This window comes from Callospermophilus lateralis, chromosome 4 (assembly GCF_048772815.1).
Source record: "Callospermophilus lateralis isolate mCalLat2 chromosome 4, mCalLat2.hap1, whole genome shotgun sequence".
NCBI lineage: Eukaryota > Metazoa > Chordata > Mammalia > Rodentia > Sciuridae > Callospermophilus > Callospermophilus lateralis.
In genome coordinates, this window is record NC_135308.1 from 77,888,065 (window position 1) to 77,960,153 (window position 72,089).

The 72,089-nt window shown below is 36.3% G+C and overlaps 1 protein-coding gene and 1 pseudogene across 1 annotated transcript; both read right to left on the bottom strand.

Moving 5' to 3' along the window:
* Positions 1-6,676: 6,676 nt before the first annotated feature.
* LOC143396694 (ribonucleoside-diphosphate reductase subunit M2 pseudogene) lies at positions 6,677-7,756 on the bottom strand (annotated as a pseudogene).
* A 2,171-nt stretch (positions 7,757-9,927) lies between these two features.
* On the bottom strand, positions 9,928-31,703 carry LOC143641634 (killer cell lectin-like receptor subfamily B member 1). Its single transcript, XM_077109260.1, has 5 exons — positions 31,569-31,703; positions 19,860-19,950; positions 14,212-14,307; positions 13,199-13,353; positions 9,928-10,113 (listed from the first exon to the last, which is right to left on the bottom strand). Exons 1-5 carry the CDS (start codon positions 31,701-31,703, stop codon positions 9,928-9,930), a joined length of 663 nt encoding a protein of 220 aa, XP_076965375.1.
* Positions 31,704-72,089: the final 40,386 nt, after the last annotated feature.

The window sequence follows — 72,089 nt, forward strand, 5'->3', positions numbered from 1 at the left end:
GAACAAATTGCCCTGTGAACCTCATCCTCCCCAGGCCACAGGCAATTCATTTTGTCCATGATCCTCTCTTACTCTCTACCTGCCACTTCCAGGATCCTGCTGTCCTTTTACTGCCTTCTGGCAGCCTCAAAGACATCCAGGTCTTTCCTCCTTTGTCATGCCCCTATTATACACCTGTTGTCAACTTCCTCCTTAAAGTCCATTCCTGGTAAAAATATTTTCAAATGAATTGACATCCATTTCATTGATTAAAATTCCCCTTTCCCCCCTCCTTATTTTTGTGGGTCAAACTTAGAATTGTGAATCTTAATATTGGAAAACATTTGAGGCCATGTATTCCTAATGTTCCAATTAATAAATGAGTTTTTTTCACATATATTATATTATATCTGATATAATAGAAAATAAATAATCTTGAAGTGTTCTATGTTGAGGTAGAAATTAGTCCCATGTCTGCTTCTCTACCCTCTCCTTGTACCTAGGTCCTTTGTAGAGACTTTGTGCCCAAAAGACAAGCCAGTTTCCCTTGAATCTGGGAAGACTTTTGGCTTGATTTGTTCAACAAAATGTGAGAGAAGTGAATGTTCATTTGCAAGTCAAGATCTTTCCACTCCTCTGAACTCTGCCCAGAGGTCATGTGAACAACCTGGAATAATCAGGTGGAGATTTAGAAACACATACTTCTGCTTCTCTCAGTCAAGTGGACAGTAAGCTAACTGTCCTTTGTCTGACTCACTGGGGCCTCAGAGGAGAGGCCAGCTGCCCATAGGCATGAGTCAACCTGGGAAAAATCACCTAAGACTTGACCAGTAGAATTGTTGAGCTGATCTACAGCCTCATCAGCAAAGTGGAATCACTGTGATTTAAGTCACTGAATTTGAGTTTGATTAGTCATGCAGCAAACAACTAACCCTGATGGCAACATATAGTTATATTTGTGCTTATTTATTCTAATTTTATTTCAGCACTATTTTAATTAATAAATTGAATTAAATTTGAAATGGTTTTGAACAATTTGCTACCATTTTGTTTGATTTGATTTATTTGACAGTTTGGAGGCTTTGCTTTAGCAACTATTCTTCTGCTTTGGTTTGTGTCTGTTTTCAGAGAGTAACTGCAATGAATCCTAATTTAGGAAAGAACATGGACAAACCAAAAGCAGCTCAATTAAGTACAAAACAAATGCTAAATGGTGTGAAAATATTTTTAAAATAAATCCAAGTAAATGGCTATTTATCTTAGTGCAGTAATAATATTGACAGAGAATGAAATTGAGAATATATTTGATACAAACAATATACCAAGACTGGAAGTGAAATTAAATTTCATAGAAAACACTATTTACTGCATTTTGAAACAATAACAGGCAGCTCCACAGAAGACAGATGCAGATTCTTGAAAATTACTTCAGTTGTCAATAGTTAAAGAAGAAAATAAGAGCATTCAGTCAGAAAAACAACACAAATAAAAGCATTCTTGTCCCATAAAGCATCTTCTAAAATTATCCTATGGATTACCAAAAATTTCCTACAAACCTTAAACCCTGACATGGAAGAGTTAATTTTTTTTTTTGTATATTCATTCATTCAGTAATCACTGAGAGTTTACCATATGCTAGGCACTTTCCTGGTTTTTATTATATATCAGTGAAGAAAGAGACAAAGATAATTGTTATGGAGCTACTTCTATGTACATATAAATCCACTTTTCTACTATTTTTCCACTTTTCTAGCTTGTTTTCTTTACATTAGCTTCCCAAATTTAAATGAAATAATATATAATAATTGGGTATATTTTTCATGCTTTAAACCTGCAAATAGTGATGGATAAAAATATGTGAACACAAACTTGTGAACAAAAGTTTACCTGGAGAGTAATTTCACTCAGAATTGGCATTATATTTAGTGGTCAATACACTCTGCTTTTGCAGTATTCTAATTTTTATTTTGAAAGTTCCCTGAGCATGTTGAGACAGAGTGAAATTGAGTGCAGACAAACTTCAGCTCTATTTCCACTAGTGGACTACCTCCAACATGTTGACAAATCATTCTGTGTTTCTGCTTTACTGTTTGAAAAATAGTGCTTTTGGGAAACCACTCTTGCCACACTGTTGAGGCTCCAGGCAAGCCACATGTGTGAGGAAAGCCTTGGGACCCAGTCACCACCACATGCTAACTTACAGAGATCTCAAGCACAAAACGCTGACCAGTTCAGTAGATAGATGAAACGAATTATTTAGCCCTCAACCTGCGCTGGCTTCATGAAAGAAGGTATGAATCATGAGAAACCACTAGGGAGTTTTAAATTAAAGAGACAAGACTCTAATTACCTTTAAAACCAGCTCCAGGATGGCTCCTCCCAGCTCCAGCCTGAAGCCACCTATTGTGGTAGCGAGGTTAACTGAAGAGGCTAGTGAGAGAGAGAACATGCCAGGGATTGGACTGTTATTGGGGAACAAAAAATTCTGGGGAAAATCCCATCCAATGAAGATTAAGCGGGGCAGCATCCCAAGGTCAGGGATGACAGTTGGGTCTTCGGGGTAGTGGCTAGACACACCTCTGCACAGACAAGCCCTTGGACCTGGAGAAGGGTGGGGAAAGCTCTGACACAGCTGTCCCTAAGCGCCTCTCACCCAGCCAGGGAGGTAACTCAAATCATGTGCAAAGATGGCCTCCCACATAATTATATAACTATTCATTTGTTTTATATATATATATATATATATATATATATATATATATATATATATATATATATAGAGAGAGAGAGAGAGAGAGAGAGGGGGGGGGGGGAGCACATCTATTTTGTGTCATAATCATTCATTGATAACAATACAAAGAAGGACCTTATTCTCACAGAATTTACATTTCCCTGGAGAGGCCCTCATAATAAAATTGGCAGCAGCAACAATAAAAAAAAAAATTAGCAAATAAAAATAAATAAGCAACTTAAATTAATGAATAATCCAGTTTCATTTGTTGTAGAGAAAGCAGATACTCCAAAGGGACAAAATGGGTAAACATGTTCTGACTAATACCATTTTTGTTTTTATTCTGTTTAGCTTGTTTGAAAGGGGAAAAAAGCAGAACAAAACCAAAACAAAATGAAAATTAAAGAAAAAAATAAGTGAGGTTATAAAGTAACAGAATGGAGTTTATTACAAAAAGTCAAATTATATTTCAGAAAATTGAGAACAAGAAACAGATTACATATTTTTTAAAGAGATTTAGAGAAAAAAATTATTTAAAAAATGAACATTTAATTTGAGCCTTCTCCAATTACTAGCACCTGTGGCTGGGCTGATATGGGGGAAGGCTGCTTGGCCATCCCATAGTGGGGAAAGAATGAAGGAACTGGGTGATAGAGGGTCTTAGATTTATGCATTAAACTGTGAAATCAAAAAATGTGAGGATGTGTTTGGAGAATGATGAGGATTCAGTGTCCCTGGACCATGTCTTTAAGTGGAAAGGGTCTTTTTTCTTTGTAAGAAAAATTGAGTGGTTCAGGCTCCCTCATTTCTCACACACACACACACACACACACACACACACACACACAGACATACACACACAAGCTGAGTAAAACAGAAATTGGTACCAGGAAGCAAAGTTGTTGCCATGACTAACCTGAACATGTGTTTCATAAATCTTTGGAGCTGGTTTGCTGAATGTGCAGGGGAGGGGGGATTTTGAATAGTTTAGAAATTCAAGTTGCCAAACCTTTAGATTGTTGTAAGTGGAACTTTATAGGGGATTCTGGTAGGAACTCACAAGACCAAAATACCTATTTGGCACATCACAACAACAAAGGCTGGGCTTGTGAGGTTTCAGAGGAGGAAGACTCTATTGGAAATTGGACAAGAGGCCATTTATGTTGTGTTTTGGCAAAGACATGATCTACATTGTGTCTGTGACTTGAGACTTTCTCTGAGTCTGAATTTAAAGGTGATGGACTAACTTATTTGGCAGAGGAAATTTCAAGGTATCCCAGCGTTCAGCTGGTGATATGGATACGGCTGGCAGCTTTTTGCCAAGTTTACTGTGATATCACAGTGAAGAAAGAAGAGCAGAAATATTTGAAAACTGTCCCATTTGACCAGAAAGGTGTGAGTAAAACTGTAGTTGAAGAAGTTATGGTTGTTGAAGACATTACAGTCAGTAAAGAAATTGTGACATTAAAGCAATAGGTATGTGTGCAGCTGCTGAATTTGGTAGGTCAGACCCAATAGACAATGAAGACACTCTTTATACAAGATAGCATTTATTTTAGGAACAATATGAAAACAAGAGCAAAACAAAAGCAAAATGGTAGGCAAGAGAGGAAGAGCTGAAAATACATCATCAATTCAAGGAAACAGCAACCCGTGAAGTCATGCAGCTGAGGAGTCCTGGGCAGCTCTTCAGGTCCTGACTGGGAAGTCCTGGGCAGAGTGGCTTTTCCATGGGTGAAGCTCCAAAGTCTATTCCTCCTTAAATACAAGGTAGAACAAAGAAAGCTCAGTTCTAACAACCTGCAGGACCTAGTGATCTGCTCAAGGACACTTATCCCCAGAGCCTGGCCAGCTCCTGGGAGGGAGGGAGTGATAGCCTTGAGAGAAGTGAACAACTCAGAGTGCTCAAGAGTGAGCCAAACCCACCCAGAAGGCCGCCTTCTTCAGATGTTCCATCAAGGGTGTGCAAAGGTCACAGCTGGCACATGGAGAGGGAAGATCTTTCATATGTTCCTTAGTCCTTTAGAAATGCTGAAGACTTTATCCAGAGATACAGGAAAGTTGGCTTCAGAGCAGCTCAGGAATTGGTATGACCAGACCCATTTCAGGCTCAAGGGAGTAAAGGTAAAAATTTCTTTGAAAAGAGACCAGTGAAGCACCCTGTTTACACAGGGGAACTTAGGAAGCTGTTTCACTGGGTTCAGCTGCTCAGACGCTCAGAGGTTCCTGCAGCCATGGTCCCCGGAGGCTTAGCTACTGACTCCTGCTTGAGGTGATGGCAGGTCTTGGCATCAACCTCATGGTGCTTGTAAGCACAAATGAAGGCCATGGGACCAGCCCTCACAGAACAGCAATGCCTTTTACTTGGCTGTCAGGCATCAGAAGGGCTCACTTTCTGGGTAGAAAATGGCCTCTGGTTATAGGAGAGGTCTGGGTTTTTATAGGTTACACTGAAAGGTGAGTTAATCATTGGAGACATTGTCAGAATGTGTCAGTTTGGGTGTTCAGGAAAAAAACTGAAACTTGGTTTTACTGGAAAAGGATGGAGGGTCTCAGTGCTTATCTTTTTGCTCCAGGGGTCATTATATTGTGAAGAATCAATGTTTAACCCGGGACTGCCATTTTAGGATTGATGTGTGCATCCTTCTCAGAGATTGTCTTGTCACTGGGAAAGGATTAATTGGGAAAGAATCAATGTTTTTGCCTTCTTCCTTCCTCCCTTCTCCCAGGTCACATTGTCTTGGGTTGTCATTTTCCATATCCTTCAGTGCTGGTTCTTCAGGAAGGCACGATGCTGGAGTTACAGGTCTTGGAGGCTTCCACTAAGATTTCAAAGGAAGGTCAGGGAGATAGACAAATTGCAACAGGTTAGAAGTCCCTACAGGACTGCCCCGGAAACAGTAGTGCCTGAGGATATAGCAAGAAAGCCAAAGCTGCACTGGAGACCCCTGGATTAAGAGATGCCATTTACATGGGGTATCTTTGGAAGAAAGCTGTAGGAATTGAGCAGAAACAAGCCAAGAGAGAGGTCATGTGGCCTGCAACCAGCAAGGCCACAGGGGCAAGGTTCACCATGCTCTGTGCCCCAGATGCTAGAGGCGGAACTCCAGGACTTGTTTGCCCTGCTGGGTTTCAGTCTTTCTTTGTCCATTTCTTCTTTCGATGCTCTTATTTCTTTGTTACATAATTAAAATATCTAGTGTGTGCCATTATATATTGGATATATGTAATTGGCTTTTGGTGTTTTACAGAGGCTCATGGTAGGAGTTTACCTTGAGGCTCAACAGACTTTGGGTTTGGATGTTTGAGTAATGGTGGAACTATTAAGATATGAGAACACTTGGAAATAGATTAAATGCATTTTGTCTGGTGGTTGTAACTGATGTTCAATCCTGCTGGGGCAGGCTTGCTTGAGGGTCCCTCACTTTGAAGCCGAGATCGTCATCATTAGTGCTATGAAGCTGGATAGCTGCTTGCAAAAGCCAATAAGGATTCTGAGGTAGCTGCACAGTTTTTTAGATGCCATTAATCAACATATGGACAATGGTGTAGCTGGTGGATTCATTTTAGCTGATTTGGGGGCATGGGGGGTAGGTGATAAGGGAGGGGGAAAAATCAGCCAAATAAAAGCAAGCCGCAGTCCAGCTGCAGCAGAATAAGCGGGGGGTTGATGAATAACTTGTGTACGTTGATGCAGCAGGAATAGGAGTCCTTTATTGTAGGATCTCAGCGATATTTATACATTTTACACAGCTTATCTAATTAGCATAAAATAGATACAGCAGTCAACCAATAAGGAATCTCCACATTTAATGGCTCCGTTTTGTTACTTCACAAACCAATCCCTCTGGCATTTGGCCAGGCGCCATCCAGACTCGTTTACAGACTTTAACATTTCTCTGGCAAAATAACAGGTGCCAATCTGACTTGTTTACAGACCTTAACAAAAGCACATCTTCTGTTCATTTAAAAGTCAGCATCCAAGGTAAAAGAATTATCTGTTGGATTTGACATCACTCCCATCCTCTGATACTCGCCTACTCTCTTCTCAAAGAAGTTAGTCTTCCCTTCTAGTGAAATATTCTCCATAAAGTCAAATGGATTTTCTACTTTGAAAACCTTGTTAAAGCCCAGCTCCAGCATAAGCCTATCTGCCACAAAGTCAATGTACTGCTTCATCAAAGTGCAATTCATCCCAATCAGCTTCTCAGGCAAGGCTTCTGTGAGGAACTCCTGTTCTACCCTGAAGGCATTGATAATTGTTTCTTTTACTCTCTGCTCTGATGGTTTGTGCAGCAGGTGTTTGAACATCAGGCAGGCAAAGTGACAGTGTAAACCCTCATCTCTGCTAATAAGTTCATTGGAAAATGTGAGGCCCGGCATCAGTCCCGTTTCTTGAGCCAGAAAAGAAGATTCCCTCCACAGCAGCAAAGGCTACAACACGTTCTCCATAGGTAGCCTCTTTGTCCCCAATCCAACACAAGGCCCAATCAGCTTTCTTCTTCACACAAGGCATTGTTTCAATGGCATTGAAGAGAAATTCCCTTTCTTTGGGAATTTAATGTAAGTGTCAATAAGGAGACTATACATTTCAGAATCTATGTTTTCCATGGCAATTTGGAAGCCATAGAAACAGCGGCTTCTGTAATTCGAACTTCTTGGCTAAATCGCTCCACCAAATTCTCCTTTACTATGCCATCACTTGCCACAGAGAAAGCCAGAACGTGGGATATAAAACATCATTCCTCAGGCTTCAGGGCTTCCCAGTGCTGAATGTCCCTGGAAGAGCCACCTCCTCGGCTGTCCAAAAGGAAGCCTCAGCTTTCTTACACATCTGCCAGACACCATGGTATTCCACAGGAAAGATGACCAAGCGGCGGGGGTTCTCTCCCAGTAGTGGTTCATCCTCCACACTGGGGGCAGCTACTTTAGTTTGGGGCTCCACTGGATCCTGGAAGATCCTCCTCGCGGTCTTGCTGGCCAGGACATAGGTTGCGCTGAGGGCCTGGGCATGTTCTCCTTGTTGGCCAGGCTGAGCCCCTTCAAGTGGGGCGCAGACCCAGAGCATGGTGGTGGCGGTGGCAGACGTGGAGACAGCAGTGACCAACGTGGCTAAGCTGGACCCCGAGCCTTCCCTTATCTCCTCCACCTTCAATCTACCAGCCTTTATGATTATGTTTAGGCATCTCAGATTTTTCTTTTATATCCAAGAGTGGAACTGCTGGATCATATGGTTGTTCAATTTTTAATTTTTTTTCTTGAGGAAACTCCATACTATTTTCATTCCCACCAACACTGTACATTGTTCCCTTGAGTGCCATACTAAGTATCTCTTATGATTGTGACCTAGAGTTCCAATTCATTTCAATGAACATTTACTCAAATACTGCAGCCAAATATTTTCCCCTAATGGTTTTTAAACCTACTTAGAGATGGTTGGACATGAAAGTCATGGAGATTTTGCTTCATTCATAGTCTGAGTTTCACATCCTTTATTGTTTGAGGGCATCACAGCAGTATAGTATCTAATATTATTTTAGTTAATTATTTAACACTGAAATAGAAATGGCAGTGATAGAGTACTTAACTTCTTAAGTTAGCTTCACTGGAAAACTTTCTTGTAGATATATGCTTTAGATCTATTTGCCTTTAGTCCTAAAAAGGGGGTTAAAAAGGTCAATGTGTAGAATAAATTCTGAGCTAAATGAATGGACTAACAGAGTCTTATCCTGAATCATTTTAGAATGTTATTATGGTCTCCTTTCCAAGAGGTGTGATTGCACATTGTCAGTTATGGAAACATTTCTTCAGATTTCTATTCTGTTACTGTCATTACAGGTCTTATTCCAGAAGTGTCATAAATTTTAAAATATAAGTATTATTATGGTTATTTTGTTTTATAATGATATTTTCACTTAAGATGTTTTCCTAAATAATTTGTTTCCCATATAATTTTCATAAGATAAATTATAGTTAGATTTTAATATACTTATGGCAGGTCAAAACATGTTAATAAGTATTATAAATTTTCAATCCTGGGAAATAAAATCAAGATATTTTGGTCATTATACTACTGGAATTTTTGTAATTAAATTTGGCATTGAGTGTTCAGGGTAAGCATATGTCTACTTTTACACAAATTTTATTAATTTATTGTAAAATCAATATCATTACTTGTATCCCTAGGAAAATGTGGCATATTTTTAGAAAAGTGAACATTCAAGGGATCTAAAAGAATAAATACTTCTTTTTGGTTTTACTTTAATTCACCCAACTGAAGAGCTGAAGAAAATATGTCATTTATATTTTTATTAGAATAATGAAAGATATGATTACATTTTGGTTGTAGTTTGTGAGCCATTGAAAGAAGGAGATGTGGAAGAAAGGAAGTGTTTAGAAAATTAAACTAGGAAGGCCTGTGGAAGGGTGAGAAGAGCCAAAAACCTGTATTAGTCCATTTTCTGTTGCTATAACAGAACATGAAGAGGAAAAGAAGTTATTTCTCACAGTTCTGAAGGCTGAGAATTCCAATACCAAGGTGCCAGCACTGGGTGAGGGCTTCTTGCTGCATCATGACATGGCGGAGGGCGCCATGTGGAGAGAGCTCTCTTGCATTTCAACCACTCCCATGGTAACGGTATTAAGCTAATTTGTGATGGTGGAGCCTGCATGGCTTAATATCTTAAGGGGCTTACCTTTGAATACTGTTGCAATGACAATTAAATTTCAGCAAGAGTTTTGAAGGGGACATCCAGACTATAGTGGACCCCTTCCCAGACCCCTTTATTTACAGATCTGGTGTCAGAGTTAAGAGAAAGGATTTTCATCATGTTCTTCCACAACTCAGTTGTGTGATAGTACAGAATAAGACAGACTATGAGAGTTGCACAGGACTTTAGGAATCATTTACTACACCTCATCTGATCTGAGGCTTAGAGGGATTAGTAAAGGCCACACTTTCTCTTCAGGATTAAAATTCACTTCCTTTCTGCTGTCCTGGGCTGCTTTCCATAGAATATCACCGTCTCTTAAAATGATATGTCTGTGTCTTTTTCTTCACTTGCAGAATACATGGATTGGACATTCTGTAAGATTCCTTATAGTTTTAGAATTTTCTGCAGTTGTTCACTTTATGCCTCTAAATCTACAGTTTGTACAATACACAGAATTAAAATCACAGAGATCTGTAATGGAAAGTAGAGAAATTGAGATGGGCTTCATAGCCAAGATACTATATTTCTGAAAGGTTTTAGTTTCTTTTCACAGATCCATTTGTTTTCTGAATTACAGATCTCAGAAAATACTTTCATCTTTGAGATAGAAGCACAGCTGTTTCCTTTATTTTCACAAAAATTTGTAATCCGAGGAAAAAAAGAAAAACCTCTCTCACTGTTTGGGATTTTCTCAAACATAATGATATAAAATATTAAGATAAAGTTAATATAAATCTCTGTAACTTCATCTTCACTTGGAAAGAAACCTTTTAAGAAGAAACTTGAGAATGGAGACAGGCACATATATAGAACCTTTGGAAACTGGGAATTAAACCTCCCTATTCTATAGTACATTCTATGAAGTCTCTTGACTTCACTGAGCCTCAGTTTTCTTAAATTCATGGGTTCTAACAACATGTTTGGGTGAGGCACTGAGATGAAACATAAATGTATGACAATGCTAAAACAAAAGTCTGTTTTGGTAACTGAGACCTGATGAAGAAAGCCTATGTAAGGTCTATAGAAGTGGATGCAGGGGAATGGAGATGCAGTTCATGTGCATGTAGTCAGGCTTCCTTTCATCCTCATTCTAAGCAGAGGTTGGTGGGTATCTGCTTCAACCTACTTTAGTTCCAACAACAAAGGATATTGTGGTTTATTGTAGGTGGGGATGAGAATAAAATTTGAACAATGGGAAGGGCTAATATGGGGTTGGCTGCAAGGGAGAGGTGAATTTAAGGCTCACTTATGTTTGTCTCAAACAGAAGGTGGTAGAGGCAGTGGTCAGGGCTCCATCATGGCTTTTGTTTTTCTCCTTTGTTCCTCTTCTTCATGTTCCCATTGGGCCTGAGCAGCTAATCTGATTTATTCCAGTGCCAGCCTTCTAGTCAAACCGTGAACTTTCCTTAATTGGACTGTTGGAAACATCCTCTAGATTTTATGTCTCACATCCTTTGAAGTATTTCTTCAATTTTGGGGGTAATTTCTTTAAGGCCAATCTGGCCAAGTCAATGACTCTCTTTCAAAAGGTCCTCAATGGCTTGCCGGTCCTTCCCTAACCAAATGTCTGATGAATTCTCTTACAGTATCCTCTTTAATTCCCAAATAATTCTATAGAAATATATTATCCTCTCCTTTCTTTCCCTTTATTTGAAAACAAGTTTCTAGAAAGTTTTAATCAATGCAGAATTTAACTGAATCCCCTTCTACTGTACCATGACAGCTTCCAAGTTGGACCTTATGACTATATCTCAAAGCATCCAATTTTATCCTCAGGCTAAAGTAAGAAGCTCACATGAATTTAATCCATCCACTGCATATATTTCTTCACAGACACTTACATGTTTTCAAATCTTATTTTTACTATGACTACAATGAAATAAGCCTTTTACATCATAGCCCAGTTAACACACACACACACACACACACACACACACAGTATGTTTAATGAATCTAAATCAGTCCTTACTATGTATAAAAAGATAAATAATAAATTAAAATCAAATTTAATGTCTTTTTAAAAGGACTTTAACCACTAAACTACATTCCCAGTCCTTTTAATTTATTTTGAGACAGGGTCTTGTATATTGCTGAGGCTGGCCTTGAACTTTCTCAGCTTCCCAAGAACCATGAATTACAGGTGAGTGCCAGCATACCCAACTCAAACTTAATTTCAATATAAATAAAGTATAGAAAAAAATACCCAGAAAACATTATGAAATATCAGGATAGATTTGATTAAACAGATATATATTTCCTTTTTAAAACAGGCTAAATTATTTTTGAATAATCTTCATTTTAAAATCTCATATTCAAAAAATATTTTAGAAGATGGTTTCTATAATGTCAAAATTTGCCAATTAAGCCAACATTCTTGTTAATGTTTAATACTGTCCATACTTAATACATTATCACTGTATTTTAAGTTTCAACCTCTTGTTTTTTGAATGATTAAAAAATACATTTGAAATCTCAATGTATGCAAATTTAATTAAATTGTTCAAGATCCACTAAACTAAAACTCAATATCACCTCTTGAGAAAAACTCATTGGATGTTCTTTACCGAAACTTGGTTGGATCCCTACGTGCTTTTGCTTGTGAAAGAAAAGAATACTCTGCTCTTTGTTATACAACTATCCATGAATTCTGTTAAAAATATGTAATTTAACATTGAGGGTTCTCTTGACAATATTATTCAATAAAAAATGAGATACTTAAGAGAAAATATCAATTGGCTTCTTTGTGGTTTATGCATATATTCTCACATTCCTCAAAATAACTGACTCTTTCATAATACTGGCTAAATATACTATAATGTTTGCCTCAATGTGGGTAGCCCCTATCCTGCATCTAAGTTCCACACTCTGATATTTACTATTTTTTCCTTTATAATTTTTTATTTTTTCTATGCTGGTTGTGACCTACTGAATTGGTTCATGATCCACTATGATGCTTTCCATCACAATTTTAAAATTACTGCTTTGGAAATTCTATGTGCCAATAGTCTCCATGGAGACCTTTTAAAAAGAAATTTATGTATCCTTCCGAAAGAGTTAGTCCTTCTCCTTTAACACTCCATTGCAGATGCAAACATATGTTCTTATACTGTGTCTTTTCATACATAGCATTTTCCAATCAACTTTGGAGTTATTCATCTTCCCAGCCTGTTTTGAACCTATGGATAATGTCTAAGCCAAATTAAAACAATAAAATTCAATCTTCAATATTCATTAATTTTACTACTTTTCAATGTGAACCTGATGTGAACTATATATTCAAATGAGCTCACCTAATACATGTCATGATTTAATAAAGAGGCATTTATCCACGTCCACTTCTTCTCTGATAATGTAAAATTTAGTCCAATTCAATGCAGAATTCCTTCATTCTTTATCAGGTTCTGTATGAATCTCTATACTTGAAACAAAATATGTGACTTAATATTGAACCTGTTTATCTAACCATGATTTGTATTCTTTTCATCCCCTAAAATCTAGTTCAAGGATCACCTCCTCTTCTGAAGTCTTTTCTAATCCCCCAATTCCCCAACAAGTTATTTCTTCTTTCTTTGTGATATTTCTTTCTACATATATTTCTATTTCTTTTGCATATTATATTAAATTATTATATGACTGTTCAGTCTCCCAAATTATGAGCTTCTTAAAGTCAAAGTTTCTACTTCCACTGCACAGAAACTTTGGCTGAAGTCCAGCTGTCTTGATGCAGTCTTTAAAAAATGTTAAGTTATATAAAGAATTTTATTTAACAATTTACCAATTCTTCCTGATCTTGGATGAGCAGCAAACTGAATTCTCCTTGGGAGCAGTCAGCTAGACTGTCATTCCAAGTTTTGGAAGAACCAGAAAAAGTCAAGCATTTATCTTGGAGCTGAAGCCAATGTTTAGGGCACTGTAACTGACATAGTATCTCTATAATAAGAAACAAAGAAGAAATAAATAAGTGTTGTATTTCTAATCTGTCCCTGCTGCACCCCAAACAACCACACATACACGTTGTTATAAATACTCAGAAGTCTTTGATTATGACTATTTCCATCTAAGGGTGCTGGGTTTGTTGTTTCTAAATAAAGGGGAAAATAAATACATTAAGAGGGTTAGATACCCTCTTAGTGTGGTGGAATGGATATGTCATCACTTTAAGGAAACTAGGTTATTTCAACAAACTAATGTGAACAGATGAAACCAATTGTATTATTATAACCAAGGGTTCTAGTTTGGAGACAGCATACATAAATAAACAAGAGAAAAACACAGAACAAGTGAACTCCTGCAGATATTAGGTTTCACATTATCTACTAAATAAGTCTGCTTAAGGGAATTATTTAAAACTGTTAAATTGCTTATACTGTCGCTTGAACTCTTTTATCTTCAGAATGAGTGTAATTCTGCTTTTTCCAAGGGAGGGCTAGTCTACTGCCATCTGGTATTAAGTGGGTACTTAATAAAAAGTAATAATTAGAATTTTTAATTTTCTTTGTTATCAAAATCTTTGGGTCACAACCATGAACTTTTCTTTTTTTTTAAGTTATTGGAGCACATGTGTGGGTTAATAAACATAATGATTCTCAAAACAATTAGAAAGAGAAATGTGAAAAAATTTGAAGTTTCCAATGTGGGCATGGGCTAAATGTTCAAAGTGTTGTCTTGTAAATTTTCATTTCGTTCATCTTTAAATAAATTTACAATAGCCAAATAATGATAAGTTACACCTATATTTATGATGGAGATACAGTAGATATTCTAAAGCAAATACCTTGCTTCACTTACCTAGAACACGCAACCCAATCACACTCAGGAAAAGAATTTTCCCAGCACAGCCAAGTTTCCAAGCCAGTCGGTGCCAAGGTAGACCCTGAGAGACATCTGGGAATTAAAACAAACAAACAAACAAGTAAACAAAAAACTTGGTGAATTCAGTTGAGGACATATGGCACAAAAATCAAAGGTGGTGCTTTGTATAATCCAACATATAAACCTTGAGATACAGGTTGAGGATTTGGGGCAGGAAAGAACCTTTATCAACCATCTTCAAAGTAGCATTACACATTGGCTAGATTCTTAGAGCCAACTGAGACTTTATTCATTGATAGAACTAGAATACTTACACATATTTTCTATATAAAGGATTGGTATGAGAATCAAATATGATCTGTGTGAAGACATTTTGAAAATTCCCAAGTGCTATACAAAAATAAATTGCATATGCTATTGTAGCCAATAAGTCAAAGCATTCTAAGGAGAACATTCATTTATTAAAAATGTATTTTTTAAATATACATTTATCTTTTAGTTGTAGTTGAATACAATATCTGTAGCTTTTATGTGGTGTGGAGGATCAAACCCAGGGCCTTGCACGTGCTAGGTGAGCACTCTACCACTGAGCCACAACCCCAGCCCTCAAAATGTATTTTTTGAGGCTTCATTAGTGCCAAGTACTATGTTAGGTGCTGGTGATATACAATATTTCCATTCTGCTTTACTGTTCTAGAATAGTCATCTCCAAATTGTGCAAAATATATGGCATTCGAGGAAAAATGTTTCGTTAGTGAGGACATTGTTTTCAGTATTTCAACTACAGTAGTTCCCCCTTACTGAGGGGATGTTTTAAGCCCCTTCAAGGATGTCTGAAACTATGAACAGCAACAAGTTCTCTATACACTGTCTTTCACACACACAAACACACACATACATACACACACTTTTTTCCATGTTAACCAAGCACTCACCACACATTATGGCTGTAACTTTTGTTGTTTAAAATGAGAAAGCAAAACCAGCTGAATTTCTTTTCCCTTCTTCACAATTTCATGGGTAGAAGATTTGTTATTACACATGTCAGCAACTCAACACACGATATTTGTTCTTGCTTTAATTAGAGGACTTTCACAATACTATGCATAGGAAGCTCTTTATGGCTTGTCTTCAGTACAACTGAATTGTTCACATCACTACTTTTGCATCTGGGGGTCACAATTCAGATAAGGGTAATCTGAACACTAGTACTGGTGACTAACAGGTGGGTCACAAAGGTGTGATTCATTTCCAGGGGAAGGATGGTATAAAATTTCATCCTGCTACTGAGAACAGCATGAAGTTGAAAATATGAATTGTTTATGTCTGGAATTTGCTGTTTAACATTTTCAGACCAATGTTGACCACAGGAAACTGAAACTGCAGAAAGCAAATCTACAGATAAGGAGAGACTGCAGTTGTTAAATGTAACATGTACTTATGCCTAAAACATTGCATGGTCTAAACAAAATACCAAATATCTTTGTTTTTCTAAGTAATCATATCAATAACTATATAATCTCATGTTTATCAGACATTGAGATTATGTTAATTAATTTATGAAATGTGATTATAAATTAAACTAATGTCAATTTATTTTGCTTCAAGACAATATTAAAACAGGGATTTCATAGGGAAAAACAATGAAGAGGGGCTTATTTAAAAAATAAAAATATAGAGAAAGACTGGGATACAGCTCCCCAAGTTAAATCAAGTTATCAGGAAATAATTCTGATAGTATATCTCTTAGCTATTCTGCTTAAACTCATGCTTAAATACCTTCTTTATGTGATTTTATTGCAAGATCTCCTCATTTTGATTTGTAATGTATTTCATATGTTTCTTTATATATTGTTTTTAAAAATTATTATTGAGGCCAAGACCATTAGAAGTAAAGTTTTTCTAATTTACCTGTATCTGTCAACATATACATTTTCTATTTTTCTAATATTTCTTAGTGTAGATGATTACCTGCTTTGAGTTAAATGTTAAAAAATTTCAACATCCAGTATGTATAATAGTGTCTTTTTTTCTGATTACATTACATATTCCAAAAATATGTAATGAACTTATATGGCAAGTTCTACTTTTTTTTTTTAATACTGCCACTAGGGGAAATTGAGTTGTATGACTCAGATTGCACACAAACACTAATAGTCTATCCTACTAAAATTATGACATTCATACACATGAGTTAGCATTTTTTTAAATGTTCTCGAAGAAACATAATTTAGAACAATCAACTCCTTTATCCTTGGGTTTCATATCTGCACATTCAAATAACCACAGATCAAAAATATTCACAGGCAAAACATATTGTACCCATCCTGAAAATATATATGTGTGTGTTTTGTTTGAGAGAGAGAGAGAGAGAGAGAGAGAATTTTTAATATTTATTTTTTAGTTTTTGGTGGACACAACATCTTTATTTTATTTTTTATGTGGTGCTGAGGATGGAACCCAGCGACCCGAGCATGCCAGGCAAGCGCATTACAGCTTGAGCCACATCCCCAGCTGCTATATATGTGTTTTTTCCTTGTCATTATTTCCTGAACAACGCACCTTAGCAACTACTTAAATAGTGTTTAAATTATCTTAGTTACTGTTAAGTAATCTGGATATTACTTAAGTATGCAAGAGTATGCACATAAGGTGTATGCAAATAATACAACATTTTAAATGTGATTTGAGCATCCACAGATTTTGGTATATACAGGGATTCTCAACGCAGTCCTCTACAAATGCTGAGGAATTGCTGTAGAGTAAAATATGACAAAGGAATGCTATGGAAGGAAACATTACATTAGGCTCAAAGAAGTGGAATGTAAGTTATCATCTGGCACTATTTGGCACCTGTTGAGTAAGTGGAGGTGGGGATTAGAGACTCCAAGGCCCCAGGGGCAGTACTGGTCTAGAATTTCTAATAAAAGCTATTGTGACCCAGAGTGGCCCAACCCAGTGAATAAGCCTAAAATAGCACTAGGATGGATTTCCTTCTCATTTTATATATGTATAGTGTTTTACATTTCTATCTTTTTTCTTCCCTACTCATCTCTCCTTGGAACTCTAAGTTTGTTTGCAAAATGAAGAAAATTTCATACAGTCATTACATAAATGCTTATCACCTTAGTCTATCATTGATTAAGAACAGAGTTGTTTTTCCCCCCAAATCTAGCAGACCTGAGATTTGAGACAATCTTCATAAGCCACAAATTTTCTCCCTTGTAAAATGTGGATAATATCTACTTTATAAGGTTTTGTAGAAATTTATATAAAATAATTCTAAAATTCTAAGACTAGAGTCTGGGACATGGTAACTATTCAATAAACAGTAGTTTTTGTTTCGTCTAAAAAAATTTAAGGCAATTTAAGTGACTTTTAAAATGTGTTATTCATTCATGCTAAAATTTAAGGAATCAAGTGGAGTGTCTTTTGCCTGTTCTCTGGTAATAAGAATTTCTGCTGAGATTATGGAGTTACAGCTGAGCACTGGAAGAGGCTCAGCTGTAACTTTAGTTACCTGGAGGTACTGCTTAGGGCTAATTTGTATTTGGTATAAGCAGTATATTATATCATATCCATTGTTCAAAACCTGTAAGTAGCTTTCCATCAAGCAGTATACAAAATGGTTTGAAAATCCCTCTTCATTCTGGGCCAGCATTACCTGATTTTCTCTCCATCTGGTCATAAATGCTGCCTGCATATTCCTCCTACTTGATGAACAGGTGTGTTCTCATCCCAAGGTTTCCGCATTTGCTCATCCAACTTCTTGGAAGGCTTGTGTCCAAGAGCATGGCTTTGAGTCTCACTTTCCTCAGGTCTTCTAGTGCAGGTTGTTAATAATTTTTTGTGTTTTCTGTGACACCATCTCAAACACCTAAATACTACTTTGCTCTTGAAACTTTTTTTCTCACTAGCACTTAACACCATCCAGTCTTCTACACAGACTCTGACTTTTGTTTATTGTTTGCATACCTCCAGGGTAATAGAAACGGTATGCAGCAAAAAAATTCTCTGTCTTGTTTTCCTCCCTGTCCTTAGTGTTTAGAGCATTCTTGGCATGTGCAGATGCTTCTTTGTGAATGAATAAATAACCTCTAGAGGCAGTTTCCATAACTTTTACCCTTTTTTTTTTTTCCTGATGCATAAAGCCTTTTTGGCCACTTGACCACAAGTGAAACAGGTCATTGCTCACCTCTCCCTTTCTGGTTTCTTTGACTGCCTTGATGCACCTCATCACTGTGTTACACATTTGCCACAACACGAACAGTTTAGCCAAAGAGTCCATAATAGAACAATCTTCACGCTATCACTTCGGTATTCTATAGTCACACCATTTGCTCTGATTTATTCTACTACTTTTTTTTTTTCAGATTTCTATTCAGGGTGATATTTTGTATGATAACAATTATAATTAGAGTAGACAAATTTTCTAATATTACAGAAGGTAATGTTTGGACAAAGCCTCAAAACATTTCTCTATGTTCAGTTCATTTTCTGAACCCCTTATAAACAAGCCCACCAATCCACTTTTCCCATGCCTGAACAGAGAAAAACAGAGACTTGTTTTGTCCCATCAGAAAAATGACTGGCTCACTCAAATTCTCCCTGTAGTTATCAAAATCTTCTAATTTCCTCTTATTCCATGTGTAGATTATAGTGCGACTTGTTGGATGACTGTAAGACTTTCTTCTTCATGACTTAACACTTTGATAATTTAATAGTTTCAAACTTATAACAAGAATTACTAAAAGTTATGATTCATATGACTGTCCCAATAGGAAATGAATATCAACTTGGAAATCAATTGCAATGTTATTGATGTCCAAGTTGTATAAAATGTGTATAAAATTGACTACAGAAGGTAATACTACATCATGGCAATTTTATACACATTTTCTGCTTCAATTTCTAGCCTCCTCATGTGTCCCCAGGTCAGGCCAACAGATATTATGTCTCCTCAAACTTTCTATTTCTTTCACTAAGATTACTAAATCCCTGACATTAAAGAAGTGTGCCAATGTCAACAAAATTTAAACAGGCTTGTTACTAATATGCTCCAGTATCTTGTGACCATTTAAGTTGTTATACTTTTCATGTTAGAAACTATTGGGTTGGAATTATAATTCAAGTCTTTGATCTTGAATATGAGTATCTCCCTTCTCTTTGGAAGGAAGTGGGTGTTAATTCCTAAATATGAACTTTGCATACTGACAGAAATGCTGTAGATACAACTGCACTGCAACTTAATTGTAGGGTTATTATTTTGCAGAGGGATTTAGAATAATCTAAGTTGTTATTACAGCAAGTTTGCAATGTTTCTCTTAAAACTTTCCTTTTTTCATATATGTAAAATATTATGTTTTAGGGTCATTCATCTCAGACTCAATAAGCCACACAGTCATATTTCATGCTGAATACCCTGGTAAAAGAAAATTATATGCCTTTTTATCCAAAATCATTATCTATATGCAAACTATACTACACCTAACACTAACATGGAACAACTTATTTTCTTTTCAGAAATAACTTAAAACCATGAACTTAAAAGGAAAATCTAACTCTGATCCTTTTAAAATCTAACTCTGATATGTAAAAGCCAAAGGAGACATAAAGCCACTTACCTTGGGGATCAGACAGAGGTAAAGAACTTTCAGGGGCTTGGCCCCTGGATAAGCTTAAATCAGCATATACCACCTGTCTGTCAGTTGCAGACTGGGGAATATGGAACAAACTTGTGCATAAGGGCAAGTCTGAAGTTCTATGAGGCAAGTTCAGGAAAAGGAACTGCCTTATCTGAATGCTTTGCTGTCTCTATAATGTCCCCTCCCCGCATACTTCTCTTTGAGGGTTTTATCCATAAAGTATTGAGCTAATCCATTTACTGGTGTCCATTTTACTTACACATGTGTTATCTATCTTTTTAATTAATTGTTCTGTGCTATAACAAAATTCTGAAAAAGCTTATTTGTTCTTGTTCTACTCTTTTGGGGGCCAAGCCCAGGGTGAAGCAAATGAGGCACTTATGTAAGGTTCAAACATAAGGATATTCCCCAAATACTAAGCAGTTAAGATAAATAATGCCTAATGCAAAGTTCATAAATTCATACCAAAAAAAGTCTATAATACTATTTGAATTGAACTGAAGTTCTATGGTATTTCTACAATATTTGTGCCACAAAGAAAATGTGACATGCAAAAAAATGAGGCTACAAATTTGGGAAAGATTTATTAATAATACAACAGAAAAAGTAATGAGGAGAAGATCAACAGAATACTCTTAACTTAGTTCTAAAGGCACACATGGATATAATAAATCTCCACATGAGAATAATTAGAAACCTCTCAGAATTAGAGAAAGTGGAGGACTTGAGTCTGTGGCATTTTTCAACTATATCAAGGATTTTCAGGCCTAGAGCCTTAGAGCAGGAACTTAAATGCCAGCAAATCTGATTTTCTTACATTAAAAATGAAAAGGAAGAGGAAACTCAAGTATTTCCCCAAAGTCATTTATTGTGATCAGAACAGAATTATATTAGGTTTCCTCAATTGATATTGGTCTGTTTAGGTTGTCAATATCCTCCTGAATACCATCAAAAGACTACCAACTAAGAAAAGCCCAGGAAAGGATGGGTATACAGCAGAGTTTTACAAAACCTTTAAAGAGGAACTAATACCAATACTTTTCAAGCTATTTCAGGAAATAGAAAAAGAGGGAGAACTTCCAAATTCATTCTATGAGGCCAACATCACCCTGATTCCTAAACCAGACAAAGACACTTCAAAGAAAAAAAACTACAGACCAATATCTCTAATGAACCTAGATGCAAAAATCCTCAATAAACTTCTGGCGAACCGGATACAAAAACATATCAAAAAAATTGTGCACCATGATCAGGTAGGATTTATCCCTGGGATGCAAGGCTGGTTCAATATACGGAAATCAATAAATGTTATTCACCACATCAATAGGCTTAAAAATAAGAACCATATGATCATCTCGATAGATTCGGAAAAAGCATTCGACAAAGTACAGCATCCCTTTATGTTCAAAACTCTAGAAAAACTAGGGATAACAGGAACATACCTCAATATTGTAAAAGCAATCTATGCTAAGCCTCAGGCTAGCATCATTCTGAATGGAGAAAAACTGAAGGCATTCCCTCTAAAATCTGGAACAAGACAGGGATGCCCTCTCTCACCACTTCTGTTCAACATAGTTCTGGAATCACTGGCCAGAGCAATTAGACAGACGAAAGAAATTAAAGGCATAAAAATAGGAAAAGAAGAACTCAAATTATCACTATTTGCAGATGACATGATTCTATACCTAGCAGACCCAAAAGGGTCTACAAAGAAACTATTAGAGCTAATAAATGAATTCAGCAAAGTGGCAGGCTATAAAATCAACACGCATAAATCAAAGGCATTCCTGTATATCAGCGACAAATCCTCTGAAATGGAAATGAGGACAACCACCCCATTCACAATATCCTCAAAAAAAATAAAATACTTGGGAATCAACCTAACAAAAGAGGTGAAAGACTTATACAATGAAAACTACAGAACCCTAAAGAGAGAAATAGAAGAAGATCTTAGAAGATGGAAAAATATACCCTGTTCATGGATAGGTAGAAGTAACATCATCAAAATGGCGATATTACCAAAAGTTCTCTATAGGTTTAATGCAATGCCAATCAAAATCCCAACGGCATTTCTTGTAGAAATAGAGAAAGCAATCATGAAATTCATATGGAAAAATAAAAGACCCAGAATAGCAAAAACAATGCTAAGCAGGAAGTGTGAATCAAGCGGTATAGCTATACCAGACTTCAAACTATACTACAGAGCAATAGTAACAAAAACAGCATGGTACTGGTACCAAAACAGGCGGGTGGACCAATGGTACAGAATAGAGGACACAGAAACCAATCCACAAAACTACAACTATCTTATATTCGATAAAGGGGCTAAAAGCATGCAATGGAAGAAGGATAGCATCTTCAACAAATGGTGTTGGGAAAACTGGAAATCCATTTGCAACAAAATGAAACTGAATCCCTTTCTCTCGCCATGCACAAAAGTTAACTCAAAGTGGATCAAGGAACTTGATATCAAATCAGAGACATGGCGTCTGATAGAAGAAAAAGTTGGCTATGATCTACATACTGTGGGGTCGGGCTCCAAATTCCTCAATAGGACACCCATAGCACAACAGTTAATAACTAGAATCAACAAATGGGACTTACTCAAACTAAAAAGTTTTTTCTCAGCAAAAGAAACAATAAGAGAGGTAAATAGGGAGCCTACGTCCTGGGAACAAATCTTTACTCCTCACACTTCAGACAGAGCCCTAATATCCAGAATATACAAAGAACTAAAAAAATTAGACAATGAGATAACGAATAACCCAATCAACAAATGGGCCAAGGACCTGAACAGAAATTTCTCAGAGGAGGACATACAATCAATCAACAAGTATATGAAAAAATGCTCACCATCTCTAGCAGTCAGAGAAATGCAAATCAAAACCACCCTAAGATACCATCTCACTCCAGTAAGATTGGCAGCCATTAGGAAGTCAAACAGCAACAAGTGCTGGCGAGGATGTGGGGAAAAGGGTACTCTTGTACATTGCTGGTGGGACTGCAAATTGGTGCGGCCAATTTGGAAAGCAGTATGGAGATTTCTTGGAAAGCTCGGAATGGAACCACCATTTGATCCAGCTATTCCCCTACTCGGTCTATTCCCTAAAGACCTAAAAAGAGCACACTATAGGGACACTGCTACATCCATGTTCATAGCAGCACAATTCACAATAGCAAGACTGTGGAACCAACCTAGATGCCCTTCAATAGACGAATGGATAAAAAAAATGTGGCATTTATACACAATGGAGTATTACTCTGCATTAAGAAATGACAAAATCATAGAATTTTGAGGGAAATGGATGGCATTAGAGCAGATTATGCTAAGTGAAGCTAGCCAATCCCTTAAAAACAAATGCCAAATGTCTTCTTTGATATAAGGAGAGTAGCTAAGAACAGAGTAGGGACAAAGAGCATGAGAAGAAGATTAACATTAAACAGGGATGAGAGGTGGGAGGGAAAGGGAGAGAGAAGGGAAATTGCATGTAAATGGAAGGAGACCCTCAGGGGTATACAAAATTACATACAAGAGGAAGTGAGGGGAAAGGAGGAAAAATATAAGGGGGAGAAATGAATTACAGTAGAGGGGGTAGAGAGAGAAGAGGGGAGGGGAGGGGGGAGGGGGGGATAGTAGAGGATAGGAAAGGCAGCAGAATACAACAGACACCAAAATGGCAATATGTAAATCAATGGTTGTGCAACTGAAGTGATTCTGCAATCTGTATATGGGGTAAAAATGGGAGTGCATATCCCATTTGAATCAAAGTGTGAAATATGATATATCAAGAACTATGTAATGTTTTGAACAACCTACAATAAAAATTAATTAAAAAAAAAAAAGAATTATATTAGGTTCACAAAATTACCTGACAATGAAAGCAGTCTTCAGGCCTTGAACCCCTTTATAGGAAGGATCCATTCCTAGCTGAAAATGTTTATTTTGCCAGTTGTGGGGTACACAGTTGTTCCCTAAAGATCATTATGGATCATTATGAAATGAGATGTGTGAGTGTCTCACAACCCACTTTTTAATGATTCAATTGAAATGCTTTTCAACTATTTTATTACTCGATAATGAGCAGTCATTTTACTTATGATAGCACAATGGTCCTGCTATATACCTCATCCAAATTTTTAAGATTTTTAAGAGTTATGGCACAATGTACTGGGTAAGGTTTGAGTATGAGGTGTCCCCTAAGAGCTCACTGTGAGACAATGCAAGAATTTTCAGTGGATAACTGATCAATTTATAAATCTATAACTTAATCGGCATATTAATCCACTTGAATGGACTAAATGGGTGGCAGTGGGCAGACAGGGTGACTGGAGGAAGAAGGTCACAAGGAGTGCTCCTTTTGTGCCTGATGAGTAGAACTCTAACTCTAACACTTTCTCTCTCTCCTCTCTCTCTCTCTCTCTCTCTCTCTCTCTCTCTCTCTCTCTCTCTCTCCTTTTTAGCTGTCATGAACTGAGTAGCTTTTCTCTGCCACATTCTTCTGCTTCACTTTGGACCTAGAACTATGAAGGGAACCAAGCATGGACTGAACCACTGAGGTCATGAACCAAAATGAACTTTTCTTTCTCTAAATTTTTATAGTTAAGTATGCAGGCCACAGTGACACAAAGCTGACTAAAACATGGGTCAAATACATAGAATAATTCTATGTATTTATAGAACAGTTGTCAAGTTTCAGGATATGTAAGAATCACCTGCCAGGAGCCAGGGCTGTGGCTCAGTGGTAGAGGGCTCGCCGACCATTATACCGGCACCACATTAAAAACATGAATAAATAAAATAAATGTATTATGCTCATCTATAACTGAAAATATAGTTTATAAAAGGAATTGCCTTTCAACTTGCAAGTAATGCATATTTGTTGTAAAACAAACCAAATAACCCAATATACTGTTATACTGAGGTAGAGAATGCTAAAAATCACTGTAAGTATTTCAGCTTGTTTATGGGCCACACTTAAAGAAGCAATTAATTGTCAAGTGAAAAATGAGGGATATATTAGAAAGATCAATAGAGTGACTGGAAGTCTGGGGATCTAGTCAGGGGATTAAAATAATGCATTTGGGGCACTGAAGTTCTACTTAAGTTTCTGAAGCATGACTGTATTTTGTAGGCATTTACAAAGGATATATTAAGAATAACTGATGTAAGGTAAAATGTTCTTCAACAGAAGATTCAGACAGATGTTTTCAAATGCATCTAAGCTCCAAAAATGTAAGCTAATTAGGAATATTAACCAATTCACTCATCCATATGTAGCATGAAACACATTATAGATCACACCTAAAAATAAACCCCTCCTGAGAATTCATACCTGAGGAATTTATCTAGCCTGTGTTAAATTCATTTGAGCTCCTAATTGCATAAATGACTATTTTATTACAAAATATATCAGACTTTAAGAATATTTTTATCTTGTCACTATAAAATAAGGAGGGATTATACTCATGTAATGTGATCAAAGCTAAAGAATTCAAAAGTAATCCTTGGCTTTCTAATGCAATGAAATAAAGTAAAGTCAAGTATCTCAAGGAATAATAAAGACAGTTTCTGACGAGGTAACCTATTTTGATACTGAACTTGGCCAAGTTAACTGCAGGAGTTGGCATATATAGAAAAGTAGAGCATAAATATAAACAATATAATTCTTGATGTGAAAAAGTATAAAAGAGGCCAGTACATGGCCACAAAAATAAGAGGAGTAAAGAAATAATTTTGAAAAAATGTAAAAATACAAAAGCCAGCAAATGATAATTATGAGCCAAGAGAATGAACTCCAAGCTGTAAAATGCACAAGAAAGGAAGGACATCAGAAGATGGCACACTAAGAAGTTAGAAGACCTTCTTCCCCCAGGGACACTGCATTGGCACTATATAGACAAGAAGGCCTCTGTGAGAAGTCTAAAGACTGGTTGAGAAGTTACAATACCAGCCTATCATAAAAATCAAGAAGAGATCACAAAGAAAATAGCAGAGAAACTTGTGACAATTGGCATCTCATTCATGCACCTCTCCTCTGCACCAACTGCAGAGAAACTAGGAGGAAAATTTCTAGCAGTTATATATCCTGTAATTCCTATCAAAATTTATTTGTGGTTTTTCATTATCTTAGTCCCAATTTCAAATGTCATTGCACCTGCCATTATTTTGTCAGGTAAGTTACTTTTCCTCCAAACTATGCAATATTTTGTACACCTTTATATTGCCAAAAAATATTTAATTTAGAGCTCTGTTATGTGTCAGGCACTGTGTAAAGTGCTTGAGATATATTAGTAAATAAAACACACACCCCAAAAAAACAATTCCTGCTGTCTTCAAAGTTAATTTTTAGCAGGTGAATATAGGTAAGACTAAATAAAGGTAACAGTGGAACAGGTTGTAATATATGTAGGGTAGCAATGTGATCTTCTTAGAGAAGGTATTTAGCAACATTTTGAAGGGGATGGAAAAGTCATAGTTCCCTGGGCAACTGTTCCAGACAGAAAAAGTAAAGCAAAGCCATAAGAGTTTGGGTGTTTGCTGTAGATAAAGTAGAGTAAGAAGAGAGAAGAGTAATGTAATAGGGGAAGGTACAGCATCCCCCCATTACCTGTGGTTTCAGTTACACAAGGTGAACTGTTTTCCAAAAATATTAAATGGAAAATTTTAGAAATTAACAACTTATAAGTTTTAAATTACACACTGCTCTGAATAGTGTAACAAAATCTTGTCCCATTTTTTTGTCATCCTGCCCAAAATTTGAATCATCCCTTTGTCTAATGCATCCACAACCTGCCTATTCATCTGATAATGGAGCTGCCTCTATTATCAGATTGACGGTCATGGTATCTGTGTTCTAATAATTTTTATTTTACTTAACAGTAGCCCAAAGCACAAAAGTAGTATGTTGGCAATTTGGATATACCAAAGAGAAGCCATAAAGGCTGCCTTTCAAGTAAAAAGGTCAAACTTTCTCAATGGTTTGCATGTATGTATAGGAAAAAGAAACATAGTACATATAGAGTTTGGTATTATCCACAGTTTCAGACATCCACTGGGGATATTTTCCATGGATAGCAGGAATCTTGTAAGCTATTTAAAAACTGCCTTTCACTCTGAATGCAATAGAAAGAGAGAGGTGGCAGCATTGAACTTTAATGGCTGATACTGATTTCCATACTGAGAACAAACTTTTAGGAGACCAGGATGAAAGCAGGAAGACTTTTCAGGAAAATCTTGTAGAAATCAACTTGAAATGATGATGGCTTAGGCCTGATGAAAACAGTGTGGAGTTGTGGGCAAGGTGGATATTTTGGAAGTTAAGCCAACAGTTTTCATATCAGATGGGATATAGAGTATTAGGAAGAGAAAAGTCAATGATAATTTTAAGAATTTTCTTTTGCGCTTGAAAGAATACAATTGCAATTCACTGATATGAGCAAAGCTAAGGGTATAGAAATTCCATTTAGGTAACTATTTCCTGACATGTCCCAATCAGAATTGTCATTCCATTAAAGAATAAAGTAGAGGGTGTCCTTGAAATATTCTCAGGTAGAGGCTTATCCTTTGACCTTAAGTCTTTACATCTTAGACTTAAGAAGACTGAGAATGCAGGACAGTATAGAAGAACTACAAATCTCCTTAAAAAATATTCATCCTTTATAAATAGGAGCAATGTATCACCAGCTTTGCTTGGGATCTATTAAAAAACTGCTCAGGTAGAGATGACTTTACATGATAAAATATGTATATTTTGATTTATAAAAGTGGTCTTCAAATTTTTATTGTTCCTACAACTTCTACTATACACTTTTTGGAAGGGGGATTGAAATCAGGGATGCTTAACCCCTGAGCCACATCCCCAGACCTTCTTATGTTTTAATTTAGACACAGGATCACACTAAGTTTCTTAGGGGCTTGCTAAGTTACTGAGGCTGACTTTGAACTTACAGGCCTCCTGCCTCAGCCTCCCAAGCCATCTTACAACTTCTAAAACATGACCTAAAGTAATTTGAAAAACTACATATTACCTGACATTTTTCATCAGATATTTAAATAATTGTAAATAATGTAATTTCTGGCACATCAAAAATGTTGGCATATTAAAATTTATCTTTATATTGTCATTTTAAATATATCTATTGGAATATAAATTTTATCATGATTTGAAACCCAATTGCCCCACCCCCCAAAAAAATTAACTATTTTTTTTAATAAGCTGGAAAAATGAGTCTAGGAGTGTAACCAAGTGGTAGAGTGCTTGCCTAGCCTGCATAAGGACTTAGGATTGATCCCCCCACCACAAAATGAATGAATGAATGAATGTGTAAATGAATGAATGAATGAATGAATAAAAATTAATCATAAAAAAACCCATGAACCAAAACCTTTCTAATGTTTGAAAATTCTGGTTGATTTGTTTTCTTCAAATGTATTTCTATCCTAGAATTTTATCATAGTGTGATATGAGATGCCTCTGCATTGTTTAAAGATGTGTAGGTATGTTGTGAAGGGCAATTCACAAGCAATAAATGAATGAAAGAAATTTAGTAAGGAACAAATGCTACCAAAAATACATGAGTAAGGTAATGATTGGTGGAATGGGTGGCTGCAGAATGGTCAAGGCAGGTCTTCTCTGAGGTTATCACATTTCTCCCAGTATGTGAATGAGCATGGAAGCCAGCTTGTTTGAAGATCTGTGCAAATATATTCTAAGACAGGGGCACAATAAATACCAGGGCCCTAAGGTAGACATAAAAGATGCTGGACAAACAGAAAGGGAGGACACAGATCACAGAATTGGGACAAACTGCAGGTTTGCTACACGTAGATTGTAGATTTTAACATAAGACCTTGCCCAAATATGAATGAACTAGTCAACAGAGCCACCTGTTACGGTTTGGATGTGAGGTGTCCTCCAGAGGCTCACGTGTGAGACAATGCAAAAAGGTGCACAGGAGAAATGATTGGGTTGTGACAGTCCCAACCCAATCAGTGAATTAATCCCCTGATAAGGATTATACTGAGTGGTAATTGAAGTGGTAGGGTGTGCCTGGAGGAGGTGAAAATTGGTGATGTGGCTTTGGGGTAAATATTTGTATCTGACAAATGGAAATGTCTCTTTCTCTGCTTCCTGATCATTATGTGAGCTGCTTCTCTGGGGCATACTCTTCAGTCGAGATGTTCAGCCTCACCTTGAGCCCCAAGGCATGGAGTTGGGTGTCTATGGATTTTGACCTCTTTAAATAAACTTTCCCTCCTCTACAGTTGTTCTGGTTAGATCTTTAAGTCACAGCAGTGAAAAAGCTGACTAAAATACCTCCACTGTCACCAGTAGACAGCAAGAACAGTAGCAAGCCTGGTTTCATTTACCTGTAGGAACAAATGGATTTATGGGCAGTTCTTCAGAACCAAGCCATCACAAAGCAAAGGTCACTGTGCTTTATAGACCTTCATGAGCCTTGAGTAGTCAGTCCCCAATATTAAAGGAGCAGATGAAGCCACATACCAGGAAGTAGATTGGCTCAAATGGCATGGACAGAAGATTCCAAACATATGAGTCCAGGAGTTTGCAATAAACAGGAAGGTATACTTTGGGGGCAGTTTTCAGACAATAAAAACCTGACTAGGCACATAAAAGTCAGTATGGTGAAGAGAAAGTTACAGTTTATGCTACAGTCACCAAGCACGGGAGACCTAAACAAGCAACATTGGTCTCTAGGGGTAGAAGGCACAGAAGTCAGGGCTAGGCAACAAGGTTACAGATCAACCAAACAAGGACATTTGAGCAAGTAGACCCAGACTCTGACAAAGTCGTTAGTGAATGGAATACAATGCAGAAGAATCAGTAATAAAGTGTGGCTTCTTAATCAGGCTTTATAATAGATGTAAGAAACCACATTTATAGATGGCAGAGGGAGGGAAAAAAAAGAAACTAAAACCATTTAGATTGCGCTACTACACATTTAATAACCATGTAACATGATACTGGAGAAATTTTCTCAACTATGGAGAGGTACTTAACTGTACCTCTATATTTTTAGGACTTATGGAATCTCATATGAAACTTTTACAATTTAAGAGCAAGTATATGTCTACCTAAGGCCTCACAAACAAATGTTCATAACTGTTCAATTTCCAGTGGGTAAACACTGGGAATAACCCAAATGTCTTTCAAGAGGCAAACAGATAAAGAAAGATATATCCATACAACAAAATACCATTCAATAATAATGAAAAATAAGCCACAGATACTAGCTACAACATGAGTGAATCTCAAAATAGTTACAGAGTTTAAATTTTTTTAATAATTATATACTGTATGACTGATGTGATTTACATAAAATTCCAGAAATGCAAATTCATCTATAATGTCAGAAAGCAGATCAGTGGTTCCCTGGAGACAAGATGGGAGAGATTTACAACACAGCAATAGGAAACTTTTAGGAGTGAGGGATGTATTCATGATGGTGATGATTTCATATGCGTATATGGATATTACAGCTTATCAAGATAAACTTTAACTATGAGCAGTTTTTGTATATTACTAATCTCAATAAAGCTGCTTTTTAAGAAAACTGGACTAGTAACTGAAATAATGTTCTTTTGTTTATTTGAAGCAGATAACATTTATTCACAATGAGTTAAATTATCTTAATTTTTGCAAAAATAAATTAATGAGACTATATCTATTAAAATGTGCACTCAAAACTCTTTAATATGCCTTGAAAACAGAAAACTCAAATGTTTCAGAATCTAGTTTACTTAGAAATTCAAAGAAAATCTAAATAAAATTATGCATAGTGTTCTACTTCCAATTAATCACTGCAGTCTCTAAAACTATAGATAGGACAGAGAATTCACATAACATTAGTGAATGTGATAGCATAAGTTAACATAAAAATCTGACCCTCTCTATTTGCACCCCTCCTGTCTGCCCTCAACACACTGCTGTGTGCCTACCACCTTAACCCTATATTTTAAAGCTCTAATGAACTGAACTCATAAAATCTCAAAAATATTCCTCAGTTCTTATCTGTGGTGGCATTTCTGAGAAATTCCTATTGTTGATTAGTATATATGATAACAGGATATCTGTGTTTTTAATCACTTCTCAGATTAGCACTTCTTGTTTGTTTATCTTGCTTTGTTTTACATTTTTGTCATTGTTTGACTTTTGAAAATCAAATTTCCCAGAATTTTCACCTGTGGTTTCTATACTTTTTTTTAAATTTCACTATTATGGTTTAAATGTGTCTCATCCAAAATTAACTTTAAAAATCTCCATTGTGGTAGTGTTAAAAGAGGTGGGTCTTTCGGGAAGTGATTAAGTCATGAAGACTGGGACCTCATGGATGGATTGTTGCTTTGTAGAAGGACTTAGGTGAGTTTGCCCCTTCTGTCCCTTCTGCCATGTGAGAATACAGAGTCTCCCCCATGGAGGATGCAGCAACAGGTGCCATCTTGGAAGCAGAGAACAGTCCTCACCAAACACCAAGCCTGCCAGCACTTGATCTTGGATTTCACAGCCTTGAGGACTGTGAGAAATAAATTCCTATTATTTGTAAAGACACAGCTGATGTTCCAAACAAATTTCCAAATAAATAAATTATTTGCCTCTTGATAATAAATCAGACCAAATACAGCTTACAACTAGCTTGCCTACAATGACAAGCTAAACAGGTGTATACCTGTGACCAGGAGCCTTCCAAGGAAGGGCCTTTGGTTCCACAGTTGGGTTCAACAGTTCCATAGTTTTGCTCTTTGCCATGTAAAGGGCTCTGCTGTTCCTTAAATCGCCTCCCTATCCCTAGGCTGGATTTCATTTCGATGTATTCCCTTCAGATCCACAGACAGGTTCTGAACTCTTTGCCCTAGTCTTCCCACCTAAATCCATTTTCTTCTCAGGTCCCCAGTTTCTGATCCAACTCTTACTTCTGTATTGTACCTCATTTTTAAATTCCTTCAAATTTCACCTTTAGTACTGTCTTTCACTCTGCACCCTAGCAGCATCTGAATCACAATCCAAGGTATTTTTTCCTGATTGCTGCCCAAGCCTTCTTGGCAGAGGGTAGCAGATATATGGGTCACAGGTTCAAGGCTTTGAGTCCATACTCTCTGGAATTCAAACACTAACTGGCTGCAGGACCTTGAACCAATCATTCATCCTCTCTCAGCTTTATTTTTCTTATTGATAAAATGGAGATTTTAAGGGTAGTTGATTGACTTAAGTTTGCACTGAAGATTAAATGTTAGACCATGTAAAACCCTTAGTCCTAAGCAGAAAGCATGTTAAATCAACATTATCAGTATTTGGCACCTTTCCTAATCATCCCCACCTCAGGGAACTAAATGCATCACAGGCCTGAGCTGAAAGAGGAGGAAGAGTTTTGTTTTTGAACAAAGATGTTTGGCTAATATGTCACATTAGAGAAGTTCATTTCTGAATTGAAATGTTGTGATTTAAAGCAACATAGGAACTAAGAATGAGCCCAAGGCATTATAGGGCATGCCCTAATTATCATTTGGGACACTCAATAAAATTTAAAGGCATAGCAAAAAATAAAAAATGTGAATTTTGTTGCCAATTGCAAAGGAGGAACACTTTTCATGTGTTGCTTGATTTCCTTTTTCCATGAAAAAGAATTTCTGTGCCAAAGGACCAATCCCTATGCACAGAGCATATTTGTCAGTTTCTCACCCATTTAATTAAAATTATTCCTACTTTAATTTCCATGACAATATTATGCATTTTTTTAATATTTATTTTTTTAGTTATTGGCGGACACAACATCTTTGTTTTGTATATGGTGCTGAGGATCGAACCTGGGTTGCAGGCATGCCAGGCGAGCGTGCTACCGCTTGAGCCACATCCCCAGCCTAATATTATGAATTTTTTAGTTGTGCATCTAATACATTCAAAACTCATGGTCTTTGCTTTAATGGATAAGATCACGAACACAGGAAATACTAAATGAGTGCATCCACTTCAGTGGGTAACAGACCAAGTTGAATAGCTCTTGTTATGTAACAGAGATTTTTCATTATCCAACAGAAGGCAGATTGAATTTACAGGTTGCTCTCTGTTAAGGTTCCAATTACAATGTATTTCTATTTATTCCAAAAATAATGACTCACTACTTAATATTGGCCAGGCTGATCTGGGCCCTGGACATTTCAACCTCAAACAATAAAGACATCTTCCCTTCAAACTCTTATAGAGCTTAAAAATCAAGTGGAGATACAAATAAGTTTAAAATCACAAATATTATAGACATATACAAAGACTGTTGGATGATAGTTCATATGTTCTGATGAGTGCATGGTACAGAGATTAACAACATGAACTCCATTCTGCTACTTAATGGAGCATGCTGCCAATTCTCTCTGCCCTTCATTTTCCTCACCTGCAAAATGGAGAGGAATATAATTGCAGCTATTTCATATTCTTTCTATAATGACTATATTTGGAAGAAAATTCTTAACAGTTTCTCACATTTCTGTACATTCTACCAGCAAACCCTGACTTGTTTTTTTTTGTGTGTGTGTGTGTGTGTGTGCGTGTGTGTGTTTGTGTTTGTTGTTCTACACTTTCTTCTTAAGGACATTTGCATAGGAAAAGCAGAGATAGTGTCCTCTCTGGAGGAAAAAGTAGGCATATATACCATCACTTACAGAATAAATGGATTACTGAGGTTTAAGACTACTCAGCTGTGTAATGTATATAATCCATCACATGTTCAGATATCACCTGGATCTCTTTGCCTAACTCTTGGGAACTGAGACTCAGGAAAACTGGCATATAAAAAGATGATACTCTGGCTACTACTGTAGCCAGAACAAAAAAATCTTTTGTTTTTAATCCAGGAGCTTCGTGTCTTCTGCCAGCATTCATAAAACAATGGCAGGCTAATTTGTTAAGATTGCAAATAGGCTACACTAAAAATGCCAGACTCTTCACAGTTCTTAATTATATGAATTAGCACATGATAGGTAGGTGCTTAGAAAGGTACCTAGTGAGTGGTAAGTTCTCAATAACTATTAGCTATTGTGGTAGGCTGAAAAATAACACCCCAAAAGATGTACAGATCCTCATTCCTGGAACCTGTTAATATATTAGATTACTTGATAAAAGAGAATTAAGCTTACAAATAGAATTCAGGCTGCTAGTTAGCTGATCTTTGATGGGAGCAATATCCTGGATTACCCAGGCAAAAAGACCATCATCATAAAGACCTGAAAAGTGAAAGCAGAAAGAAGAAAAAAGGTCATACCTTGAAAAAGGTCCTACCAGACATTGCTGGCTTTAAAGGCAGAAAGAAGCCATGAACCAAAGAATGCAAGCAGTCTCTAGAAACTGCAGTAGTAAAGAAAATATATAGGTTCTCTCCCTAAAGCCTGCAGTAAGAGCAGTGTCAGTCTTGTAACCTACAGAACTGTAAGAAAAATAAATTTGTATTGTTTTAAGCTACTAAGTATGTGCAAATTTGTTACAGTGTCAATAGGAAACTACAATTTGCATTATCAGTATTACCATTCTCAGAAAACAATTACAACAATACATTTAATAAAGGTCAGGTGAATGTGGTCTTTCTCTCCAAATTATTTTACTAGATTCTTCCTTCTTGTGATGATATATTACCTTGTATCTGGAGATGACACACAATGATTGATAGGAACTGAAGTGAATGACACAGGTATTGTAATGTAGTGTTAGATTCCCATGTGAGGGTTATTTAAACTGTGACACCATGCTGTGGTACTGCAACAGTTGATCTGATAACCCAGGTGGCTAACAAGGAACTAAAGGGTGGGAACCATATACAGCATGGATACAGAATGGAGTTTCATACATTACTCAGAATGGCATGCAATTTAAAACTTATGGTCTCTATATCTGGAATTTTCCACTTACATTTTTAGGGTATAATTGACAATGGGTAACTGAAACTACAGAAAGTAAAACCACATATACAGGAGGACTACTATACTCTATTAAGGGCTCTCATTAAAGAGTTCTTTAATGCATATCAGTTGCTATAGTGGGACCATTCTATAGCATAAAACTCAAGAGTCTTGTTTTAAAAGTCTGAGAAAACTGGGAGTTATTTTAGAGGTTTAGATAGCTCTTCGACACTCTTTAATTGACAGATTCACATTTCCAGCAGAAGAGGGTATGAAATAATTTCATTTATGAATGAGAATTCTTAACTCTTGAAATGTCAGTAAACATATTTCCAAATTCATATGCACTTTTTGATAGTCTGAATACAAAGTGGTAACGCTAAAGGAAATTATTCATATTGGCTTGGTAAAGTGGAAAGAGGGATGTGTGCGTTGTGCCTCAAGGCCAGTTCCTCTAAGCATAAACTGTAATGGTACACCACACAAGAGTCAATAAAAATAAACACAATTCAAAGGAACTAATGTTGGATTCTTAGTCTAAAACTGTATGGCATTAATTTTAAACAAAATCAAGTATTTGTGAAGTCCCTGAGAGGAAAATCGTTAACACACAGTAGTTACTTGTTGATTTTTTTTTTATCACATCTTGTTGCAGTATGAAGTATTACCTAATATTAACTGGCATCTAAACAATGGATGGATTTTCAGAGCACTAGTGATATAAACAGGAGGTATAAAATTCACTGTGAATTTTAAAGGTTCCTAGGGAAATCTCTGAGAGTATTTGGGGTAATAAAGGTAGAGGGGAAAAAAGAAAATAAAGTTAAAAAACAATGCAATTATAGAAATAGGAAACATGATGACATAGTGTCTACCAAATTTTGACATTATCATGAAGCTAACTTGCCTTTAAATTAATTAAAATATAATATTATCAATTTAATTCTTAGCCTATATAGGATTAAAGAACTCCACATTTTTATAACCCAAACTTATAGATTTACTATTTGGAATAAGTCAAGTCAACTCAATGTCATGAGGAAAAGTGAATGTCATATCATATTCAGGCTGAATAATGTATCAGCTGGGATGTATTGATCAAAATATGAACGTGTCTTTCATTACTGAAGGAAATTGATGCTTTGTTATAAATATCTTCTTGAGAGCATAAAGCAACTACCTTTTCCAAATTTTTCCACAGAAGAGTTTCTATTCAGTGCTTATTTTGTCAAAACCCATTACTAGAATCCCAAATATTCCCTAGTTCAATTTACATTAGATCAAGAAATGAAATATAGAAAGAACAAATAATAAGACAGAGACTGAACTCAACCCTTTACCTTTCCATGCTCCAGTATCTAATGTGCATTGCTAAGATACACTCCTAAAGTGTATTTTATATGAAGGAAAACATTTTGTACCCCAAAAGGGGAAATGCTGAAAAGAATGAAAATTTTTTGTACCCATCATAAAAATGTGGCTCCTAATGTAAACACTCAGGGAACTGACATGATGGAAAATTGCCAGGAGACATTTTCCTAACATCACATAACTGAACACAGCACAGTTGCAGCAGGGAGACTACCATGAAGAAAATAAGAACGCCATTCTCGTTATGTTTTTACTCATTCTCCTAACACTATGCAAACCTTTTATTTGTGTCCTTGGAGTCTCTTTGAATAGTTATTAAAATCAAGACCAGTATTCTAATGTAAACACAATATGGAGTGCTGCACTAAAATGCACAGGTCCAAGAGCACAAAAGCATCCATTCATGTTTTGCAGCAGCATTTGGATTTTCCAGTCCTGGATGGTGGATGGCACTCTTCCAGCCTGGACAGAGAATGCTGCAAAATGTTTGCTATATTCTATGAGCTACTACCTCAAATGCTAATGTCTGCTTCTCTGGATCTCGGTGTTTTATACACACACACACACACACACACACACACACACACACATCATATATATGTATACATTCTCACACCACATGTAGTGTTTCAGTCAGTGACAGGAAGCATATACAATGAGTAGATTGAATATGATCGTATGGGTAAGGCTATATCGCATGGTAATGCTTAGCCATCTGAGTTTGTGTAAGTACACTTTATGATATTCACACAACAATGAAATTTGCCTGAATGTTTCAGAATGTATTCAGCACTGACACACAACTCTTCATATACTATTATACATGTATGATAGTTGCATATATGTGCATGTCTAGATATAAACATATTGTTTATGTAAGACATAGGTTCTATAAATATATTTACTGAGTGTATATAAATACATATTACATGATATTACATATATACACACTCACTAAAACAGAACGCAGAAGATATATATATATATATGCATAGGTGAGATTATATATATACATACACACATTTATATACATTTACATATGTGTGGGATTTAATTCTATTGAATTTTTTCAAAGTAGCTGAATTTTATGCTGGGAGTAGACTCCATTTTATTTAGTCCTATGAAACATCAGACAGATGGAGGAATTATAAGCAGGTCACAGGTGGGTTTTGTCCTAAGGGGTCCAATTTAATAATAATAGCTAATAAGAATTTTCGAAAGTCATTCACAAGGTGTCTGAATCAGTTATACAAATACAATACCTCTAATTTATTGTTAATACTTCTAATACCTCATCTTGTATCCTGATTTTCTGATCTCTACCAATCCTAACATGTCCTCTTGCTACTAGAAACACAAATCCATTAAAGAAGTGACAATTAATTTTAAATAAATAAAATATATCAGTGAAAGAATATTTCTGCATAAGATAATCTTATAAATAAAAATGTATTGAGTATCCAAAATATCTATATTTTACCTTTACAAAAACTATTTTTAAAAATCTTCAGCTTTGATTTATAAAAACATTTTAAAGTTCCAACTATCAAACACATGTACAAAACATTAAGATTTTATTGTATCATATATTGGATTTGTTATTTCATTATATTAAAAAGACATGCTACACCATAGGGTTACATATGACATTTTTTAAATGACAAAAGTACCCAAGAATTTTTAAAATTTTTCTGTGCTAATAATTTACTGGAAAAATTTCTCATTTGGCAATGTCAAAAATAATACTATCATGCAAACATCAAAGATTTTGTTTTTAAATTGGAGATCACCTTCGACTTTAAGACACTATTAAATAATCCCCTTCCCAAACTTCTTATCCTGTCTGATTGACTCTTAAAAAAATTATAAAACGAATATTGTGTTCAGTGCATCTGGAAGACTTTTCAGTGTAAGGATATTGCATAGTTTTGAATTTTTACGAAAGCAGTGGAGGACCATGAACAATTTCAGTTTAGAGAGAACATCAGCTTTCTTACCCCAAGGTGTGGTTCATGCATCAGCAACATCAGCATCACCTAGGAATTTGTTAGAAATGCAGAACCTCAGAAGCAGCTCCAACCTCCTGAATGATAAGATCCTCAAGCAATTCTTATATACATTAATTCTTGAGGAGCACTGACCTAGCACAAATCTTCCAAGGTGGGATGCTTTTGCCTGGGTTATAGAAGAACATTGATGAAGATGGGAAAGACAGAACTTTTATTTATATTTATTTTCAACTAGTATAAGAACAAATAGATTAAGATTTTCAGATATTCACTATAAAAGCTCATACAGGTGCTTCCCTAGTCCATGTATCAGTAGCCTTGAGTGGAGAGCAGCAGCAACATAGGAGTGATGATAGCACTACCCTTCCCTTTAATTCACTTTCAAGGCACCAGAGCATGTAGCAGTACCTGAGCACCCAATGGAGTAGATTTCTGGGCTGTATTACCTAGTTTATACCAATCCTCACAAAAGAAGTAGGTAGCTTTAAGGGATCCTTGCAAAAGATAATACATTGAGATTAATACTAGCAATGCAAAGAATAAAAAATGGAACAAGAAAATGGCAGAGCTGATAGTGCTTGGATTCTTAATAAGAATAACCAATTTTTTTGAAAAAAACATACTAAAGACCAGGGATTTTTCTAAGTGCATTGACTTAGTGATTCTCAAATTTTCTATGGTATACGCACTATTACTTGGCTCCATTTTGCAGATAAGGGACTGAAGCACAGAGACATTAGGTAAATTGCTCAGGTCAGTTTGGTATTGGTGGAGATCAGATCCAAACTTTGGCATCCTTGCTTAGAGTCCCCCAATAATTATGTTCTATTCTCTCTACTCAACTATTATTATCAGGCAAAAACAAATGTTTTATTATATATTATGAAAAGAAAATTTGAATTAATCAAGTAGATTATTGCACTATTTATTTACACATACTGTGATAGTGAATTTTATTCTAAATGCATATTGTACCTTGAATTTAGCCAAAAAAAGTAGCAGTGTTTACTATTTTGAAATTAGATAAATACCGTTAAGTAGGAATAAATGTGTTCCCAAAAATCTAGCAGTGGTACAAAACTGAAAAACTAAAAAAAAAAATAAAAATAGAGAGTCTGCAAGAGAGAGAGGGAGAGGGAGAGGGGGGGAGAGAGAGAGAGAGAGAGAGAGAGAGAGAGGGGGGGGGAGGGAGGAGAGAGAAGAGAGAGAGAGAGAGAGAGAGAGAGAGAGAGAAAGAGAGAGAGAGAGAGAGAGAGAGAGAGAGAGAGACTGCTGTCATAAAGCAGCAGTTTTCAAATTTGACCATACATCAGAAACACCTGGAGACATTCTTAGAATACATACTTCTAGGTCCCTAGCTTAGATTGTTTGATTTGGTAGGTCTGGAGTGGAACTTAAGAATTTTCATTTTTAACAAGTTCCCAGGTAATGTTGATATTAGTCTGAGGAGTCACTGTTATAATAAGAGTTTATATCAGAGATCCTCAAACACTGCCATACATTTGAAACCATCTGAAACACTAAAAGATAATGAGGCCTTATTTTTTTGAAACAGAAATTTGTAAGATGGTGGGATAGGACTTTCCATATATCATTCCTCCAAAGAAACATGAATTTGAGCAAATATTCATGCAGAGAAATACTTTCTCAAAAGCTAACAAAACCAAGTGATGCATTACAGCTCCTAGGTATAGCAGAGAAATAAGGAAAGATAACCTCAAAGACGGTAGCAAGGACAGTTCTATATTACCAAGGTCATTTCTCCCCCAAATGCAGGCAACATTTGGAGAGAAATGAAGAGAAATACCTTCCACAACAGTTAAGGAGAGTAAAGAGAGAAATAGACTTTACCTTGGATATCAACATCAGGTCAAACCCAGTATAACTGAGCATTGATAAGGCCTCCATAGCCCATGACTAAGCTGGTATCTGAAAGCTAGATCAACCCTAACAGACCCAAGCTCTAGACTAGTCCCAACAGAAGGCTGGTTCTAGTTTCCCCAGGCTTCCCACAGGCCCCATTGCCAAGCCAGTCCCCACTGACAAATCAAAGAAATATAATAAAATAAAGCACCAGTACTCAACTTTTTAAAAAATGAAGATAAATGAATTATCTGATGAAGAATTAAAAATAATTAAGAAAGCTCATCAACATTCAAGAAAATACAAAGAAATAATGACATGACATTAGGAAAACAATAATAACAAAATAAGAAATGTAACAGAAACAAAAAATGGAAAATATCTTGCATTCATGAATTATAAAAATTAAAATTGTTAACATGTCTATACCATCCAAAGTAATCTGAATACCCAAGACAATCTATATCAAAATGCCAATGATATTATTTTTCACAGAAATAGAAAAAATAATCCTGCAATTCATGTGGAACCTCAAAATTCCCCAAATATCCAAAGCGATCTTAAACAAAAAGAATAAATATGGAAGTGTCTACTACATAGCTATATAGTTAGCAAAATAGCATGTTACTGCATAAAAACAGACAGACCAATGGGGCAGAGTACAGAACCAGAAATAAATTCATGCATTTGTGGTCAACTGGTTTTTGAGAAAGGTGTCAAGAACACACAATGTGGAAAGGACATTCTTTTAAATAATGGATGCTTGGAAAACTTAATAGCTACATGCAGAAGAGTGAAATTAGACTCATCTCACACCATATACAAAATCAATTCAAATGAAATAAAAATTTAACATAAAACCTAAAACTGCTCTGAGAAATGATTTTTTGGACATAACTAAAAACACAGACAACAAAAAGCAAAGATAGACAAATGAGGTTACATCAAACTAAAAAGCTTCTGCACAGCACAGAAAACAATGAATAGAATGAAGGGACCACCTACAGAATGAAATAAAATATTTCCAAACCATACATCTTATAAGGGATTGATATCCAAAATATAAAAGGAACTAACTAATATCAACAATAAAAGAGATATCTATTTTTTTAAGATGTTGATGGACCCTTATTTATTCATTTATTTATTTATTGAACCCAGTGCCTCGCACATACTAGGCAAGTACACTACCACTGAACCACAATTTCAGCCAAAAGATAATCTAATTTTTTTAAAGGGGGGTGGAGGGAGAGAGAGAGAAAAAAAATTTTTTTAAATATTTATTTATTTATTTTTTTAGTTTTCGGTGGACACAACATCTTTATTTTTATGTGGTGCTAAGGATCGAACTCAGCGCCCTGCACATGCTAGGCGAGCCTCTTGAGCCACATCCCCAGCCCATAATCTAATTTTTTAAACGGGCAAAAGATCTTAATAAACATACAAAAAAGACATGCAAAAGGCCAATAGGTTTAAGGAAAAAAAAAACACTCAACATCACTAATCAACAAAGAAATCCAAGTTAAGCCATATGAGTTATCACTCCATACATGTTAGAATAACTATTATTAAAAAATAAAATATAAAAAGTGCTGTCACTGATGTGAGAAAAGAGAATCTCTGAACACTATGGGACTGTAAGTTAACATAGCCCTTATGGGAAACAAGGTTCCTCAAAAAACTAAAATAGAACTACTCTACTATATGTTGCAGCAAACCTACTACAGGATAGGTATGTAAAGAAAATGAAATCAACAAGCCAAAGAGATATCCACACTCTCACTTTCATTGTAGTACTATTCACAATAGCGAGTTATGGAATTAACTACGTGTCCATCAACAGATGAGCAGATAAGGAAAATGTGGTATATATACATATTGGAATAACATTCAGCCTTAAAAAGGAGAAAATTCTGCAATATAAACAACATGGATTAACCTGGTAAACATTACACTATGAGAAATAATAGAGGCAATATATGCGAATTTAAAATTTTTGAACTCAAAGAAGTATAGAGAGGACTAGTAGTTACCAGGGACTGAAGTGAGGACAAAGTGTTGGGGAGATGTTGGTTAGAAGATGCAAAATTTTAGTTAGATGGGAGAAATAAGTTCAAGAGCTCTACTGTACCGGTATAGTACAGTGTTATATGTTATATGTTAATAACAACATACTGTATTTTAGAAAATTATTAAGCTAGTAGAGTTTAAGTCTTCTCACCACAGGAAAAATAAATGACATGAGAGGGAACATATAAGTTAATTAACTGGATTTAGATATTTCAAGATATATACATATTTCAAGACATGTTGTACATGATAAAATATACTATTTATATTTGGCAAGAATTAATTAATAAATAAGGAAGTTTATTCTCAGTGCACACCCACCCCTGAGTTAATTCTTCTAATGTGGGACTTAGGTCTCCTAATCTTTGAAGTCCTTCAAATGCAGTGTGGGTTGAAAATCATTGCTTTATGCAGAGGCAATAGAAGCAGAAAAACTGGCTCAGAGACTGTCATAGTAATCCAGGTAAGAGACAACAGAATCTTCAGTAAAACACAGAGGTGTTTCGGAGGTCAAAATGGGAGGTTCTTACTAGTTAATTAAATATGGACACTTAAAACAATAACCTATTATGGAAGCATGGACCATGTTCCTCAGTTGAATGAATGGGAAATGAATGAGATCATGGTGTGGCATTAAACAAAACTACCAATACAGGGAACCACGAGGGGAAAAGGAAGGAAGGAAAGAAAACAGGGGGAAATAGTTTATGTTACAAAAGGAACAAAATATTATTATTCTCAAAAAATTCATTTTTGCTAGTAATGGAAAAGTGATAATTAAAAAAAAAACTTTCCTCCCTTAATACCATGTATGTCTTTAAATCCTTTTAAATAGTTAAAACCTAGATTCCTATCTCCACAACCCACATTCATTCATAATCTCTACTCTATGCTGCATCCTGTTCTATTTTTATACTGATGAAAAGGAACTCAATTAAAAATCGAACAGTAAGTCAAAAATAGCAGAGATTAGCACCCAGAGCTATGAGATACATAGTTTGTCTACTATGTACACTCTTTGTATGCTACCCATCCATTAACCACTTAGTAGCCTTCTCTGTTATATTGACTACTGCAATACACACAATGCTTGTGTTCCAAAAGGAATGTGTATGCCAAAGGGAAGCCATAAAGTGCTTCCTTTAAGTAAAAAAATAAAATTCTCACTTTAATAAGGAAAGAAAAAAAATCAATGCTGAGGTTGCTAAAATCTACAATAAATTTTTATTGTCCATCTCATTATGCTCGATTTATAAATTAAAATTTATCATACATATTTATGCAGAGGAAAAAACATGGTATATGCAGCTTTCAGAACTATCTGAAGTATCAGGTACTAAGGGGGCACATTACTATAATTAGAGAGCTCAAATTCTAAACTCTTTAGTTCTACCTGATCAGTATATATTTGGAAATGCGGTTCCTATATTTTCAGAAATTCTAATATTTCAAGAAAGCTAAGTAAGTAAAGAAAGTTAGTAAACTGGACTTTTATGTGAAATTTCCCAACTATAAAATATCTATTTGCCATATTGGGCCTGTGGCTTACCCAAATATGACCTCTGATTATTAGCTGAATTAGACTTTGAAATATATCACCGTAAATCCCCTCTGAACACTTGCTTTAAAACTTAAGATAGATGACATATTTGGTAACAGTTTAATTGTTTTCCATAGAGATCACTAGTACCTGATAAGAACTGAGCAAAGCAACAGAAATGAATGTTAGGCAAGGCAATTTTGGAATATGAGTTTTGGAAGAATAAATAAGCAGCTACAAGTTAGGAAGAAAAAAAGAATGTTAAAATGGCTTGGGGTTGCTTGGAAGAACCTGAGGGGTGTCAGCAGTCAATTTTAAGATGAGAAAGGCTGAGGCATTTGATTGTATTTACTAGTAAACATATCTATGGTCACTGCAAAATTTCTAACCATAAAACTTTCTGAGTAAGGGACAACAGTAGTATTATATATGCAGAATTGTTTTCACTTAAGAAGGGAGATGTGGTAAAACAACCTCTGTTCCAGTCCTTCTTCATCTATATTGGATAAAACTGAATCATCTCTTTGAAAAAACTTTTGTCACTGAGGCACTCAGTAGGCTCCAAGTGCAACATTTCACGGTTTCTTGATGATTGGACAATTTTACTTAAACTTTCATGTAATCACTTGTGAAAGGCATTTTAGAAACTATCTAGAGAATAACAAGAAGGTCTTTTTCAGGAAGGTGACATAGGACAAGATAAACATAATAGATAAGCAGGCTGAGAAGAATAGTGAAAGTTAATATGGATGGATAGATAGATAGATAGATAGATAGAAATAAAGAAGAGATTCGAATAGAAATTAAGTAAAATGTTTGTTAATCTTTTAAAGTACCAATAAACAAGCAGTTTCACAAAAGACATGGGAATGACACAGAAAAAGACAAAGGAAAACATCCCATCTCTCTTAACTAGCTGTCTACTGTCCTTCCTAAAACTCTCCTTTAATTCCATAACTCCATAACTCCATAACCTCAATGGCTCTCTTCAGGTCCTTGAAAACACTCCTGAGCCTGAAATAAATGGTTTTCATAGCACAGTTTCACTTTGATCTTATTAAATTATTAAATACTATTTTTCTCCCTTTTCTACAAATCCCTTCAATGAGTCCACCAATGAGAACAATAAATACTTTTCTGTAGTCTAAATATGTCTTTACAAACTTTTCAAGTTTTGCTATTAAAATAATAAACCACAGTTTAACATGATGTTCTTGGGTCAATATTTTAGATGGTCACTGCCATCTTTTACGTTATTTATCATACATATTTATCATACATATTTATGCATGGTCAACCTTTTTCAAGGAATGCTGGGTATGCCAATAACACTGAAATAACTAAAAAATGTCTGGTGAAACTATTTCTTAAAAAAAAATAAAGAGTAAGTAGAATCTCCAACTGAAGATGGCACCTTAAATGACATTAGCAGATGGACAGAGTTTCAAAACCTGGTCCAAATAAGGGAATTTGTTGTTGAACCAACAAATATTAGGAATTACAAATGCGAATATTCCTTACAATATATACTCATAAGAAAAAAAATTCATCTTTTAAAATATTTTTAAATATTGAAAGGAGAGCATGACATAATGAGAGGAGTACATTGAAAATCAAAAACACATTGTTTTTCACCTAACCTGAAAGAAACTGTGTTACCCAAAGCCATGTTTTTTTACTTCTTTATCTTTTTCTCAATATGCAAAAGAAGGAAAGAAAGGAAGAAAAATAATGTTTAGTCTATCATTAGATATCTTCTTAATATCTACCAGGCTCAGTGATTGGCAAAACCCTAGTTGAAATTATAGGGTCCTTATGTTCCCTTTAATTGAAAAATTATCCCATTTTGATGGAATATTTAACTAAATTGACATGTAAATCATGATCACAATAAGTCACACTTGGCCCATTGTTCTCTTACACAATCCATATCTATCACAGTCATACCCATCTGCAATGAGTAGCTCCTTTACCTACTTGTTAGTATGAAATCCAGAACTATAATAAGACTGTATGATAGAAACCAAACAAAACACCTCTCTTCCTGGGCATATTCTCATGACATGTTAGTTATAATGTCAATATGGAACAAACATGAATATACACACACAGAGCTAAATACAAAATGATATAACCAATGGATTCCCCATATTTTCCTCACAGTACACAATTAAGTTTTCCATTATTTTTCCCAGTTTACTACATGAGCACTGCTAGTTTCATACTAGGAAAATAAAATGAGTAATGTCCAATCTAAATCCTTACTTCTTAAGACTAAACAAAGAGCTGAGGTATATAGTAAGTGGTATAGTAAGCTGAAGTATATAGTAAGTAATTCTTTGGATGCTAAGAAAATACTACAAAAAGAAAATGTCTAATTAAATCATGGAAGAAAGACTTTCTAGGGTAATGATGTTTGAGTATAATCCCCTACAGATAAAATAGAAATATGAAAATGAAGAAAACAGATGGCATTGGACAACTGAAACAGAGAGAATAAGGAAGAATGAAGCCGCAGCATATGCGTGAATAACTAGCTATAGAGTAACACTGTGGAATGGAATTGGAAGCAAGAGTGTGGGAATGTGAAGTTAAAGTAGTAGTCAATGGCTAAATCATGGTAGACTTCGTAGGTCATGGTAAGAGCCTGTATTTTATTCTAAGGGCAAGAGGATGCCAACGAAAGATAGAGGAGGGTGGCATGGCCAGATTCACCTTTATTGAGTTCAAAAGGTAGATTTGAGGAAGAAATAGCAGAAGGCGAGGACATCAGTGAAGAGAGTGCCCTTACATTCATGAAGAGTGTATAACGTTAAGACATGGTCAAGAGACAAAACTGAAGGAATACTAGGAGGCCAGCAAGTCAGAGGAAACTGTGAAACCCTTTCTTAGATCCATGGCTTTCAGGCCAACTCTTCACATGGAATTGCAATGAAATACCCAGGAAAAGCAGGGCTGGGTGAGGTACTAAATGGGGAGATGCATTCTGTTTGAGTTGCAGAGATGAGTCATACCCATGAGGGGAGCTCCAGCAAACATTAGTCAGAGCGAGATAGAGAAGACAGTGCTATCAAAGGAAATAAAGTTCTAAGAAGAAGAAAGGATCAATAATGCCAAATACACCAAGGAGATGCTGTTGGAGAAGAATAGAAAAATGTGTTCATTGATTTGGTGATTCTTCTCTGCCAGGTAGTTTCAATGGACTACTGGGGATGAGAGCCAGACCACTATAGGCTGAGAAGTGACTCATCAGTTTAAAAAAATGAAAGAAAGCAACACAGCAAATCTTCCAGATTGCAAACCCATGTGCATGAGTGAGACTTTACCAAGTAACTCTGTCCTATCTTTGTGGAGCAGAAATCCCCTTTGTGTTCAGTCACTTATCAGTGAGGAAATCTATCAAGAAGTCTTGAAAATTAGAATCATTTTCTTTAAACTAAATAAAAGCCTTAATCACATTTAAATGTCATTCTGAATAATGGTTGTCAAACACCTTAATGCATCTACTGTAGAGGGGCAGGAGGAGGTGGAATCAATTGGGGACAGTACACCCTCCTTACAACATCAACTATTCTAAATATACTCAGGCATTATAAAGAATAAAAAGAGGCCTGTTGCTTCAGTTTGACCACTCCGTCTTTTGCTTATAGCAGGTGGTCAAACTGAAGCCACAGACTTCAGTGTTTCAGGGATTGTACTAGAGGCTTATGCTCCCAAATCATTCAAAGAAAATAAGTGGCCAAAAAGGAAAGAGTCTCATCCAAATCAACTTATTTATTTTTTTATATTTCAGGTATTGCCACTGAAATATTATTGTTTTTTTTTTCTTTCTCAGAAGCATTGGCTTTATTATCTTGTTTATGCCTGATTTGGGGGATGAAATTCAGCACACATGTGATGTATTTGACCTAACAACATCAACAGGAATGGAATAGGTTCCAGTTCTCTAGAAATGAGAATGCTCCTGTAACAGCTCTCTTTGTTAAACTCAAATCTGATATTACTTATATTTTATGATTCTCCCTGTAACAGTAAACCACTTAAAGGAATTTTTAAAGAGATTCTCCTCCAAGAGGGTTCTCAAGAAACAGTACTTCTCATCAGACTCTTCCCACGCCTCCTATCCTTTTTATTCTTCTTCCTGTTCAGTGTGATGGCAACCACCTTGTGCATGGAAGGAAGGGACAGGCTTATTCAGAGATACTCATCACTGGACGCTTTGGCAGAAGGAGCAAGGCAGTCACCCTGGGAGATGTGAAGGGGAAACTAAAGCTAGTAAAGGGAAAACTGAAAGGTTATTATCAGGCAATTTTATTACTGCTTCAGTCAAACAACAAATTCTCTTTGTTCCTTGCAAATGACTACACATCTTCAATGACAAAAAGAAAAAATATAGTCTGAGAAGAGGGCAAAGTGTCAATTAAAAAACACAACAACAAACATAAAATGAAAAGAATCTGTCAAAAGAGAGCCACGATGAATTGAAAGCAGGTATAAGTTACCTGTTGTTTTTGCTTTTTCTTTAAACTCTTAACACCTTACATAGTATTAAACTCTAAAGGAATAACATGGAACTGAATGAAGTAGTATTTTGATCCTAATTTAGCTCATTTCAGAAAGTCATAACACACATGACTTCCAAAGGCTCCTATCATGCTATAATTCCATAAAAATTACCAAATTGCAGAATGAGTTGAAAATGAGAATAGTAGTTTAAAATGTGTCTGACTCTGACTTCTAATAAGTTATTCTTTTCCATTTGGAATTACTAGACAAAAATTATACAAGGTCTGAGGACAACAGAATGGGGCTAACAGGCTCTTTGAATAGTCTGAACTATTATGTGGACAAAATTTGGGCTATCATGTTAGGACTGAGAAATGAGCACAGTTCAAGAAGGCCAGGAAGGATGGACAGTGATTGACTTAGGAAAAGGGAGGCTAAGGAGGCACAGTGTCAAGGACCCTCAAGCAGTGCTCACTCTGTCAAACAATGTTCTGAGTGCTTGGCTCCTAGTAATTTGTTTAACACTCACAACAAACCAAGTTAATAGAAAGAATCTTTGATTACCTCTCCTATTTTATATGTAGGGAAACTGAAAGGGGTTAATTAATGTTTGCATGACATACCATAACCAGTAAACTGCTAGGGCAAGAAATGTACTCAGACTGGTTTTATTTGTGATAAGATATTGCCTCCCTCAAATAAAAAGTGATGTAAGTATTTAGCTTGGCTGGGTTATGAGTAAACTGGAATTACAAATATCTGATCTTTGAAGTTAGACAGTGAATAATTTATACTTAATGATTTGTACTTACACTTTTAGGAGGTTTTAACTATCATGCAACTACTAAATGACTGGTATTTTATTCATTATATGAGGTTACTTTATAACACTATATAAATAATAAAACTTTTGTGTACTTCCATAACACACTGAAATTTTCCCAGCTTCTACACAATAACTTCTGAGAGTTTCCAAATACTATGAACCTGGTCCAAGACTTAGAAAACCAAAATTCAAGTCTTAGCTCTCTAACAAGCCTGCTGACCTCAGGGTGCCCTGGGCTGCTCTGAGCTCTAGTTTCCTGCAGTTGTGAGACTCACCTGAGATCCTCTGGAAAAGCTCTGCCCCATTACTAACTAATGCCAAACTTCCCCTGCCTCTGAAGCTGGTGATTGCATTTTAAGTTCACTTGAGTTGCTCATCTGCCCTATAGTCAATTAATGGAAGTTATTTTAAATGCAGTAGTTTAGAGAAAAATGCAAGAATCACTTACTCAACAGGAACAATAGCACATCATTCACGCTATATCCCAGGCACAGGGCTAAGCACTTTTCAATGCATTGGCTCATTGATATCTGCACCAATATTACCTAAGGACTGTTGTTGTTGTTGTTGTTGTTATTCCCAAATAAGAATTAAAGACAGGGACTCTGAATTCAAACCACCTGGTTCTAAATCCCTGCTTTGTCAGGAGCTCTGTAATCTGAGTGAGTTTTAAGACTTTTCTGTGCCTCTATTTCCCACCTTTTTGTAACATAAGTAGTGCTGATAATTGCATCTATCCCATAGAGTCCTAGCAGGATTGAGTTCACCAACCATGGGAATAAGCTCTAGAGGTACCCAGTCATTGGCAATTGGTGAGTTAAATACTTTCCTCAACTCTTCACCACAGCTAGAACTGTGAAGTTCTGTTGACTCAGAAACCAGAGAACTCTAAACAAGTGGTGAAAAACACCTCAGCCTCTCAAAAAAATAAAAATAAAAAAATAGAATACTGCCCAAATCTAAACTATAGCAAAGGCACTCACTAACAAGGCATTTGAGACTGACCCACTAATGTTCCCTTCCTTCATTTTAGTTGCTTCCAGAGGCAGCGACTCAAAAGGACAGGAGTTGCTCAGCTTAACTGGAGAGTTCTCAGTGCCTGAGAGGTCACTACTCTCTGATCTTGGTCACTGCAACTTAGCCCTACCCCCGCCCCCTCAGTGGGTCCCTGGGAATGGCTCTTGCTGCTCTGATACTTTAATGCCATTTTGGAAAACTTTATATAGCCAAAGCCTATCTCTTCTCTCTGCCTGCCCTGGGATTAACAGTCAGGGGAGGTGTGCATGTTGAGAGGGGATTGTGCTACCGCTGGGTCTTTGGAGCTCAAGTATTTTCCCTGACAGTAACTTGACAAGGTTTTGATGTCACTCTGGCACTGCTGGGTTACAAACTACCCTTTAGAAAAAGCCTCACGCCCAGCTGGCTAAATGACTTTGACCTGAAGAGGGAAGGTCTGCTAGAGGGGGCATTAACTTTTAGATACAAGCAAGTTTATGGGATGGGCAGCAGTGCGAGACCAGGTATCTGGAGACTCCCAAGGTTCTGGGTGACAGTCCTACCTCGCCTTCTCTTCCTTCCCCCACCCCTGGTTTCCTGGGTCTGGGAAGCCAGCCAGGTGCCTGAAGTCCTTGGCCACCCAGCTGTTTGAGCCGCCTGGCGGGGTGGGACAGCGCAGGGCATCGCCTCGGTCCTTACCTTCTCTCCTGTGGAGCACGTAGGAGCTGCGGAAGAAGCCCAGAAGCGCGTTCTCTATCAAGGCGTTGTAGATAATCTGCAGGTTGTAATTCCTCTGCGCGTCCAGGGTCCTATTCAGCACCACCACCAAGACCTGAGTTTGCGGGTTGAGGAAAAAGCCGGCCACCGGCACAGCCCCAGCAGCCCGGTCCTCGGCTGTTTGCATCTTCTCCACCGCCACTCCGGAAGCGTGCAACACGACGTGGAGGGTGGCGTTCCGGCTTGGGATCTCCACGTTGACCTCCCGGGAGAAGGTGAAGTTCTCCATGAAGGCGGTGAGCATCAAATTGTAGTGCAGCGGCTTGACATGGCCAGATGGGCGCAGCTGTGTCCAAGGCTGCCACTGCTCCAGCTCCTCCTCCGATGGTAGCTGGGCAGAAGAGGTTCCCGGGATGCCCACCCCACCGGTCTCCAGCTGCGAGGAGTCCCCGACTGCTTGGTGGTTGCGCCGGGATGATCCCAGGAATCTAGCGTTGCCACCGCGCTCTGGGAAGCCCGCGGGGCCGCCATAGGCACCTGGCGCAGCGCTTGCCCCACACTCCTCTAGGCGCAGGCTGAGGAGCACCACAAGCTTAGTGACTGCGAGTAGTGCCACTATGGCCACCGCAAAAGCCAGAACGAGCCGCTTGTGCACCGCGATGTGGCGCTAGGTGGTGCGGGGTCGCACGCACTCCCACCGAGTCAGCCCACGGGTCCGAGAGCCCTCTGTTGCCTGCCCGGAGCGCGCTTTCGTCTTCTTTCATGGTGGCTGCTAAGGGTGAGCTGCTCTTCTTGGCCCCCTTCTCCTCCTCCTCCTTCTTCTTCCTATTCTTTTTCTTCTCCTCTTCCTTCCCCCGCTCGCCTTCCAGGATCATCACACCGCTTCCTCCTCTTTCTCCGCCCCCTCCGGGCCACCCAGGCCACCACCAGTGCAGTCATCAGAAAGCGCACCCCAACCGCGGGCGCAATGCCGGCTGGGACCCTGGGGATGCTGGCCAGGGTTCTTTGAAGACGGGCTCTGGCTGCAGGCGACGGCAGCCTAAGGCCCCCCATCAGCCCCGCCTCTCTTCCAACATTAGCGGTCCAGGCGAGGGCGACGAGCTCTGAGACGCACCCAACTTGGAAAGCGTCTTTCTCACCTAGCAGGCGCTACTTCTCGGGTGATCACCCGGCTCCTGCGCACATGCTGCCCCCTCACCCCACGTGCGCCTGCGGCTCCCAACACTCCTCCCCTGCGCCTCGCTCACGCCCAGTTTTCCTCCGGAGCTCTCCAACCGGCCCTTGGCTGGAAAACAGGGAGCGCTGGGGAGACCGAGAGTGTAGGGATGGAAGTTAGGGCTTCCGCTTTCTCCCCCTACTCCAGCGGCGGCGTTCAGTCCTCTGGGTGGGATGTGCTCCCAGTGGCAATGGAGGCTGCAGCAGCAAGAGAGGCACCCCAGCCACACACCCTGCAGCCCAGAGGGGAGGAGAGGATGGCCGAGAGTGAAGGAGGGAAAGACTGGAGTGAACCAGCCATTAGAAGTCCCAGGACCGCGTAGCTCTGCCGGGGATCTGCCCTGGAGAAGCCTTCTCCTCCACCCTGGACACTTTAAGCAGCCATGGCGGCAAACGGCATGAGGTTGCAGACCCGACAGCCAACCTCCTTGGTTCAGATGTCGCTCTCGTCTCCGGAGATGACAAGTGAGGAAGAAGTGTCTGGCCAGGTCATCCACTTCAGGTAGATGAAGGTTTGCTCCATATTCCCAGGGGAAGTGCCAAGGTGCGTGTGTGCGAGCGCCTGTGCATGTGTGTGCGCGTGTGTGCATGTGCACACAGGCTCTGGGTCTAAATTACCAGGGCTACTCGAGCTGCATTCAGGGACTGAAACTCCCAGAGAAAGGCGAAGGAGAAAGCGAGAGGGCGCGAGGAGGCAGGGAAGGCGGGAGGGAGGGGAGTTGTTGAGCTGCAGAGGCAGGCCCTGGGAGATTAGACAGCTTTTCTCTGCTCTGTCACACCAGACACCCACTGCCACAGAGGGGATTGCTGAGCCGCCTGCAAGAAGTACACTGTAAATCTTCCTGACTCCTTAGCCTTACTGGGGCTCCCCAGTGGGACCCTTGGAGCCTTTTGCTATTAACATCAAGAGCAAAGAAGATCCTGCTGGGGAGACTAGGCAGTGTAAGATTTCACATCAAGCTTACCAGAGGATTTGGAGGATTGTATGTAAATTGAAATAAATTCTCCAAAGCCTGGCTACATATATTATACTGTGTGATGTGTGCAGTACTAAATATTGGCTACCAATGTAGCTCTAAAATCCTCTGGAAGACCAAAGAGACATATTCCCTATAGGATAATTTCTATTTTTAGTATGGAAAAATGATTAAAATACAATGCTTACACTCAGGAACCCTCCCTCCCCCCCAAAAAAATCAGATAAAAACTGGGAATATGAGCCCCATGACTTTGGACTTAGCAAAACAATAAACAAATACATTCTGATTGGTCAATTTTTAATGTCCTAGTCACAATTATTCTTTTTGAAACTTTCTGGTGTTATGAAAATTGTTTAAACTTTGTTGTTGTTGTTGTTGTTTTTAAAAAAACTATTGCCCATAGAAAGTGTTTGGTGACAGCAGGAATCATCAAAACAGGTTTAAGGCTCTTGGCTGGCTATGGATTCTTCTCTGAGTTTATTGGAGTTTGAATTATAATAAAGAGTAGTCATGAGTACATGGGATACCCAAGCCTCAAAATTTGTGTGAAGAACTCTAATGAACAACATTTGGAAAACAGCCACCCCAAAGGTGATGGCTAATTTTTAACAAAGTGTCATTGGCATCAGAGTCAAAAATAAAATGCAAATATAAAGAAAATGCAGTAATTCGTGTTTACATTTCTTTCATGTCTTTAAATCTTGATGGCATTTAAAAAGTCATGTCTATCATTATTTCCCTTACAAAAACAAATGTTAATGTTGACTGCCACTAGCTTTGGAGTACTGAAAAGGTCCAATTAAAATATTGTGTTTGGCTTCAGAAGCATGGCCAATGAGAAGAGACCAAATACTCATCAGCTTTAGCCTGCTAACCACAAAAAACACTTCGCTGCTTGAGGAAGCTCTCTTCCCTTTATCCCCAGATGGGATACATGCTCAATACCACACATTCTAAACGTCCATTTGAATCATTTTTAAGTGATGATGAAAATAAGTGCCAGGATGGGTTTTTAAAAGCATGTTGTATGTGAGCCCTTAGCAACTGACCAAGGGAAATGCCACATTCTGTTCAAGTTACTTTTTTTTTTTTTTCTCTGTGCTCTTGCTGTCCATATGTCTGTGCTCTTGCTGTCCATATGTATCTGGCTGTATGCATTTTAGGAGTTGAGTAATTAGGGTTCATTAGATTGTTTTCACACAATTAGGAAATACACTGTTGCAAGCCAAAGGAGCCCTGAGATCCTTGGGAGGTCACCAGACTTCTATGACTTCAGAGCTTTAATTGGGTAATTCAGGATTACTGATCTAAGAATCATAGATTCAGTGCATTTGGTTATCAGGGGTGTCTGCAAATGCCTCCAAGGGTCTGGGAACCACACTGGTTAAATGAAGTTACCCACTAAGGGATCTTTAAGGCCTTTTTCTGTATAAAATTATATTATTCAAGAGTCAACAAAGGCTTTTTCAGTTCTTTATATCTTATCAATATGTTTATGTGCTTCTGAAAATTACTACAAGGCATTGCTCAAATATTTCAGAATTAAATAATATTTACCAATTAGTAAAGATTCTACTGACTGATTAAATTAGTAAGTGGATTGTTTTTGAGACCCAAATGGAGTAGACACAAGTTTATTAACATAAAGTGGACACAACTTATTAGCTTATTGATTCCCCTTAAATGCAAATTTACCCAATAAACTCAGTATCATGGTCAAGTAGGGAAATATTTCTTTTTCTCCTATCAATATTACAAAAGGTTCCCAGTGAGTTTTTCTTTTTTTCAGTTTCCAAAAGTATATAGCCCCCTTTCTCTGAGAAGCAAACACGTGGGTCAAATAAAATTTTAATATTATTTTCCTAGAAAATGCTCATCCTAATGTTAAACCCCCCAAAATGAGGGGGTACAGAATTTCAGATCGTGTATATGACAAAAACATTAAAGAAATTATTCACTAATATTCCATTTAAAGTTGCCTTCATTGTTGTAATTCACTGGATTAGAGAAAGGCTTGACATCTCCAAAGCTGGAACCATGCAGTGCTCTAAATGAGGAAATAAGCCAGGTGCCTGATCCTTCTGTTACAAACGTTGATTTGGTGGGAGAATTTTATGATTATTTTCTCTAATGAATAAATGTCATTAAAATAATTTGATTTGATTTGATTGAGGGACTTGTGAAAGTGAATACAATCTGATGTTTAATATTCATGAGGCTAAATAAGTTGATTATAATTAATCTCCACCTTGGTCCTGTAAATAATCAAAATGAACAATCACCCATGAATGTGCTGGTTCCAGAGTCTTTTCTTATTTTCACTTGAACTGCTTCTTTTTTTCTTTGCACATTGGTTTGTAAATACAAGCACTACTTGAAAGTCTTTGTGTACTCATTCCTTCAAGTGTGATTAGCAATTCATATCCAAACCAGCTTGGCTCAGAAGAAAGAGCTAGATCCTGCTCTGCCCTCAACTCCTTACATTATCCTAACACACTTACTTAATGGACTCAATTTTTTGATGTGTTAATGTCAAGGTACTGAGGTAACCCTCAAGTCTCTTCCAGCTCTCAAATTCAGTGAAAGAAATTCAGAAACATATTTGCAATCCTTTTTATCCTTTCCTGGGATTTTTAATCTTTTCCATGAAAAGCAAGAAAAAATTGAGTTCAAAACTAAATAAGGAGACTATGAAAATACACTGTACTAGCAAAAGTATATGGGCAAGTAAACAAACAAACAAACTTACTATTCTGGCAGTCCAAACAGGGCTGCTGTGTTTCATGATAGACATGTTTTTGAAGACTTCACACAATTGAAGACCAAAGCTAACAATAGATGGTGGAAGTCTCTCTTTACCAGCTAAAGTGGTGCCTCCATGTGGCAATAGAAAAGAAGCAGTTTGAAATTTGAAATAGGGACAATTTGACGAAAATTTTACTTTGGGGAAGTTCACATTACTGAAAACTATTAATATCGTTATATTGCATTTTCAAAATTTCGTAACACTTTTTCTCTTCCTCCACATCTGTCATTGTTGTTGAGGAGGGGTTCATTCAAGACACCCTTCCAGACAGAACATCAAGATCTTGAAATGGAGAGAGAATTCTTTAAAATTAGCTATAATTGAGATAGTGATATTTCATGATGTCCGTCCTTTGCCAGCTAAAATTAGCACTTTGATTTAACTGTCAGTTGTCTGACTTCTGTTCATTCAAAAAGATTAATCTGAATGGAAATTGCATTTAAATTTCATTATTATTTATATATTTAATTATTATTATATTAATTGCATTAATATATTACTACATGTTATTAATCCTAGGAAAATCTTACAATTATGCTTTTAGGAAGAAAACAAGTCTCCCAGCATAAAGGGGGCCTCTCTGGATAGCAAATGTAAGAAAAAGCATGACCAAATAATCCAGGATATAAGTCCCAATTCTAGCACTAAATTTCATATCATAGAGGAGAGTATTCAGATCCAAGAAAAGTTTTGTTGTTTTTTTTTCCTTTGGGGGAGTTCTAATGCTAAATTTAAACTCTTCAGAGTTCACACTGGGCTCTTTGGTTTATGACCTCTATAAGAAAGCTCCATAAAAAGCCAAGTATGTATCAATAAAATGTTTGTAGTTTATTCATGAAAGCTGCAAAGATAATATATACCAAAGTCTACAAAGTGAAAAAAAAACAAACCAGTTAACTTTCCAGAGATGTTTCCATTGAACTAGTCAATTTGTCTACTAGCTCAAGAAATGGAAATAGTAAATATACAACAATATTACCATGAATTTAAGTTGCTGAAATCATGTTTCTAGAATATGGCAGGATGAGATGGCGATGACAATGATGTTGATGATAGCTAATGTTAAAGGTCTTAACTGGTCCCAAGGATTTAGGTGTTTTATGTTATCTTATTTAATGGTGGAAATAACCAGGATGAGGTGAGTGCTGTTATTTCTTCAATTTGACAAGTGAGAAAACTGAGGCTCAGAGAGATTAAACATCTAGCTCAGGGTCATTTAATTAGTAGATGGCAGAACTGGAATTCAACACCAGGCAGGGTTTCTCCATCACCTGTACACTTAAATATTATGTCATATTATTTTCTGAAAGGTGAGCCAAATGTAAGCTACCCAGTTGCATAATTGATATTGACTACGTAAATTATAAAGTCAGTGCCAGGCTCAATGGTAGGGATATAGCACAAAACCAAACCCTGGTCTCAGCCCACATTTCAGTGCCTAGTGCATCCCACACACTGAGTATTGGTTAAATGAAATGAATAAATAAATAATAATGTAGTATGATCCTGAGAAGAGTAATAGTTTTATAAAGTAATGATAGAAAGAAAAGGGGGCAGCATTCTTCATCCTGGACTGAGAACTAAGTAGTTGAATAAGTTGACTGCAGCTTATTTTTATACTGCAGAACAAGCAGTTTACATGCCTTAGAAATCTTACCTCTTGAACACATCAAAAAATATACATTCCACCCAGGCTTATTTGCTAGCTCAAAATTACATGATCTGAATGGTGCCTTACCTCTTTCATACCATAGAAAGTGCCTGCTTCCAAATCACAATTCCATAGATATTAGTGTAAAATCATACAAAGACATGAAAAATCCTGTTTTATTTCTTTCACTTGTACTTTCTAATCCACATTTTTTCTCTTTTCAAATAATTTATTCCTGTTTCATTTACTAACAAAACATACAGTTTGTCTTTTAGAATCATCCATTACTCCAGATACACACATGTATAAAGATATATAAATATATATGATATAGAGATATTGATATTAATTATGTATTCATATTGATATATATATATAATATAGGTATTATGTTGATATATAAAGTCTATATAAAAAAATTTATATATAATATATATTTATCACTATTGCTCTTTAAGCAAGAAATTATAGCATTTTCTTGAATTTGAGTAGCAAGTGATCATCGTAAGGAGGTTGACAAAGAATTAGGGGCAATATGGTCAAGTTTTTCTCCTTTAGATAATGAAATATCATTAATATTGCCATATTAATAATTAATATTGCCATATCATATTAATATGATAATAATTATCATATGCTTGTATATGAGTTTTTAAAAGGTAACTTTGAACTATTTTGGTTTATTGGGTCTTTTTATTGTTGTTTTGTTGATATCAGGAAGTGAATCCAGGAGCACTTTACCACTAAGCTATATTCCCAGCACTTTTTATTTTTTATTTTAAGACAGTTTACACCAAGTTGCTTAGGGCCTCACTAAGTTGCTGAGGCTGGGCTTGAATTTGAGATCTTTCTATCTCAGCCTCTACAGCCTGAGATTACAGTCATGCACCACCAGGCCCAGCTGTGTTTTCTTATTTTAATAACATAACATATAATCTCTAATATGTAGGTTTGCTGAGTCAGTATTCTGATCAAAGTTGCATTAATTTCTTTCCAAATGAGAAACACATTTTCCATTAGAAAAATATCTCACAAAATATATGTGGAGATTTAGACCTATGCATACATATAAAAATAATACACAATAATAATAAAATTCAAATTGCATTTTTTTTAAACATCACTAAATTACTACTTTGAAACTAAGTAAAAACTAAGTAAAAAGATGTATCACAATTTTTTTTTTAAGGTTAGGCCTATACAAAAATAAGGTACCTTCTCAGTCATGAACTAAAGAATAGACTCTTTCTGGTCCATTGTTTCCCCTTGCTTATTCAGTGATAATGGCTAGAAGAAGACCTAGTTTCTTCCACCCTCCGGTCACTTATAAGGATCCTCCATTCCTCTTGCATTTCAGCATTAAAAACCAAGGCTAGGGCTGGGGTTGTGCCTCAGCAGTACAGCGCTCACCTAGCATGTGGGAGGCACTGGGTTCAATCCTCAGCACCACATATAAAAAAATAAAATACAGGTATTGTGTCCATCCATTTCTTCTCCCTTCCAACAGGGTTTTCTGAGAGCACTTCCCCTTTCAAACTTTATATAGGCTCAGAAAGGACACTCCAAGTGCCTTTGAAGTTAAGAGAAGTATAGGTGTGAGGGTCTAGAATGATTCTTGAAATTCTAACAATTAGACTTTAACTAAAAAGCTCTTGTCTTTGTTGTTTAGAAAGTTATATGATATTACTTCAAATAGTCAAGGTCCAAATATATTATTGTACTAGAAATAATATAAAGTTAAATATATTGTAGCTTTTTTAACTTGTATATGAAGAACAGGAAGTGCTAAGTTCTATACAAAAAATAAGAGATCATAGTTTATAACCAATGATGTCAATAAGAATCTGTATCTGGAAGAAAAAAAAAAAAAGAAAAACCTACCTATAAAATTACTACACTAAAAACAGATCAAATCACCAACTCTTTTGAAAACAAGCAGCTGCTTGATTGAAAGAAACTTTCTGCAGTCTATGGGGGGAAAAGCAGTTAACCTGAAGGTGACTAGAATGGTTCACATATTAAAATATGGATGATCCCTTTATAAAATAGGTTCAATTCTTATAAGAGAACTGATATAATATGTAACTTGCTTGTGATCTTCATTTTTGGTACTTTTCTCTTTAAGTGCTACCTTATGGGTTAGCCAGTAACTAAATTTTTTTTATTAGTTGCTCATGACAATACAATGATCTTGACATATCATACAAAACAAAATTTTACTTCAGGGTTTTGAGGTTTGGGGATTTTTTTCCCTCTACTGTGTTAAAGCTGGTCTTAGAAAATAGTATGGAAAAACATCAATGTGAGGCAATTTCTCTGTTTTCCCAGAGAAGCAGCCATTTCACCAGAAGATATTTGCCATAATTCTGAGATTGACCATTCAGGGCACAAGAACAATTTCTTGGAGATTGGAAATATTGGAGTCTACACAAAAATCGATGTTCATTTATAGGATAATCACCAAACTTGTCTTGGATAACATAAGTGGCAAGCTCTGACTTGTGATTTTTCTGTAAGAAAAATGTGTTCTTAACTCAGTATTATTGTTTCTACAATAGTAACTCGTGAGAATTGATGCTAGGTGACTTGAAATGCTGCTTAATCCTATTTTAGAAAAAGCTCCCATAGCTGATTTAGTCTCATATGCAGCTTACTTCTAACATCAGACTGAATTTGCACTGAATTGTCTCACTCAGTTTATTTTAAAATTATGCTTCAGCTATAAGGGAATAAGAAAAAAGTCAATACAGTGAGTTGAAACATCTCTTTTTTATTGAGAAACAAAGAAATGTGGTGTGTTTTCTCTAACATTCACCATATATTAGATGTGCTATAATAATCTTTTGTATTGCCAGATAAAAAAGAATGGTTTTACCAGAACATGTTGCTTTTTTGCTAGGGGGTTTTTGCATCATGGTGGTGAAATAAATTTTGAAATTGCGTCTATAGAGTCTTTTCAGAACAAGTAGAAATCATATGTAATCTGGTCATTTTGAATAGGAAGTGTTCCTATCTGATCTCCTCCTGCCCTATTAAGAGTTGAATGTTGTACCATGTGTTATTCAAAAAGTCATTTTCCCTGGATGTGCAATAAGGCATCGGAATTGACCTACAATCCTAATGCCATAAACTGTACATTATCTATGCTGGAAACACAGGAGCAATAACCAAAAAATTTTAAGTATTCTTATAGACTTGCCAAAATCCAATTATAGACCCAGTGCTGTCAAATATTACCAGTAATGCTGCAGAAACCTTCGGATTTAACTCCCCAGTCATTCTTAACTTGAGTGAGCCTTGTACCTTGTCTCTGAAACTAATACATTGTGCTTTACAAGTCAGGAAATGCATTTCAATTTTAATTTTCACATCCTTTGATATTAGAATCTCTCCTTGACATTCTGACACAGATTCCTTTTCTCACAGAGTTGGTTCAGGAGCGAATTAAAAGAGGCCTCAGAATGGCAACATTTAGTGTTGCCCTCCATTTAACCTTTGCATGGCTATCATTGAACAAGTCCTTATTCTTAGAGCTTAGCCTAAAAAAAAGTTTAAGGAAAGAAAAAAGAACACTAGTGAAAGAACTCTCTCTTGCCTAGGAACTATAAAAAGTTTTGGGCATTTCCCCTCATGCTTCACCTTCGGCTTTAATAGTAAAGCTATGCCTTCCATCTGTTTAAACTAAATAAACTTCTGTGCAATGTCCTCCAGAAAACCCCTTGGCCATGTGTACATTGCTGGAGGTATGGGAGCTGATTCAGATGCATTTAAGTGCACCATTCATTCGACATAAAACTCCAGTGGTGAACTAACTTTACCCTCTTCTTGTTAAATATAAGGAGTTTTTTCTTTTTTTAAAAGAAGCTTCAAGAAGCAAAGTACACTTCATCTTTACTCTGTTACAGACTCCAAATTAAGCATATCCTAATTAATTGAGTTACATTATGTATCAATAGCCTTTTCCTTTAATGTCAAAAAGCTTTTATGATCTCTTCTAAGTGCCTCTTAAAGTGAGACTGCACAAAATATTTTCTTGACGTTTCTAAGAATTTCATTTTCAGTTTTGAAGAATCATTTATTGCTTTAATCTTCCAATGTGGGAAAGTAACGAATATTGATTCTCTTCTATAAGTGTTAACATTCAACTAGGCAAACTTAGTAAGAGATGGCTCTTAAGATTCTCTTTTGTTTTCTAGACGGAAAATCAAAGCTGTTTAAAGTAATGTCCACAAGTTAACATTAATCGTCACAAACACTTTCCATGATCAATGTGTCTTATTTGGCTGTGTATGTATCTTTATATATCTATATCTATATACAAAAATATAGGTCTAAATAGGTAAGGGCAAAAGATATATATGTTTCCATATAGTCTGAATAAAGATGTTTTACATATCATTGTGCAAACCTGAAGTATAATAAAATGCACAAATAGTTCCTTGTGGCACTCCTTCATTTTCAGTGCTTGCTAAGATGGTCAAGTTAAACTGCTGATATGATAATCATCCCAATATATACTTCTAGTATTGCTATTATAAGATAATTTTTTTTATTTCTATGAGAGTTACCTACAGTAGCTCTCTGTTTAATGTGTAGCTTTCTATAGCACTTCATTTTTAAATGTTCCAAGCAAGAGCTATACCTTCCAGGTTATGCAAATAATCAATTCTTAGTAACGTTATGAAATACAATCTACATTATGAATTGAACAAAATGAGCCCTCAGATCTGATGTCTAAGGCTCAAAATGTTAATGCTTCTGAAATACCTCGTATATATTAGCTAGTGGAATGAAATTGCAATAAAACAGGAGAAAGAATTGTGGTGTGGACCTCAGGCTTACTCCCTCAGTTTTTGCCTGCTGCTGCCCTCCTGAGAAGAGAGCTTTTGCTCTGCTGATTCTCACCCACTTTCTGTTCCCACACTTCCAAAAAGGATCAACCCTGGGTGTCCCATAGTGAACCGACTGCACAAAATATTCCCTAAAGTATGACATTCTCCAATTCCTTTTTGGGAGTGCAAACTGAAGAGACAGAACCAAATATAAATAAAAAGAAAAAATTTAAAAATAATGATTCATACAGTAATATCTTGAAAAGGAGCTTGGAAATTTTCAGTCCCCAAGGAATTGGTTTAAAAAGAAAATCATTCTAAATTATCTTCCTGCTTTCATGTATTAGTGTTGCCCAAGGAATTACTTACAGAGGTAATATGCAGATCATCATCAGGATTTATTTGCTTTTCTAACACCTTTTTGCTCACAAACTGAGAGAATTGAGAGCATTTTAGCAGTACAAGAGGGTCTGCTAGTGGCTCTAAGACAGAGCTCAGTAATAAACAATGCATATGTGTAAAAGGAAAGAGCCAAATCCCACTTTTAAAACAGCATTTTTTAAAAAGCCAATCCCCCAAAAAACCAAAGGTGGAGTGTTTTCTCTGACATGTGGAATCTAACCCATAATAAGGTAGTTGGAGGAGAGGAATCAAAGTTCAGCAGAGTAGGCAAGTGGGATAATTTTAAGCTCTTAACAATTATTCTAACATTCTGATTCATGTTCAGTCTTAGGGATAAAAATATAAAAGAATCCAATCTTGTCCTTAAGTAATATTAAAGATTTCAAAAAAATCCTTTCAATATATTGAAAGAGCCTTATTCCAATGCAGAATGGAATAGGTTGGGAAGGTTGTATATATAAATTGGCACATGAGTGAAGTCTTGAAGGATAGCATTTTATGCAAATTTTTACACTTGATTCTAACACCCCATTTTCCCAGTCATCATGCTGGTTCACATCCTCACTTCTTCAAGAAGCATTAAAGTGGGAGGAGACCTTAGTGCTATGGCCTGGGTAATTGTCCCCTACCACAATATGCAAATAAAACTTAACCCTCAATGTGGTGGTATTTGGAGGTTGGGCCCTTGGGGGAACTAATAAAGTCTGAGGGTGGAACCCTTATGAATGGAATTAGTGCCCTTATAAAAGGAGACAGGGATACAGATCTCCGGCTCTCTGTCTGTGCCAGCACACACCAAGACTTTGTGAGGTTAGAACCAGGGAGAGGTCCTTCAATAGGAGCCCAACTACTCTGCCACCCTGGTCTCAGGACTCCCAGTCTCTACCATGAGAAATAAAGGTTTGCTATTTAAGCCACCCAGTTTATTCTGTTGTATTAGCCTGAACCAATGAAGATACTTAGGAATAAACAAATTTCAGGCCAATTAGTGTCTGCTTGTCAGAACCACACTGCCTGGTGCTTATGATTTGTGTTCCTCTCTTTTTTATCCGCAGCACTATCATTTTCTGCTCCTCAGGGTTTACTTTGTAAACCTCCTCTTTATTTCCTTATTCATTTGTTTGTAACATTGATTTAGCAGTTCCCTATCTCTAATTGTATTTTAAATGATTTAATGTCATATTTTATTGCCCATGAGCTTTGTTCCTTAGTGCTACTGACATTTTCCTTCATCTAAGCTTCATTTGTTGTTTCATACTGAAAGTGGAAGCCATTTGCTGTCTATCTTGACTGTTCCATTTAAAACTACACTCTGACTCTCGTCATCCTAATTCTGCTTTATTTTTCTTATTAGCACTTATCTCTGCCAAACCTACTATATTCTTATTTATTTTCTTACTTCTTCATTCAAATTTAGCAGAATTCTTTGTTCATTCCTGTCATCCCGATCGTTGATATGTGCTCTCACAAATGGGATGGGATATGTATTGAATTAGTCTAATATTTCTAAAAAATTTTCCAGAGGTAAATGTTTTCCCTTTGCAGGCTATATTTCTTTCTTTCTTTATGCTGCAATGACTTTTAATAGATTCGATCTTGGGGTAAGTTACTTTTTTGTTTATCTATAACTATGGGCAAATTTATAAATACCTGATTCTGACTCAAAATAAAGCAGTATGTTCCACTTGCTTTCATGACCTGCTCTACCTGAGTATCACTTGTCTCCTCACCTTGGACCTGAAGTTGGAGGGTTGGGTCTTGAAGTTTTGCCTATTGGTGGATGTGGGGGTGGGAAGGATGGTGGAATGAGAAGGACATTATTACCATATATACATGTATGATTGCAGGACCATTGTGACTTTGCATCATATACAGCCAGAGGAATGAGAAATTGTGCTCCATTTGTGTACAATGTGTCAAAATGCATTCTGCTGTCATGTATGACTAATTAGAACAAATTTTAAAAAAAAGCTTCAATGAGTTAAAGACAATGTTAAAGCCACTGGCAGCCCCAGTTACAGAATTTTATGTCTACACTGTTTGTATGTTTGTTAAAAAAAAAATCTTCCTAAGGGTAATATTTACCTATTGAGTTGGAAACACAAGCTCTCTAATTAAGGTAGCTCATAAATCTGATTTCCTGCCTTGGGATTAAACTGGTCATCTCAAGGAGTAGTTTTTGAAAAATGTGGATTCCTTTAAAAGTGTGGTACAAGTCTTGTCCTGGCAGTTTCTGTTGTTGGTCTTTAGTTATAAAACTGGCTTTAACAGGTTGTAATTCACACTTCTGCCCTGTACCCTTGTAGTAGGTTGAAGGGTAGCTCCCCAGACGCTATATCTGCAATTCTGTAAATATGAACTTACTTGGAAAGGGAGAAGGCTTTTGAAAATGAAATTTAATTAAGGATCCTGAGATGAGATCTTCCTGGATTATCTGGGTGGGCCCTAAATCCAATGACAAATATCTTTAAAGGAAACATGAGAGAAGAGATGACCATGTGGAGAAGAAGGCAGAGATTGGAGTTAGGCAGCCACAGTCCTGGAGCCAACTGAAGCTAGGAGAGACAAGAAAGAGGTTTCCCTGACAGCCTTTGGAGAAACTCAATCCTGCCAATAAGTTGATTTCAGACTTTTGGCCTCCAAAACTATGACAAAATACTTTCCTGTTGTTTTTACCCACCCAAGGTTTTAGAAAGTTGTTATGGAACCCCAAGGAAATTAATACAGCTCTTTATCCCAGGGCTTGCTCCTCCAGGTAAGGAGGAAATTCTCTCCTATGGGTTGTAATAATCACTACAATTATTAAGAGTAAAATCAGGAAAAAATAAAGTAAAGCTAGGTCACATGTCTTCTCTTGAATCCCACCCATTTAAAATTGAGGTCAGTGAGACAGTAATGTGCCCTCAGGATAGCTTCGAGTAGAGGTGTCCCTTCTTCCCCTTGTTGGTGCCCTACTCCCTGTTAATTCTTCATTGCAGCACTCTCTTGCAGAGTGTTTTGGGTACAGTTTGTATAGGCAATGGTTTTTGTAACAGTCTCTGATATGTCTTGGATTCAATCTTCATTTTTTTTTTTTTTTTGCAAATTAATTGTATTTAGCTAGTAGTTCAAGAAATATAAGTGGAAGGGGAAAATAGTACTGTAATTTAGAGGTTAAAGATTTTTTTCCCAGAATTTAAATTTTTCAGTTGTGTTTTATCAAAAGAAAGATAACCCCATACTTTGAAGTCCTGTATTTGGGGGCATTACTTTATTTTGCTCTTTGATCTAAGAAAATTATTGGTATAATGACTGATGGCTCTCACTTTTGTTAAGTTTTTGACGGATATTTTAATGTGTGTTTCATACAGGTATTAATAAACATAAACATAAATACCAAAAGTATGAATATTTGATCTTATAAAATATCTGAGTTAACACGTAGGAAATCAATAATAGCATAAACCTTAATAGTTCACTGCATATTAGACATGGTTATGTCATAGGGCTTCCCATACATTCCCTGTGACGCTCCCAGACTGTCCCACATTTCATATGACAGGTGTTCTTGCAGAAGACTGGATGTGATATCACTGACTGATTGCTCCACTTACCTCACCAGCCCACTCACTGATTTATTCTAAAATGCATATTCTACTGAACCACAGATTATAATATCTCCCAGAGGTGACTAAAAATATGCCAAGACTAGAACCATATGATTACTTTTGTAAAAATAAAAATATTTCTTCAACATTTCATATGCTCAATTTCCAGAATGCATTCATTGCCACACAGCATGAATACCTGAAAGCAATGCAAAAGGATAGAAATGCTGTGGAGAAGCTTTTTCCAAAAATCCCCTGGGACTCAAGATAAACCCTGATCTGTTCTAATTTAATCTCCTCATTAATGACATGGAAAAGGTGGGAGTCAACAACACAATAATTAAATTCACAGCTGTTTTGTAATTGAAAGGTGTAGCACATACCAGCAAAGGACAGAGATTTTGAGGTTAGAAACAGGAGTACAGAAAAAAATATGTATTTATATTTGTTATATCGATATAGTCATACTTATATATTCATATATAATATTTAAATACTTAGATATGTTTATGTCCAAGAAGAAACTAAAATTCACTTTCCACATGTTGAAAATACTTGAGATGTTGCTTGTAGTTTAATGACACTTGATGGAAGATGAGAGTACAGACTATGACAATACTATGATCCATTTTAAGTGGCCATGAATCCTGCCTAGGACAGAAGAGCACTCAGAAGGATATCATATCTATAAAGACACACATAACTCCCTAAAAGATGTGTTAATGTCAAGTTGGTAAAAATGTAATAGAAGGTCTAGTTTAAAAAGTAGCAAGAAGAATTAGCTGAAAGAACTAATGACTTGTAAAAATAAGAATGTATGTTTGTTTCATAACTAATCTGAAATGCAAGGAAAAGTAAGAATTTATGTTGATTTCATAATTAATTTGAGCTTTCATGTGGTGAGACAGATCACATGATCTTAAAGAATGCCTTCAGTTCATAGATAAGGGATGTGACACCAAGAAAGCTGATAGCACCAACCCATGGTCTTAGATAAAATGTTTGATAGAACCTGTGCTGTAGTTAGGTCTTCTCACTTTTAAATTGAGTGCTGGATTCCTGCACCATTATCAGGTTTGACTTAACCTTCAGTATCAGCGATGTGAAAATGTACGATTTTAATACAGAAGTTTTCCAGTAAGGAAGATGTAGTAAAAACTTAAAAATTTTATACTAATTTCTTGAAAAAATAAAGGAAACAGAATGAAAGGCTTTCTATCAGGGTGATGGCAAGAACAGTCACTTCTGTAGTTTCTTCTGTAGATAGTGATGGGTGCTAAACTGACTAGTGAGAAGCTACAAGTGTACCATAGGAGGAGACAGGTGAATTTTATTTGGAACCTGGAACATTTGTTTCAATGTTACAGTTCTCAGCTACTAAATTCACAAATGAAAGCTAATATCTGTATTAACCTCTTGACAAGACTGTAGTGATAATCAAATTTTTAAAAATGGTGTTGGAAGGATTCTATGAAAGAGATAGCCCATGTAATTCAAGATATAACATTGTCTGAATCCTGACTCATCCTGTGCTCTAACTTCTAAGCAGACTCACTTGTGGAGGCCACACAACTGCAGGAACTTGTACAAAAAGACCACACAGAAAGAAGGGAGTGGAGACTCAGGGGAAGAAAACTAATGCAAGCTTACTGAGATGTCTTATAAGCACAAGGTGTCCACCTGTAACACACCCAGAAAAGAACAGGTTGATGCCCTGTACGTGAATAAGAAAAAGAAAAGTTTTGGAATTCTTAATTAATAAGGAAGCCCAGAAGAAATCAGCCCAGACATAGTATGTTTAGGATCCAGCAAGATGTAGAAAAATGAAACAAACTTTAGAATCATACAATCTGGTTTCATATTCTGACTTCACCCCTCATGGGAAGTGTGACTTGAAAAAAAAAAAATCAAGCTTGAGTTACTTAACTCATAAAAGGAATAATGGTATTATTTCCATAAACAATTAAAGGATGAGGGAAGTACAGGTAAATTCTCCAATACAATGCCAAACCTCTATCACACTAATATTTATATCTTCCAAAACAACTATGGATAATTTCATCTAGACCAGAAAATATTCTTGTGGACTGCATGCATGGAGGTCAATTTCTTGATTTTCTTGAAACCTTAAAATATAAACTGAGCTGTCAATATTCAAAAACCTGATGACAAGGGCCATTGTACGTGCCTCGTTTAAGTCTGTCAATAATATATAACCATGCTGTGAGAAAATCTTGGCTCACACGATGATATATTTTAGTTAATTTAATAAGTATTTTCATTTCTAATCTCTCTGCTTCTGATTTTCTGTAAAAGTACAGTTCAAAGCTTTATTGAGATAGAGAAAAGATTATTCAACTAACCTTTTGCTGTGCTATTAGTTCCATTAAAACCAACTTATTAAATGCAGGCAGGTCAAGTCCAGTGAACACTGAAAATCAGAAATAATATGTCATATCTTTTAGGTAGTCTGAGCCACAGAATAATCCCAGCCATGATTTTCCCAGAGGTAACCATTCATTTGCACCCTAGCACTTATGAATCATTGTTATTGTTTTCCTCTTAATGTTTGCTATGCATTGATAATCATAATGGATGGAGATTGATGGGGAATTGAGATTGAGCATCAATTTAGCAATTAAAATGCTCAACTGGTCTTTGTTCTAGTGTTCCCCAGTGAATATGGCCCTGTTCATTAATCTGCAAGTTGATTACAGCCACTGTGTGATATTGATCTGTATTTCCCAGACTGTGATTATAGGATTATTAAGTTACCATAGGCATCTATAATAACTCATACCTCTGAATTTAATGCTACTGATGATTAAGCAATGAAAAAATTATAATCACCTTTGGTTCTGACTTGAAGACAGCTAAGGAAATTTTCAAAATCTACCTAACTCAAATTATTTTATTCAATTGATGAATGGAAGGCTTATTTCACTTTAAACCATAGATATGGTTTTAAAATTGTCCAGGTAATAAAAACATCTTTCCTCATTGATTTACTTTCTAGATTTCAGGTAATTGTTGTTTTTATATTCAATTATTAGTGACTCCATTACATTAGGTCTAAATTTCTTTCATCTGTTCCCAACTTTTTCCTCTCTGTCAAGTAGTTAATGATGAATAAACCAGCACTTAGGTGTGCAAAGAGCATGATATTTCCAAAAATGTAATCATGAATCTTTTTATGAAGCAACTTTTTAAAATGTGAACAATTAGCTTGCAATGAATATATTTGTCTTAATTTTCTTAAAGCAGAATATACTTCAAAATAATTGTGATGTGGATAATAGAACCATTTTGATTGACACAAAAGGAAGTCTTGTTTTAGATCACAGTGTTTGAAAAGAATGATTTTGTAAGATTTATATTTAGTAAACCTTGGTTAATATCACAGATGTTAAACATGAATATTTGAAGCATTGCTAAACTCATCAGCAGAACCTATAAATACTTCAACTTAGAGGTTTGTTTTAAACACTGATGTATTTTAACAATGTAGTTAATTTATTAGGTCCTGTATGAACACCAACAGTAGCACGCATTAATTTTTAAGCATTTAAATTTCCAGGGGATGTAATATGGCCTTTGTATATGTGATCCTTTTAGAAAAATGAGACAATATTTAGTTAATTTTTCAAGGTAACAATAACTTTTATTTGAAGTGAAAATTATTAACTTATATTAACATGAATCCTATGCCTATGTAAACAACTATATTGCCAATTTTGTTCATCACCAGAATTTAGGCATGACTCTCGAGTTGAGTTTTACTATCTTGTCTACTTCTACAAACATGAAAATAATTGTTGAATTAACACATTTTTCACATATTGAAAACATAGAGACCAGAAAAGAATCAGTAACCACCTAGAAACAAGAATCTTCTGAATGTTCCCTGCAAACTATTAACGCAACAGTGTATCACAGTGCTTCTAAAAGTGTGGTATATATACACAATGGAATATTACTCAACATTAAAAGAGAATAAAATCATGGCATTTGTGGGTAAATGGATGGAGTTGGAAAATGTTATACTAAGTGAAGTACACCAATCCCAAAAAATCAAAAGCCAAATGTTTCCTCTGATATGTGAATGCTGATCCATAACGCAGGTGTAGGGTAGCATGGGAGGAATGGAGGAACTTTAGATAGAGCAAAGGGGAGCAAGGAGAAAAGAGGGGGTATGGGGGTAGGAAAGATGGTGGAATGAGATGGACATCATTACCCTACGCACATGTATGAAGACATAAATGGTGACTCTACCTTGTGTACAACCAGATGCATAAAAAATTGTGCTCTATATGTGTACTATGAATTAAAATGTATTCTGTTATCATTTATAACAAATTAGAATAAATAAATAATTTTTAAAAGTCCTCTGTCACAGTCTAGTCCCTAAATCAAACTGCTCTTAGGAAAAAAGACTTGCAGGTCAAGAAGTTACGGCAGCACAGGTCATATTGCACATTGTTTGATATTACTTTACATTTGGAAAAGACCACTTGTCTAGTCTAAATTAATCTATTAAATCACTTTGTATATTTCTGAATATATCCTATAGATCTCTTGTTTAGTCTTGAATATGTCGTTTGGATTTGTTTTTACTAGGCTTTAAATTAGATCATATTATATATTTAATTTTAGGTCATTTACACCATCTGACATTATCTGAACTCTGAAGACTTCTGCTGCATATCTCTGAGGTCAATTCACCTAGAGACATTATAGAAGCAACCCTGATCTGATTGAAGTGCAGTATTTACTTCAACAAGGTATAATTTCAGAGACATCTCAAGGCCTCACTTAACAACAACAACAAAAACACATTTGTTTCATGACTCTGCCTGAAACCTTCATATTTTATCAACAAACTTGTTATTTCTTTGGGTTAAGAAATTGTTTCATAAAAAGACACATGCTAAAATTAAAATGTATTCCCTGAGCAGAGAAAAGAGATCAACTTCTTTATACTCACTAAGGTAGGAGGGGAAAAGGGGCTCTACATAGTCAAGACATTGAGAAGGGGCCCTACAAGGTTTAAAGCATCACTGGGACTAGTGGTGAGGAGGGGTGGCTAGGGAAGGGACTGAAGGAAAAAAGACTTGGAGGTCAAGAGAATCAACAACTAAAAAACAGAAACTGATTCTCTACCTATAATATTTTTCAGGCTTATTTAATTTTTGTGCAATTTTTTTCTAGTTTTTCCCCAAGTTGTGCCACTCTTTGCTTTCAGTTTTACCCCAATTAGTAAAAATGTAGGAGCTCTAATTATTACATAGAACATGGAATATTCATTCCTGATTTTATATACTCAAATTTAGATTATTATGATGATAGGGGCTTTATTTATTTATTTTTTTACTAAGAGATTGCACTACACCTCAATTCATCTACTTCAGAGTAGTTTTAATTTGAAGCTTAAGGTAAACACACCATGATTTAAAGATAATAAAAGCCTTTTTATTTATAAATCAATACTGACCCCAGTAATATTTTCAACTCTGAAATCAACAAAAATGAAATTTTTATTTCTTATCATTCTCCACCTAGGATTTGATTGAAGCTCTTTTCATGACTAGAAAATAATAAGTATTGGTATTTATTTGCATAAACTGAATTTTAATTCACTACTTTTTCCCTGGAATTTTAATGTACCATGTTTACTATATTAGTTAGATTTCATAGTTATGAATGAGAAACATGTAAGAATAAGTAAAAAATATTGTTCAACTCTAGTACTTTCTCAAAAGAAATGATTTTACTTATTATAAATTACTCCATAAAGTAATATACATGGCAAGAGTCATTCTTATCTGAGAATTGAGACCATTCAGGCAGCCACCTACTTCCCTAGACCCCCTCCACTAACCCACTCTGCAGAGCACAACTGAAAAGCCAGCCTGCAAGATCTTTGTTGATAACCCTTC

Bases quoted from the DNA above. Each gene is read 5' to 3' on its own strand.
- LOC143641634 (XM_077109260.1), bottom strand. From the start codon at position 31,703: ATGAAATCCAGCCTAGGGATAGGGAGGCGATTTAAGGAACAGCAGAGC. The intron at 19,951-31,568 runs GTATACACCTGT...CATATTCCCCAG, and splicing joins TGGAAGGCTCCTGGTCACAG to TCTGCAACTGACAGACAGGT. The intron at 14,308-19,859 runs GTAAGTGGCTTT...TTTAATTCCCAG, and splicing joins ACCTCTGTCTGATCCCCAAG to ATGTCTCTCAGGGTCTACCT.